This window comes from Mus caroli, chromosome 3 (assembly GCF_900094665.2).
Source record: "Mus caroli chromosome 3, CAROLI_EIJ_v1.1, whole genome shotgun sequence".
In the NCBI taxonomy this organism is placed as follows: domain Eukaryota; kingdom Metazoa; phylum Chordata; class Mammalia; order Rodentia; family Muridae; genus Mus; species Mus caroli.
The window spans coordinates 114646391-114704504 of record NC_034572.1 but is presented as its reverse complement, the minus strand read 5'-3'; the positions used below and the strand labels follow the sequence as shown (position 1 = coordinate 114704504).

The 58114-nt window shown below is 42.8% G+C and overlaps 1 protein-coding gene and 1 pseudogene across 3 annotated transcripts; both read left to right on the top strand.

Annotated features, from left to right (window-relative positions):
• Positions 1 to 15060: 15060 nt before the first annotated feature.
• LOC110291914 lies at positions 15061 to 17981 on the top strand (annotated as a pseudogene).
• Positions 17982 to 24427: 6446 nt separating this feature from the next.
• Rwdd3 (RWD domain containing 3) lies at positions 24428 to 41891 on the top strand. Of its 3 annotated transcripts, none has more exons than XM_029475600.1 (5): positions 24429 to 24592; positions 37736 to 38211; positions 40469 to 40584; positions 40683 to 40772; positions 40928 to 41891. In XM_029475600.1, the coding sequence occupies exons 1-5, from the start codon at positions 24508 to 24510 to the stop codon at positions 40959 to 40961; spliced, it is 801 nt and encodes a 266-aa protein (XP_029331460.1). In that variant the 5' UTR covers positions 24429 to 24507; the 3' UTR covers positions 40962 to 41891. The 3 variants fall into 3 exon arrangements, with proteins under 3 accessions (XP_021013936.1, XP_029331460.1, XP_021013934.1); XM_021158275.2 differs by having other exon boundaries at positions 24431 to 24592; positions 40683 to 40798; positions 40928 to 41887; XM_021158277.2 differs by lacking the exons at positions 40683 to 40772; positions 40928 to 41891 and having other exon boundaries at positions 24428 to 24592; positions 37736 to 38164; positions 40469 to 40545.
• The last annotated feature ends 16223 nt before the right edge of the window (positions 41892 to 58114 follow it).

Genomic DNA, 58114 nt, shown 5'->3' with positions numbered 1-58114 from the left:
CAAATACAGAAGTGGATGCTCACAGTCAGCTATTGGATGGAACACAGGGCCCCCAATGGAGGAGCTAGAGAAAGTACCCAAGGAGCTGAAGGGGTCTGTAACCCCATAGGAGGAACAGCAATGTGAACTAACCGGTACCCCCTGAGCTTGTGTCTCTAGCTGCATCTGTAGCAGAAGAGGGCCTAGTCGGCCATCATTGGGAGGAGAGGCCCTTGGTCTTGCAAAGATTTTATGTCCCAATACAGGGGTATGCCAGGGCCAGGAAGCAGGAGTGGATGGGTTGGGGAACAGGGTGGGGGGAGGGTATAAGGGATTTTCAGGAGAGCATTTGAATTGTAAATGAAGAAATATCTAATAAAAATTGTTTAAGGGCTGGTGAGATGGCTCAGCGGTTAAGAGCACCGACTGCTCTTCCAAAGGTCCTGAGTTCAAATCCCAGCAATCACATGGTGGCTTACAACCATCTGTAACGAAATCTGATGCTCTCTTCTGGAGTGTCTGAAGACAGCTACAGTGTACTTACATATAATAAATAAATAAATATTTAAAAAAAGAAAATAAATAAAATAAAAATTGTTTAAATAAAAAAAAGAAGAAGAAGAAGAAAAAAAAAAGAAAAAAAAGAAAAGGCTGGGAAGTCTGGTGATTCTCCCGAGTTTAAGCAGATGATCTTGTAGATGTGACAGCAGTGGCTCATGGAGACCCTAGCCTTGCTGTGATTAAGTAAGTCCCAAAGGTGTCCTGAGCAGACATTTGTGACCTTGGCAGATTGCCACTTTAGTTTGTGAGTTGATCAGAGGTGAGACAGGAGACATGTTTACCAAGTTTCCTTGTGGAACACCACCAGTCTCCCGAGTTCCCTAAATCCAACCGCTCAGTTTTATCATCTACCTGTAAATTCTACCGCTAGTCGGGGGTGGGGGTGGGGGTGGGGGTCCACTGCCTACCTGTTCCTGACTCTAGCCTGCAGCCCCTTCTTGCCTTACTGGTTTATGTCATTCTTCTTAACACCACCTATGAAGACGTTTGGTTCTCTCTCTCCTACTAAAAAATAAACCAGAAATATAAGTTTATGGGACTAGCAAGATGGTCCAGATTTTCCTACATGTATGTCCCCCACTGTGTGCTTGCCATGGTACACATGTCCTCTCCCAGTAAATAAATTGTGTGTATGTTCAAATAGAAATGTTAGGAATAGCTCATTTGTTTTATCATCCGTGTAGTACCTGCTAGCCATCAATTGAGTCACCACAGCAACCAGAGAAATCCATCACCCCTTGGACAGTTTCGGACAGCAGTGGGAGCACAGACTAAGATCTGAAAGAACAGATGAGCAGCCTCATCTGGGGATCTAGATACTGGCGCTCCTTTCTGCCTTCCCAGCACACAGGTGACCTTAGACAGCTGACCTGATGACCTTAGGCAGGTGTTTCAGCCTCTTCAGCACACAGTTGACCGGTGTCCTCAGACAGGTGACAGGTGACCTTAGACAGGTGACCTGATGACCTTAGACAGGTGTTTCTGCCTCTCTGGCACACAGGTGTGGGAGATGACCTTAGGTCACCTTGCTGGTTTTGCTTTTTCATCTGTAAACTGGGAGTCTGAGCTGCCCACTTTCTCTTCCAAAGTTCGTTATTCACACGAAGCAGTAATTAGAATTGAGGTGATGGCAAGCTATGAGTATGAATCAGATTTTACAATACTATTTTTGCTTTTCTAAGTTTTTAGAGTTAGCCTAAGTTCTATTTTTTTTAAGTTGTGTGTGTGTATGAATGAGAATGTGAATGTCTCTGTCATCGTCTTCAGCCTTGTTTGTGATGGAGTCTCTTGGTTACTGCTTCTGTGTGTGGAAGATTAGCCGGTCCTTTAGCTTTCAGGGATTCTCCTGTCTGTGCCTCTGATCTTACTGTAGTAACACTGGGATTATAGACATGTGCCACTATAGTTGCCTCCACAAGGGCTCTTGGGATTTGAATTTTGGTCCTCACGCTTGCTTGGCAAGCACTTTACTCACTGAGCCCTAGTCTCTCCAGCCCAGCGTTCTAATTGTGATTGTGACTCTATGTCCCTGAGTGAAGCTACTTGTTATGATTCTATGTCCACCCCTAGCAGGAAGGGATGATATGACTTGTAATTGATGAGCTCAGCCCAAAAGTCTAAATGCCTCAACGTTCTTAGGAGAAGCAGATAAAGTGGTGTGCTTTCTCCGTATGCTTGAAACCCAGTTGATTTTTAAAAAATAAAATTAATCTTAGCGTTAGCCTTTGGAAAATATAAACATCTTTTTCGTGTTATCCAAATACAGCACCCATTTTCTTTGCTTACAGTAGTAAAATGTCATCAAGATGAAAAACAGATGACTAAGAAGAATGTAAATACTAAGTTATTTATTCTTCTCTCATTAAAACAATCTGGAGCCTCTTTATTATGAAAGGCCAATCCATCACTGGTGGGTTAGTTACCTTGGCTGACCCACGTTTGGGTAATCAGGACTATTGATAAGACTTCCTTGCTCTTTTGGTGTGTGCCTGTGAGCGAGGTGGGAGGAGGGAGAGATCTCTGTTAGAGCAATCGGTGCTTTTAACCACTGAGCCATCTCTCCAGGTCCCTGCAGTACGCTTCTCATTCTAACCTTTTACAGTCAGTAGATAGACTGTCTACAGACATGCTTTAACAAGACAGAAAGGAACAGAGGGAAGACATTGGTATTGTTTTAGAAAAATAAGAATAAGTATTGATTATGAATAGGTCAGGCTGGATGACTGGCTGGCCCCAGAAATCCACCGATCTCTTTTTCCCTGGCACTGAAATTACAAGCATGTGCCACCAAGTCCAGTCTTTTACATTGGTGCTGGGGATCCAACTCAGGTCCTATTGCTTGTGCAGGAAGAACTCCAATTACTGAGTTATTTCTGCAGTCCTAGCATAGGATTTGCACTGAGTAAACCAGTAAATCAAAAATATTTATCCCCTATACATGTTATATCGTGTATTTATGTATTTTAGGTTCTGGCAACACATCAGCAAAGGAGACCGACAAGGCTCTGTTCTCTTGGGACTACTCCATTCTAGCAAACACAGATGTGGTAAACAAGTCTGAAAACAAGAAATAAATCAGGTAGTTTCAGAGAGGTGTATGTGCCATGGGAGAAAAAGAAGAAGGTAGAGATGAGGGGGACATTAGAAAGGGTTTGTAGAGGCGACATTTGCCTTAAGATCAGAAGGAAGCTGATAGAAGGGGAGGCAAGTACAGAGTCCCTGAGGTGGGGACACTTGGTGCCTGTTCTGTGGAAGGGAGGCTGGAGCATGGTCTGGACGAAGCATGAGGGATACAGATGTGATAGGACAGCTACCGGCTTATGCTGTGGCTGTAATGCCATTGAATGATGTTTAGCTTAACAACATGCTTAGGATCAGGCAGTTCAAGTGAGAACTATTTGACCTCAAATCTAGGCTCTCTAAATTACTACTACTACTACTACTACTACTACTACTACTACTATTATTTGCTGCAAGTGATATATTTCACAAGTGACCCAATACATAAATACATACATATAAAGAAGAATTCCATGGCATGGCATGGTAGCCCGACCATGAGGGATGCACCAAGGTTTTGCACTTCCTTTCACTGTAGAAGAAGAAATGCTGGCTGTCACCCACTAGACTGATCCCATAATTCACCACTGGGTTGCAGTTGCAACTCTGTAAAATGTTGGTTCAGACAAACGTGCTGGCAATAGAGAGGAAGAGAAATGGAGATGCCCAGAATGAGTTGTCCAGGGAGAGCTGGCAGGGGCTCTTGGCAGACTGCTTGTCAGGGTTGGGTGAGAGAAAAGCCAGATAAATGATGGTTTCTAAAATTCGGCTTGAACAAACAGGAAGAGGGTGCTCCTACCTCCTTAAAAGAGGAAGGCAGGAAGGGACGGTACAGAGCGAGTAGTGAAGATGAGACTTTATCTCTCTAAATGTTCAGAGGTTCTCATTAAAATATGTCAGTGTGTTTAGAACTGTGATGCTCCTTATTAAATTACAGACTAATTAGAAAATGTATTGGGGTATGGGGTGCTGGAGACCTGGCTCAATGATTAAGAATGTGTACAGCCCTAAGAGAGTTTGGTTTCAAGAATCCATGTCTAGTGCTTCACAGCAGGCTGTAACTCCAGATTCATGGAATCTAGCTCCCCCTTTTGGCTTCTGGGGGGACTGACCACACATATATACTCTCTCACCCACACACAATTAAGAGATTTACAAAACATTATGTGGACTCTAGAACTATTTTTGCGGGGTGGGGTGGGGGACAAACTATCAAAGGGCCTGGCATTTACTTGCTGCGGATGACCTGGAATGCCTGATTCTGAAGATGCTAGGATTATAGCTCTGCCCAGTTTATGCAGGCCTGGGGATCAAACACAGGCCTTCCTCATGCTAGGCAAGTACTTGCCCAACTGGGCTACATCCTTGGACCCAAAACTACTTTTTAAAAAAGTAACTCTTATTATGGGAAGGGGAGGGAGGGAGAGGGAGAGAAGGGGGAGGCAGGAAGAAGGGAATGGAGAGGGAGGGAAGGTAGGAGGGAAGAGGGAGGGAAGAAGGAAACAGGGAGAAGGGAGAGAGAGGAGGTTAGGGGAGGGGTAAGAGAGGAAGAGAAGGAAGGAGGGAGGAAGGGAGGAACAGAGACAAACACTGAGAACATGTGTTTGTGAGTGGCCTCTGGGCATCAAACTCAGGATATCAGACTTTCACACCAAGTGGCTTTACCCACTGAGCAATCTTGCTGTCCGTCCCATGAAACTACTTTTTAAAGGTTACTTTAATTTTAATCATAGAAATAAAATCTACTTGCCAAAATAAAACAAAGAAAATTAACCCATAATCCAGTTACATAGAAATGCTATTTAGTATTGGAATTATGTAGGCAGTGTCCCAGTCTGGTCAGAGTTCTTGAGATCAGACTGTTGATAAACATCACAAATTTCTCAAGAAATTTCTGGAGATTAGAAAGCCCAGGACAAAAGTACTGGCAGATTTGGTGTTTGGCGAAGGCTTCTGATTTCTGCTTTCTGGTTCATAAGCGTCTTATCCCTGTATCCTCACATGGAGGAAGGGACCAATGAGCTCTTTTGCACTTGTGTATCCTCTTTTTCAGGACTCCTCATCTCCCAAGGATCCTGTCTTCCAATACCATCACCCCAAGAGCTAGCAATTCTGTATGTAGAATTGCAGGCAACACAAACAGAACATTGCAAGCACTTTAGAGGTGACTACTGGATCTGCAGGTGGTGTGTGCTCATCATTGATCAATTCCATTCTCCTAAGGATAAAGTAGAAACCAAATAATTTAGCTCAATGGTTCTAGAACTTTAAAAATCTATGTATGTATCGCCCTATAATTTCCAGCCAGTTTGGCTATATCACTTATTTGGACATAAATATTAGCTAGTGCTCGCTTAAAACCTAGCCTTACCCCAATGGATATACAGATGCCTTTCTTCCATTTTTTTAAAAATATAAAATCATAAATGTGTTTTCTCAAGGGCTGGAGATGTAGCCTGAGGGAAAACACTTGCCCACCATATGCAAGATCCTGGGTTTGAGCCTCAGCATTGTGAAAACAAATATGCTTTTCCAAGCACACATCCTTCTTCTGGCACTCCAAATTCCCCTTCTGGTGCCTTTTAAAGGGCTGCACAACTGGCAGCCTACTCCACGGTCCCCTCCCTGGATATGCTCTTATTTCAAGCCCCTTGGTCTTTACATTCCCCAAAGCTTACTTCACAGTGATGATAGAACTGTTAGATGCTAAACTATCATGACATCTCTCAGCAGGCTGAAGCAGGATCAGGGCTTTGAGGCTGGCTTGGACTACACAGACTCCGTTTCAAACACATAAAAAGCAAAAGCAAATGAACAATAAAAATAGTAAACATGATACTAGAATTCAAAATTGTATCTGTTTAAAGAAAAACCTGTCTATAGCAATCTGAAAGCCACCAAAGTAGTCTTGTTCATCTTGTAGTTCAGCACTTATCACACACTCTGTGAGAGCTATTTTTTGAGGCTCTGTGTAAACAAATATGAGGAAGAAGATGTTATTTTCTTATAATCTGCTCTTGTCAAGCAACCCTCAGAAAGCAAGCTCTTCTATTAAATGTGCTTTCTCCTTTAAACTTTCAAGCAAACAACAGACACATGACGATTATGCATGATGCTGCACATGCCTGACTCAGTTTCCCCTTTAATTAGCATCTTCTACTGCCAGGGTATGTGGCTTCCTATTAGTTTAAATCATGCTATTTAAAGACCAGAGTCTTGGGAACTGTATTATTTCCACTTGAAATGGCATTGTTGCGAGTTGAGTCCAGCTCGCCTTTCTTGATGGTCAGCTTTTTAGACAAGGAAACAAATGCAGAAAGACCTTAAGCATTTTTGGCCAAGATTAGAATTTAGGACAAAACCATCCATGCCAGCCGTGACTGAGGGCACCAAGTGGCACTTGACAACTTTTCATCTCCCAGAATGTTTTGGGGTGCAGAAAATTATAATAGCTTCATTAAGCAATCATGAATGCCTATGGTGAGGGGAAGGAGCGATGAACCCTACCAGACTCTGCCCCGACCCTCGGGACAGTTGAGCATTGGTCTAGAGATCACCTGTGGAGAGAATGAGGGACAAGAAACACGAAGAATGGACAGCAAGTCAGGAGGTCTGATCAAGCTGACAATTTTTTATTGTTCTCATACAGGTTATATACTCATAGAAGCAGGATATGGGTTAAGGGAGGTAGAGGGGGGTCACTTTGTTTCTGGAGGAATGCATCTGTTCCCCAAAGCAGGATATTGGCTGGGTAAAAAGTTCAGCAGGAGGAACAGAATAGAATGGGTTGCTAGGTACCTGTCCATAAGATCTATAGCTATTTGTTCTTAACTGGGGGTAGTGCTTTCCCACAGAGCCAGGGCTTTGTGCCAGTAAGCACTTATGGCTGACAAGGTACTAAAGCAGTTAACATTCAAGCAAGGTCACTCCCACCAAGACTCCACCTCAAGTTTACTCTCTTGATACTGGCAAAAGCTGGGACCATAGGATAAAAAGACGCTGAACTTCTGCCTTATTCTACTGAGAGTAAAATGCAAAGTGTACTGGAAAACAGGAGACAAATCATTCCGGAGGATTGGTGTGCTAAATTTACTAATGCCCCTGCAAGAATGTCTATCTGCTAATCCCTAAAACCTCTAAGTCTGTTGCCCCACATGGTGAGGAGACTTTGCTCACATGGCTAAGCATCATGATCATCTTGGATTAGCTAGCAGCATGGAGTCATGAGAATCCATATATGGGCCAGAGATGGTGCTCGTGGCTCCCTGGAGTTTACTAGCCAGTCTTATCCTGCTTGGTAGGTTTCAGACCAACGAGAGACCCTCATCTCTAAAAGCAATGTGGTTGGAGACTGTGGAATGGCCCCTACATGCACATGAGCACACATGTGTGCATATACCACACACACACACACACACACACACACACACACACACGCACACTAAGGGAATAAAATCTGGAAGAGTTTATGCTGAAGCTCCCAGAAGCTCTGCTGACACTGAGTTTAGACCTTACAGACCTGTTTTGAGACTTTGATTTCTAGAACCCTCTGAGAACAAATTTGTCTTGTAGAAGTCACTAAATGTGTGGTGATTTGGTTCAGCAGTGATTGGACACAGGGGAGTTGTCTGTGAAGACTACTTTGTTTGTTTGAGACAGGATCTCTCTGTGTAACCCTGCCTTGCATGGAACTCACTAGGTAGACCAGGCTGGTCTCAAACTCACAGAGATCTGCCTGGCTCTCAAATGCAGGGATTAAAGATGTACTACATACCAGGTTCAGGCATAGGATTATAGAAGTCTCTGCAATAGCTTATGTTTTTAATAGGAAAAACATTTGCCAATCATTTTCTTGTTAACCATTTTTTCTCCCTTCAAGTCATGTGTATGTATGGATGTGATTCATTCTAGCTGCTGGGAACAGCTCAGGTGTTATCAGCAGTAGAACAGAAAAGCAAAGTGTTGAACGTTCCTACAAACAAACACATGTTGAAGTCATTCTGTTTTCTTTTTGTTATTGTGTTTTGAGATAAGGTTTCTCTGTGCAGCTCTGTCTGCCCTAGAACTTGTTCTATAAACCAGGCTGCCCTGGGAACCACAGATCTGAGTGCCTGATTCTCCTGAGTGCTGGGATTAGAGGCATGCACCACCACTGCCTGGCTAAACTCACCCTACTGTTGAAAAGCCAGATGCAGAAGCATTAATACTATGTGATCTATTTACATAAAGCTACAACCTGGACACAATTCATCTATGATGTTATAGATTGCCTAGGATGTATGGGAGGGCGCAGTGGGGTCCTTTCATTTCTCTGCTGGTTATATGGATGACGTCACTTTGTAAAAACCTATCTGGCTTGTATTAACGTTTACAAAAGAGTTTGCTTGCTACTATAGGAATGTGTGTGGTATAGTGGTTAGTCTCATAGCACTTCACCTGAAATGACATAAGCTTAAAATAGAATCAATCACACGAAGTTCTCTTGGGCTCTTCCCTGATCTATGACCCAAGAGGGATCAAACCTTCCCGACTTTTGGAACTAGGGAGACAATTTCGAAAGCCATTTGAACCGCTTACGTATCTTCTACTTGTATTCTCTTTTCTCTCAGGACAGGTACTTTTCGAGCAGGTGTTTTAAAAATAATATTTAATTGTGGGTAAGTAATCTTGACCAGAAAGAGGGTCTTATGTAAATTAAGGTAAATAACCATTACTTAATCACGGTTCTCAGAAGAGAAGCCAGGTATGTTTGCAATCTTGTCTGTCTGTTCCCTTCCCCTTGAGCAAGCCTCCGATTCAAATCCGACTAATGAAATCTTTCACACTAGATGTTGTGACCAGATAGTCTGCTGATGAATTTATTTAAAGAATGCTGAATGATTCCAGTGTTCAACAGCCTCTGGTTTAAATAAGCATTTAAACATCAAACATCTTTAATAAATGAGTATTTATTTGTGGATAGTAGTCAAATTTCCCGGCGGAACTTCTTGTGCTTCGGCAAATGTTAACTCTTCAATTAAAATTGGAATCCGCTCTTTCTCCACCCACAGAAGTGCAAGTTCTTTGTTTATTGTATTCTTGAGGTCACTGAAGTGTGCCCCCAGTATTTACTTATCTGCAGAAAGAGGGCTAAGAGCCAGTTCAGTACTTAGAATTCTCAAAGTACTTAGGGAAACAAGACTATTTCTGCACAAGGTTCTTGGCAAGTATCATTGTGACCTCTAGCTTTTCCTTTCTTTTTTATTTCCCAGTTTACCTGAAGGTGAAAACATTCAAAAGAGTGAATGGAAGTTTATTTCACAATTTTAAGGAGGCCCAAGTTACAAAGTTAATTATTGCCAGTACAGTTTGATTTTCTCCTTTTATTGAAGATAGTTTTTTTTTTCTCTCCCATAACATATACTGATTACAGTTTCCCCTACCTCTCCTCCCAGTTCCTCCCCACCTCCCCATCCAGATCCATTTCCTTTCTGTCTCTCATTAGAAAATAAGCAGTAAAGAATAATAATAACATAGTGTCTTAGTTAGGGTTTTACTGCTGTCAACAGACACCATGACCAAGGCAACTCTTATAAGGACAACATTTAATTAGGGTTGGCTCACAGATTCAGAGCTTCAGTCCAGTATCATCAAGGCAGGAATGTGGCAGCATCCATACAGGCACAGAGCCGAGAATTCTATATCTTCATCTGAAGGTCTGCAAAAAGAATACTGACTTTCAGGCAGCTAGGGTGAGGGTCTTAACGCCCACATCTGCAGTGACAAACCTACTCCAACAAGGCTACACCTACTCCTACAGGGCCACACCTTCTCATAGTGTGCCACTTCCTAGGCCCAGCATATACAAACCACCACAAATAGTATAAGATAAAACAAAAAACAGACACATCAGCATGGGACAAAACAATCAGAAGGAAAAGAACCCAAGAGAAGACACAAGAAACAGACATAGACACAGAAACTCACATGTTCACATACTTAGGAATCCCATAAAAACATTAAACTAGAAGCCACTATATATACAGACATATACACATGTACATATACACACACACAAATGAACTGTAGGATTAAAGGAGGAAAGGGACAAATATAAGTAAAATGAAAACAATAATAGAAATAAATTTAAAAAATTAAAAAGGTCTTGCCATACTATTACGAGCTAGGCAACACCAACAATGCACTGAGTTTGTTTTCTGTTGACTGTCTCCTGCTGGGTCGGTAGCCTCATTGTTTCCCCAGGGAGACTCCCTTGGAGAAAACCAAGTGTTCATTTGAAAGTGGTTATCAATTGGAGATAGCTTCTGGCTTAGGGGTCTCCATCCCACAAGTTTATCTCTCCTTTCAGCTCCAGGAACCCCTGTGCATGCTGCCTCAGTCTTTGTGAACTCGTCTGTGCACCAGTCCTGTGGATTTGGAAGACCTGTACAACTCTTTCCACCTCCTCTTTCAAAGATTCCCTGAGACCCTAGGGGAGGGATTTGATGGAGATTCAGGGATGGGTGTTCCAAGTTCTCTCATCCTCTGCATAATGTCTGGCTGTGGGTCTCTGTATTTGTTCCTATCTGCTTCAGGAGGAAGTTTCTCTTGATGATGACGGAGCAATAAGTATAGTAGAATGACTTTAGGACTCACTTTATTGCTTTCTCTTTTAGAACAGGAGTATTTGGTTTTATCTCAGGATCCCGGGCAATCTAGTCCCAGGTTCTTAGCCACTCAAGCAGTGTTGGTTATGGGTTCCATCTTCCAGAGTGGGCCTCAAGTCAAATCAGATACTGGTTGGTTACGCCCACAAACCTATGTCACCATTGTGCTAACATGTCTGGCAGGTCACCAAGTAAATCAAAGGGTTTTTGGCTGGCTCGGTGTTTGCATTTCTCCTTTGGTACCATCTCGAGTAGCTTCCTGTACCGCAGATGCCAGCATGCAGTGGTGAAGGCTCCAAGTAGGCACTGGCTGGACTTCCTCATGCTCAGTGGACATTTTCATTAGGTGCCAGTGTTATGGATGGTGATCTGTGAAGGAGACATGTTGTGCTGGATTTTCACATTGTTTCTGGTGTACCCTGGGAGGTGATATCAGAAGAAGTTTGTGTGTTAACTTTCTTTTTCTTCCTTCTTCTTTCTGTTCTCTCTCTCTCTCTCCACCCCCCCTCCCACACTGGACAAATATGCTCTATCACTATATTTTATCTCTAGCCAAAAGAGATTTTCATAAACATTTAATGTGCTCTGAGTATATGCCCTCTCTACTGTTTCCCTCCCCCTCCCTCCCCTAGATTATTTTACTTCTATATTCCTGTACCTACATGGTTATATATTTTTTTCCAGGAACCATAAACAAGAGAAAACATGGTATTTGCCTTTCTGAATTTAAGGTAGTGAATTTTTAATACTTAAAAAAAAAAAAAAGACTCGACTCTACAACTTCCTGCTTTGCTTACTCAGCCTAATCTCAGATAAATTTCATCCGGGAAGTCAGTGATTTGGTTCCTACTTTTCAGTTCATATTACTTGCTGACGGTTGCAGAAGCTGGGAGCAGCTGAGGAGAGGTTCTTAAAGATAATGTTGAAAGTGTGGAGTGCACATATTTCTCTCTAGTCGTTAACATTTCAATAGGCCAAGAAAGCCACTCCATGGGAAGGAACTGCTGCCAGCAGTGATTCTAATGGCACCAAGCTTAAGTCCTGCCTCAACATTTCCATTTGCTGCGTTTCCTATCCTGATGTCTGCTTAGATAGCACAGTGTCAAAGGTTAGACAGCTTCTTATCCTTATAATTAGTGTTGGGGACTGACTGAGAGAGAATAGGACAGGCTGGCCATGTGAGGCAGTCATATTCCTACGTTCCTATTATTTGAAGTGTGATCTAACGCTTTAACGTCGGTAAACCTCTGTTTTCTCGCCCACGAACAGAGAAATGTTAATGTGTAGATAACAAAATTTGAAGATTACATGAGACAACACTCTCTTAAATGCACTTGCAAACTCTGGGTGCACTAGTTGTGTGTAGCGACTGATTCTTAGGGTGCCCGACAGAGAGCATTGCTGAGACGAGAGGCTCAGGCAGGCAGGTGCATTTTAAGCTGGTCAGGGCTGCATCCGTCAGCAGGTAAATATTTTAATATCAGTACTAGCTACTGGCGAATCATAGAGTCAGGCTCCTCCTTGCTCCCCTAGACATTTAAGTACAGTTGGAAGGAGCAGGGAATCTGTCCCTCACTTCCGGAGAGTGGCTGAGATGCCCTGACGTCTGTGGTATGAGCTAGATCTCTCCTTTGACGGACTTGGAAAGACAAAATTTCCTTTTGTAAGAGATGTCCCGGCTATCCCTTGAGTCATTAAGAAGTTGTTGGATAGTCTTTCAGGGTGTACCCATAGACAAAGAGACAGACCCTCCTGGATTCACATCGGTTCTATGAATGCCCACCTGCCAATAAGAACATTTAAGGTAGGTGCAGTTAGCATGCAGATAACATCTCCCTCCCCTCCCCTTTTCTTGCTTTCCTTTCATTAAAGTGTTACCCAAAGTAATTAAGTCACAAGGAAAATAATGCCCTCTAAATAATTTCTTGAATCAGTAAGTTAGGCCATAGTACTAAAGCTATTGAAAATTCAGACTGGAGAGCTGACACCGTGGTAAGAGCTCTGTTGCTCTTGCAGAGGACCCAGGTTCAGTTCTCACAGTGACAGGGTGTCTCACAACTTTACTTCTAGGTGATCTGATGTCCCCTTCTGACTTCCATGGTCACTAGGCACACACATCAGAGGACATACATTCAGAGAAACTATTCATACACTTAAAAAGAGTAAATCCTTAAAAAAAAACTTTTTAAAAAGTTAACAAAAATTCTAAACCGGTCTGGAGATCTCTGGTTCAGCGGTTAAGAGCATTGGCTGCTCTTCCAGATGTCCTGAGTTCAATTCCCACCAACCACATGGTGGTTCATAACCATCTTTAATGGGATCTGATGCCCTCTTCTGGTGCGTCAGAAGACAGGTACACTGTACTCACATACATAAAATAAATAAACAAGTCTTTTAAAAAACAATTCAAAACCATATCTACTTCCAAATTTAGCACAGCAAATGCCTTACTAGAAAATTTCATATCATCATGTTTTTTAAAAAAATGAGTAGCAGTTCCTCAAATATAAGTATAAACCTAGGGTTTTGGTACCAGATGTGTAAACTAAGGACATGACAGTGCCAAGGTGTGGTTGAGGGGAAGGTTTTACTGTAAACATGAAGGAGAGAGTGTACAGCCAGAGGCATCTGGAAAGGATCAGAGCAGGAAAATAATGTAGTAGATAAAACACAGCCGGTAGACTGGACCAGGGCAGGAAGGAGGGAGGGAGAGAGAGACAGAGAGAGAGAGAGAGAGAGAGAGAGAGAGAGAGAGAGACAGAGAGACAGAGAGACAGAGAGAGACAGAGAGACAGAGATACAGAGACAGAGAAAGACATAGAGAAAGACACAGAGAGAGGACCAAGAGAAAGAAGAGAGAGAGAGAAGAGAGAAAGATAGACACATACACAGAGAGAAAGAGAGAGATAGAGAGAGAGAGAGAGAGAGAGAGAGAGAGAGAGAGAGGCAGGCTAGTGCAGGACCTACAGAGCAGGATTATGTGGGAATGAGAAGCTGGGGACGGGAAGCCTGTGAGCTGCAGAATTTTACGGCAGGAAGGAGGTAAAGAAGAGAGCCAGGGTACTGAGTGAGCCTGGAGGCTGTGCTTCGGTATACTAACCACAAACCACCATTTGTCCCTTCTGACGAATGGCTTCTTCCATAGAGGGGAATGGGCACCAGAATTTGGAGGAGTATTTGGACCTGTCAATACATTTTAACTTGAAGGCAGTTTATTGAATTAACATCACTTTGGGGAGCGAGGAGTGCTTGGTACTTTTTGAAAGGGGAAAAAAAGTTGTAATTTTTCAGTTACATTTCAAATTTGGTTTTTCCCAGACCCATGTTTTTGGATGAAAAAAATTTTGTTTGATTTGTAAAATTGTATTGATTGGCTGAGTTTAAGTACCATATTTATTTTGGTATTAAAAGTTGAAATCAAAGCTGGGCATGGTGACGCACTCCTTTGATCCCAGCACTTGGGAGGCAGAGGCAGGTAGATTTCTGAGTTCGAGGCCAGCCTGGTCTCCAGAGTGAGTTTCAGGATAGCTAGGGCTATACAGAGAAACCCTGTCTCGAAAAAACAAACAAACAAAAAAATTGAAATCAATAGTCCATAAGATACACAAAAACAAAACAAAACCCAGGAGCCTTGTAGCCTCTCTGCCCTCTGTGCTTTGCTTTAAAGGTCTGATTTCAACCACAAGGTCAAATACTCACATTTGAGAGCAAGGGTAGTGATTCACTGCACCATTCCAGAAATTCATTTTCTGTGTATGAGTGTGTGCACGTGTAAGTGCATGCATGTGCCTATGTGTGATGGACACATGTGTGCAGTGTACCAGCACTATCAGAGCTTTGTAGCAATTTTCTTTCCTCAGTTAAAACTCCTACACTATGGCCTTATTCTGGAAGTGAGTTGTAGCATCAACTTTTAAAAGCAATTCAACCCAGAGGCTATATCTCACTATATCTCATAGAGGCCATAGCTCACTATGTAGCTTTGACTGTCTGAGAGCTCACTATGTAGACCAGGCTGGCCTCAAACTCATAGAGATCTGCCTGCCTCTGCCTCCCAGATGCTGGGATCAAAGGCGTGCACCACTATGACTGGTGACTTAACTGTTTTAATAACAACTAACATTAACTAGTATAGTACTAAAACATGACACCCTAGCTACAGGAGGAAATATTTCATAATTCTAGCTTGGATCAAATACCATGCAGTTTCTTTTGTCAATATGGGACATAAGGATACATAGATTTGTCTCTCTGCTCCTCCCTGTTCCAGAGACAGCTGCATCTTCTTGTGCAGTGCCAGCCTCATCCTGTAGACATGACGGTGAAGGTTCGTGTGAATGGGTTTGGCCTTATTGGGAGCCTGGTTACAAGGGCTGCCGTCTGTTCTGTAACTGGCCAAGTGGAGATTGTTGCCACCAATGACCCCTTCATTAACCTCGACTACATGGTCTACATGGTCCAGTTTGACTCCATCCATGACAAGTTCAAGGGCGCAGTCAAGGCTGAGAATGGGAAGCTTGTCATCAGTGGGAAGCCCATCACCATCTTCCAGGAGCGAGACCCTGCTAACATCAAATAGGGTGATGCCGGTGCTGAGTATGTCGTGGAGTCTACTGGCGACTTCACAACCAGGAAGAAGGCTGGGGCCCACTTGAAGGGTGGAGCCAAAAGGGTCATCATCTCTGCCCCTTCTGCTGAAGCCTCCGTGTTTGTGATGGGTGTGAACCATGAGAAATACGACAACTCACTCAAGATTGTCAGCAATGCATCCTGCACCACCAACTGCTTAGCCCACTGGCCAAGGTCATCCATGACAACTTTGGCATTGTGGAAGAGCTCATGACCATGGTCCATGCCATCACTGCCACTCAGAAAAGTGTAGATGGTCCCTCTGGAAAGCTGTGGCTGTGGGCTGCCGAGAACATTATCCCTGCATCCACTGGTGCTGCCAAGGCTGTGGGCCAGGTCATCCCAGAGCTGAATGGGAAGATCACTGGCATGGCCTTCCATGTTCCTACCCCTAATGTATCCATTGTGGATCTGACATGCCGCCTGGAGAAACCTGCCAAGTATGATGACATCAAGAAGGTGGTGAAGCAGGCATCTGAGGGCCCACTAAAGGGCATCCTGGGCTACACTGAGGACCAGGTTGTCTCTTGCAACTTCAACAGCAACTCCCACTCTTCCACCTTTGATGCTGGGGCTGGCAATGCTCTCCATGACAACTTTGTCAAGCTCATTCCCTGGTATGACAAAGAATACAGCTACAGCAACAGGGTGGTGGACCTCATGGCCTCAATGGCCTCCAAGGAGTAAGAAACCCTGGACCACCCACCCCAGCAAGGACACTGAGAGCAAGAGAAAGGCCCTCGATTGCTGAGGGGTCCCTGTCCCAACTTTGTCCCCAACACTGAGCATCTTCTTCATATTTTCCATTCCAGACCCCCATAATAATAGGAGGGGTCTTTGGAGCCCTATTCTATTGAATGCCATAAATAAAGTTTGCTGCACTGCTCCCCTCCCCAATTACATAGATTAACCCAGCAAGTGACTTCTAGACTAGTTCCAAAGATGCCCTGTTGAGGTTTGTTTATTTATTTATTGATTGATTTATTTTGCTATGAATTGTAATGCTAAACCCTGACCTCCAAGGCCTGGTTGCCCCCAGATGAGAGAATCTCATGTACACCAAGTGGTTCTATGTGATCTTGATCCTTTATTTAAAACTATTGGTTGAATAAAGATGCATTCAGCCTATAGCTGGGCAGCAAGGAGATAGGAGAGGTTTTGGTTCCTGGGCTTGAGGTCTGTGGCAGGAGGTCAGGAAGAGAGAGAGAGAGAGAGAGGAGAAGGTGGAGAGAGGAGAAGACACTATGGGGTGATGAATCATGAAAACATGGCCATGAGGGCTGGCCAGTTGGAGTAAGAGTAGCCCAGGAGGAACAAGGCAAGTCATAAATTGGGGTTATTGGTAGGGAAGTACACATAATAATATAGAGGGTATATATCTGCCCAGCTCTAGTGCATAAGGCTTACTGTAAATAAAAAAGTTGTATGTCTTTTATCTGGGAACTGAATGATCAAGGTGGGGTGGAAACCACTGGCTGAGATTAAATAATTACTATAACAATGTCTGTCTTAGTTAGGGTTTTATTGCTGTGAACAGACACCATGATGAATGCAAGTCTTGTAAAGGACAGCATTTAATTGGGGCTGGCTTACAGGTTCAGAGGTTCAGTCCATTATCATCAAGGTAGGAACATGGCAGCCTCCAAGCAGGTATGGTGCAGGTAGAGCTGAGAGTTTAATATCTTCATCTGAAGGCTGTTTGATAGCAGAATACTGACTTTCAGGCAGCTAGGATGAGGGTCCTAAAGCCCACACCCACAGTGACACACCCACTCAAACAAGGCCACACTTCTAATAGTGCCACTCCCCGAGCCAAGCATATACAAACCATCACCATGCCCAAATTCCATACGATGTATAAGTTCTAATAACCACGTTAAGGTCATTTATATACATATGGAAATGACACAGTGACTGGGAACAACGATTCACATGTGAAATGTGAGAAGTTTGCCTTTTCTTACCAGTCCTGTACATTGCTGCAAGGCTTTGTGTGGAGAAAAGCCACTGAATCCTTTGCTCATTGCACATTGTTCTGAATGTGAATCAAGTCAAGACTTGGATAGCGATCTGCTTGTTTAACATTGCTGTGTGTCAGTATGTTGATATGTTCAAGCGATAAGGAAATGGACTGAAGAAAATCACGGTGGAGGTGGTGAGAAGCATGCACCCTAACCTGCTTGGTTATATGCTCTATGAAAGCACTCAATCAGTTGTCTGCGTGTGCACGAGTGTGTGGTGTGTGGTGTGTGTGTACGTGCGCGCGCTCGTGCGTGCAGAAGCCAGAGGTTGATACCAGGTGTCTTCTTTAATCTCTTCCCATCTTAATTTTTAACATAAAGTCTCTCATTGAGTGACTCTACTTGCTGCTTGAGTTAGACTGACTTGTGCAATACACTCCAGGAACTCTCTTGTTTCTGCCAGCACAGAGCAGGGGTCATAGGTGGGTGCTGCCATCCTGCTCATCCTGTCCAGGTCTTTAGATGAGCGACATAAGCACTGTGTTGATTGACTCGGCTCCCCAGTTCCCATCATTCATTCATTCATTCATCCATCCCTGGTTTAGCTTACATTTGTAATCTTTTTGTATTCCAGGCACTGTTCTGAGAGTTGGACATACAGCTAAAGATGCCATAGAAATAACTCCTGCAACTCTCAAAATCTCCCTGTTGTGATTGTAGACACACATGGTCTGGCAAGTGACAAGGGTCCTAAACTCAGATTCAGAGGGAGTATGGGATTCACGCCTTAAGAATGAAGGGGATGCTGGGGGGTACGGGTTGGCTCAGTGGTTAAGAACACTTGCTGCTCTTGCAGAGAACCAAGGTTCTATTCTTACCACCCACATGAAAGCTCACAACCATCTGTAACTCCAATTCCAGGAAACCTAACACTGTCTCCTGGGAGATCTGACATCGTTTTCTGGCCTCGTCAGATACCAGGCATGGCAGTGGTACACGTACACACCTGTAAGCAAAATCATCATATACATAAAATGAACACACATATATATGTGTGTGTGTGTATATATATATATATATATATATATATATATACACATGTGTGTGTGTATAATGTGTTATTATTATGTATGAACAAATGGAGATTAGAGCACAACCTTTGGACTACACCCAGGTCACTAGGACTGTGCAGAAAATTTGTTCAACAGCTGAGCCATCTTTGTTCAGAATTAAGAAAAATCTGTCTCATCAAGGCAGAAGCAGAGGGAGAGGGAGCAGACACAATGTAAGATGTTAGTAGGCGATAAGAAAGAATGTATGAAGGGAGTTTTTCTTTCTTTTCTTTTTTATTCTTGACTTCTTCCCACTAAAAGGAGAACAACATAAGCAAGTGAAAACCAACAGCAAAAGACAGAGACATTCCCACTAAAGAACTATTATTTTGATTCAGATTGTGATTTAAGAACAAAACAAAACAACAAAGCAATTACATCTTTGTTCCACTGCTGGGAAACACATGGTCCCTGGGAGACATGGTCCCTCGGAAACACAAGGTCCTTCGGAGACACGGTCCCTGGGAAATACATGGCTCCTGAGAAACTCTTGAGAAGCAGGCAGGGAGGCTCCTCTAGTCCTGTGGTTTCCTGCTGCTGATCAAATGTGTTGGCTTTCAAGTCCTTGCTCTCATGCTACACTGCAATCACCAATCACCAAGGAGCTTGTGTCACAGACTATAGCTTCCTAAGAACCTGGTGGCGCCATATTTGGTGAATCAGAAGCCTCTCCACACAAGCTTGTTGAGGAATGCTGGCAGAGGGCTAACACCCAGATCCCAACATCGTGGAATTGGTATTATGAATATTGGCAGACACAAAACTTCACATTTAGTCTCTCTTCCCTTCCTTTCCTCTGTCATGGAAAAGCCTGTACCATAATGTTGAAAACAGGTTTTTCTAGGTCCTCTCCAGTGTACCTCCACACGCCTAGCAGGATTTTCTTTTGTTGCTCCATTACAGGAGGGCTCATGGCCCAGATAGATTAGAAGCCCAACTCCTAGAGGGCAGGGAAGACCATATTTTATTTACTCATTGTGGTGAATTGAATATAAATGGCATCCAAAGGCCCATTGGGAGTGGCACAGTTAGGAAGTGTGGCCTTGTGGGAGGAAGTGTGTCACTGGAGGCGGGCTTTGTGATTTCTGATCCTCAAGCCAAGCCCTGTGTCACTTTCTCTTACTGCTTCCTGCCAATCCAGATGTAGAACTCTCAGCTATGTCTCTATCATCATGTCTGCATGCATGCCACCTTGCTTCCTACCGTGACAATAGTGGATTAAACCTCTTAAACTGTAAGCCAGCCCCAATGAAATGTTTTTCTTTATAAGACTTGCCTTGGTCTTGGTGTCCCTTCACAGCAATAGAAACCCCAACTGAGACAGATTGTTCACGGGTTGGCTTTTTTTCTTTGTCCTTATTTGGTTGAAAGGGCAAGACGCTCCCTCAATCTCTCTGGTAAGGACATAAATGTCATTTGTGAGGGCTCTACGCTGATGACATGGTCACCTCCCAAATACCACCACATTCAGGTCATGGACCCAGAGAGGACACAGACCTTGAGACTAGAGCATGGGAAGCCACAAGATGCAAATAAACAGAGTGATTTCAGATAGTGGTGTATGCTGTGAGAAAATGAAGGCAGACCAGTAAGCTAGGGATCTGGGTGGTGGGGGACATGGGAAAGAAAAGTGCTGGGTCCAGAAAATTATGTGACAACTTAATCTCATGACCAGCATTGAACTTGATGTGACAAGTACAGCCATTTGCTTCCTCGTGGCATTGCCCTTTCTCTATAATAAAGAAATGATAAGAGTAGATGATACTTAATTTATTCTTCAATATCTAGGTGAATCCATGGTCTCTCTGATTAAACATGGTATTGTTCATATTTCCTTTAACTGTGACATTCATGGACTGAGATCCAGCCAACAGCATCGGACTGGATGTATGAGGACATGGCGGTTGGAACATCTCAGGTCACCAAGAACTGCACAAAACTGAGGATCAAGCTAGAACAGGGCCATCTCCTGAACATAGACACCATCTCCAGACCAGAACATGTGAGACAGGAGCACATGTGTGCTGTGAAGGCCATGGAAGTTTTAGGATCTGTGCATTTCCCATCAGAGCTATTCCTAAGCCATAAATCCAATAAGCACCTCAGGTTAGAATCTCTTAACCTCAGAGTTAGCATCCTTCCCCACCTCTTCCTGAGCTTGCTGTGCTGTGCTTTCTTCTTTTCCCCTCTGCTTTTCTTACCGCTTGTCCTCTTAAATCAGTCATCTTTCAAAACTAATATGCTCAGAAGAAATGATCTATTGAGCACATTTAGAAATCAACTTTGAATACAGAAAACATAAACCTCACAGAAGAGAGAATTAGCTATGGCCTCTTGTTCATTACACAGCCACCTCTCCTGGCTCCCAAACTACTGAGTACTGACTGAGTACAATTTCAGACTGTCACTGCTTATGCCATTGATATGTCACTGTTTATGTCATTTTTAAAATTTCTTCTCTACCTTGTGGGTTTTGTCCTCACCACTTCCCCTTCTCTACTCTTTCCCTTTTCCTTTGTAATGTCTTTCACCCTTCTACAGTGTTTCTGCTTGTTTGCCTTTAAGAACCCCAGGCTCCACTTTTGCTACCCTGCTCTGGGGCCTTCCTTTATCTCCCTCCATTTCAATCACTGTCTTTCCAAAACAGTCATATTTGCACATTTATAGCTCCTTCAGATAATAAAAACTGGCACTCCTAGTCATAGACTGTGAGAAAAATATAAGGAATAAAAGGAATATATTTGCTGCAGCAACCAGAATTAAGGATTGGGTATTATTTTAATTAGACAGACCTTAAAACTCTAACGATAACGATGAGTTGTTTGGATAACATTGATAAGCATTGAACTGTCAGTGGACATTGCCCTGGGGACAGCTTCCCACAAAGCAAGCTAGAATTGTTTTGATAGCATTTGTATTTAGGAGCCAAGCACAGGCAGATTGCAACGGATGTGCTAGAGCAAAGACAGATAGATTATCTGGACGAGGTGCTGGCATATCTTGACCCAAAACAGAAATCCGGGCCAAATTCTCATGCAATTGAGTTGTTTCTATTTTGACATCACGGTGAAAGATAATTTTGCAACTTTGACTCTGTAACAGAACAGAAAGATTTATGGTCAATTAATAGCACCTGTTTGTACCCTTTTGGAAGCCTGTGACATTCCTGAACCTTACAAAATTATTTTTCCTCCGGGCAAGTTTTGGGCAATAGCATGGCACCATCCCCACTGCCCAACCGTGTCAGGACCTTGAACTTCACCTTGGTTAACCACATGTGGCATTTCTTGTGCCTACAACAAGGCGAGGCAGTTTGTGACTACAGTAGACTGTTTTTCCTTATCTAGATCGAAGGTCGGAGTGTGTTCTTGCTTCATCTCTGTCTCAAGAACTGTCACAGAGTCTGAGAACATGTAGAGACCCGAGCAAGCACAGGAACGCTTTAGACACACACGGCATGGCTTTTCCCAGTTAGCTCTGTGTAGGAAGCTGGCTTTTAGTGTCTTCTTCATTATTTTAAGGGCTGGAGCTCAACCTTGAGCAGCTCAGGCAGGTCCTCCACCACTGAGACATTTGTGGAAGTCATTTTTAATGTTCTCAGCTCATAATTTTTCTTATTAAGCCCACTCAGCTTTTTCTGAGGATAAGTAAAGTCTCACCTTTCCCGATTGGCTTCAAGTTGGGTCCTGTTTGCTCGTGCAAGTGGGGTTTGACTTACGATTTTAGACTCAAGTACTTAAGTTTACATATTACTCTCGAGATAGTCAGTAGAGCTGTTCTGGGAAAATTAAAAGAACTACCCGTCCACACTGACTTCCTGGATTATGGTTTTAACTGGGGGTGAGAGGGTACGAGACCCTTCCTAGTCCAGTCTTGGGGACACTGCGCTTTAGGAGAAATGTGTGGAGAGGTAGTATTGTTTTAGCAAATCACACACTGGTGTGCGTATTTGTGGGAGGTGGGGATAGAGGTGGATAATATACTCTCACTGTTCACATCCACTTCACATTTAAATATCGAGAATTTCAGTAGCCGCTGACTAGAAGAAATCTTATTACAAGAAAAATGATTATGGTGCCGTAGCTTCAGAGATCTGCCAGGTACCTGCTATTTCCGTTGTGTGAGAAATGCCAAGCAGACATCACGCTGCCTCTGTGATGATTACTTCTAAATGTCAGAGTGCAAGAAATGTATTCGAGGGATTTCAGTGTCTCCGGGTAGTGTCAATTTAGAAGACAATTCACATGGACTTTTTATTTAAACATGCTAAATGAAGTATGAAAAGCAGGTTAAGGAATCAACGGAGAAAGGAAAGCAAAGAAGAAACCCACTGACCAGAAAATTTTAAGTATGATAATAGATGGCTATACTTTTACATCAATTCCCATGGACCCCTTGCTGACAGCAGGCTCCGGTGATCGCCCCCCTAATCCTGCTGACAACTGGAATCATGCTGTTCGTGTTATTTTGTTCATATCACACTTTGAATTTGAAAAATTAAAACAGGATGAGGGCTATTCAATTATTTTGTGGACCATTTAACAAATATGACAAATAATCAAATTAATATTTTCCCATTACTTTTAGCAGTAACATTGGACTTTAAACTGAAAATTGAATAACAGAGTGGTGCTGTAAATCAAAAAGTGTAATCTTTTCCCCAAATCTCTCTACCAGTTAATTATGAACCCACTGAACTTGCTTGAACTGCTATTTTGGAAATAACTCAAAGGAACTATTTTTTTTCTTTCTTCTAATACAAATTGGTCACATTATAGATAATCATGTGTTTAAATAAACCTTTATCTTTCTAATTATGTGCACAGCACGGTTCCTAATTGCCTGGGGTCACTGAAATCTCAGGGCATCCCTGGAAAAACTTTTCTTGTCTATCTCATCAGATTTCCTTTCTCTTCTTGGAAGCCAATTTCTCTTCCTTTTTGCAAATTGCCCTTTTAGCAATAGAAATGATGGGATAGTAATGTGGGCCCAGTTAAAATTATTCTGACTTGTAGAAGTCAGTGAAAGGAGTCAACTGAAGACCTACTTAAATTCTTTGATGTACTCACAGAATGTTATTTCTGATACAAACCAGTGGCATGAGACCTCCCCGAGTGAGCCAAAGGGCTCCTGGGAGCTGCAGAATTTAAAATTTTTATTTGGGGGGGGGGAGGTCAAATGCACCTAGACAAAACTACTTACTACAAATTAATTTTGCTTACTAAAGTCGAGGTTGAAACAGACGCATCACTTATTCTGTTATCCTATTGTTACTGCGAGTGTTTTGAAATTTAGGTCAAGATTCAAAGATGGTGATTTCACCATTAAGCTTCAGGGATCAGAGAGGTAATAGACACATTATGTTATATGCATCGAATATCACCTGAACCAAACCGAACCAAACTGAACCGAACCAAATCAAATCAAATCACTGTAAAGCTAGTTTTTGACTTTGGACCCCATCTCTAAGGAGTCTCATCTCAGTCTTTCCTCTTCTGCATCTTGGACTGGAAAGAGGCCCTGGAATCTAGACCTTGTGTGTAACCCCGAGGCTAGTGACCAACCAGGCCAGTATACTGGAGGTCATTAACGCTCTCTTTTCTGAAATATCCTGACCACGAGGGTCACTGACAGCAACACGAGGACGTGGAATTTGTGTTTTGCTCACTCATTGTGGGATCTCAGGACACAAAGTTCAAAAGCCTGACAAGGGCTCGTTCGCCTTGTTTGGCTTTTCTTGTTTGTTTAGGTTTCTTTTACTCTCTCCATCTCCTCCCAGCCTAATATAGGTGAAGCACGGTGGGTTCACAGCCTGGTTGTTCTTGTAGGAGACTTTGGGGCTTTACAGGTCTCTCTCTGCTCCAGAAAACTACAGAGGCCAAAACTCAGAAGGTTCTAGGCTGACACATGCCACGCCCATAAACACGCCCATCTCCCCGCCCCCCGCCCGGCGCCATCCGCAGCCGACCTGGCTGTGAGGCCCGGGCGCCCCCCAGTGACCGTAGGGGAGCTTTGCTCCGGGAGGCGGCGGAAGTGGCTTCGGGTTCTGGTCGCACGGATATGGCGGAGGAGGTGCGGCAGGAGCTCTCGGCGCTGGCCGCGATCTTCTGCGGGCCCAACGAGTGGGAGATGTTGAGCTGTTCAGGTGAATACCCTGCCTCTCACCGTGCGTCCATTGCGGGGAGCCGGGGACCCTGTGTCTTGTGGCCTTGGACAGGAGTAGGAGGGGACTGGGGGGTGGGGTTGGCCTGCGCTCGCAGTGCCCTACCCTGAGCTCGCCCTCTCCGCCCCTCTACCCCGTGCTCTCCCGCAACTAAACGGTGCGCACTGCCCTCCTCGTGAAACCCAGCTCCCACAAATAGTCAGCACCACCCATAAACATTTGTGCATCACGTCCTTGACAACAGGACGCTGTAGTTGGTTGTCAGCCACGTGGAAGGCAGTCAGGAAATGCTTGTTAAGGTTTGAACTCTCCAGAGTTGATTGTCTTTGACTTTATTATTAATATATATATATATATATATATACACACACACACATCTCTCTCTATATATATTTGCTTTACTTAAAAATATTTTTAGTTTTACGTTTTCCAGGCTGCTGGAAAATGGCAGCCGATTCCAGACTTCTGCTGAACTTGCAACCTCGCAGCATGGAGACCTTCTCTTCTAACACAGGCAGGGCACCGAACCTCTGAGAGTTTATAGTCTGTAAAGCTATTACTATTGTTGTTATTATTAATTATTTTAAAAAGCTAAAATTTCATTCTTGTCTTGGCTTCCTTTAAGGAACCCAGCCACTCTATTCACACACTTAAATTTTAAAGGTTTTTTTTTTTTTTTTTTTTTTTTTTTTTTTTTGCGTATGTATGCCTGCCTGTATAGACCTGTATGCTAAGTGTGCCTGGGAGGCCTGAAGAGGGCATTCAGGGGCTAGGAGTTACCGAGGGTTTGAGAGCCTTGCCTTAAAGGTGCTGAGAACTGAACCCAGGGCCTCCAGAAGAATAGTCAGTGCTCTTTAACCACTGAGTGCCCCCAATTTCCCCCTTTTGGGAAAGTGTGCTGATGCAAATTATTCTCACCCTCCCTGAGCTGTCAAATATGTCCTGTACATTTTGAGGTCACTGAGAGCCATCCTTCTACTGTTACAATGTAACTACGGTTGTAATGGCTTTTCTGCCCATAAATTGGCTTAGCTCTAGGAAGACAGTGTGAGATATGCTAGACCTAAGGAAGCGACATCTATGATTAGGAGGGCTTTGGGTTTCCATAAGGTAAGTCAGGGACCCCTTTCTTTTATGCCTTCTTGCATGCACACATCTACAGATCTTCGTGGTGATCTGGTGTTTCAGGCCATGTGAACTTTCTAGAAAAATGGAGCTGCTCTCTTCTTAAGTGCCTAGACCTGTCTTGTATATTTTTGAAACTCCCTTAAGACCCCTATGAAAGGATTTATTGTAGGGATTTGCCACCCTCTTGTGATTGGGTAGCATCCTGATCCGTTAGCATCTCCTGTCTCCACAATTCTCTCTATTGGTAATTGCTTCTGCCGGAGGCGGCTATTTAAAGGGATCACTTGTGTCTCCGAGTTCTTGTATCATGACTTACTTGCTAATATCTGGGAGAAACAAACCTGTGATGTCCCATGACATTAAAAAAATATGGTGGTGGTTTGCATTATGACCATCAGATACTGTTGATAGGTCCGAGAAAACTCTCAAAAAGAAGTGCTGAGAGAGAGGGGGAGGGGGTTGTCTTAATCCTCCGAACACTGCTGCTCTTTATCTGCTCTTAAATTGAGCATGACTTCAAGTCATGCCTCTTAATTAATTTAATTCAGTGTTCTGGCATCAATAAGTAATTGAATTATAAAGGAATTCAGTGTAACAGCTTCGGACATTTTGTTTTCTAGAAGGTTCACTGAAGAGTAGAACAGTTCAGCGATTGAAGCAGGAATGATTGACACACTTGGGAGCTGTGAATGAGGCAAAGACCAAGTGTAGCAGGCTTCATGGCTTCTACCCTTGCTGCCAGCGGCAGTTCGAGTTTCAGGGTATCACTCTGTACCCCATCATTCTTCCCATAATAGAAGAATATTGCATATTGCAGAGGGCCTACATTTCTCTGTAAGACAGGAAGGCCTGGGTTGACCCCAATGGCCAGCTCTTAAGGCCCTGAGCTGAAAAGTCATGAATAGATGGGTTCAGTTTAGTGGGGAGTAATTTCTGTTAAGAGTTTTGAGGGAGTTTGCATCCTGGCCACTCAGATGTTAGAGTAAGTTCAAAGGAAGAGGCTCTGTATATAACAGTCTCTTAGGGCTGGAAATAATGTAAACACCATATTCCCAGCTTGGGAAAGCAGTGGGGATAGCCAAATCAGGGATATTCTGTTCTTCTCCATCCCACGAGTCAGTCCAGGTACCAGGATTGGTGTGGTCACCTTCCTGATCTTCACGTGGGTCTTAAGGAGAGGCTTTCTTAGCTTAGTTTGCATTGAGGATCACTGATGGTCACATAGATTACATCACCACCTTAGCCCAGAAACTTAGAATACCCAAGATATAAGTAAGTTACAATTTGCAAAACACATGAAACTCAAGAAGAACGAAGACCAAAGTGTGGACACTTTGCCCCCTCTTAGAATTGGGAACAAAACATCCATGGAAGGAGTTACAGAGACAAAGTTTGGAGCTGAAACAAAAGGATGGACCATCTAGAGACTGCCATATCCAGGGATCCATCCCATAATCAGCCTCCAAACACTGACACCATTGTATACACTAGCAAGATTTTGCTGAAAGGACCCTGATATAGCTGTCTCTTGTGAGACTACGCCGGGGCCTAGCAAACACAGAAGTGGATGCTCACAGTCAGCTATTGGATGGATCACAGGGCCCCCAATGGAGGAGCTAGAGAAAGTACCCAAGGAGCTAAAGGGAACTGCAACCCTATAGGTGGAACAACATTATGAACTAACCAGTACCCCGGAGCTCTTGACTCTAGCTGCATATGTATCAAAAGATGGCCTAGTTGGCCACCACTGGAAAGAGAGGCCCACTGGACTTGCAAACTTTATATGCCCCAGTACGGGGGAACGCCAGGGCCAAAAAATGGGAGTGGGTGGGTAAGGAAGTGGGGGGGAGGGTATGGGGGACTTTTGGGATAGCATTGGAAATGTAAATGAGGGAAATACCTAATTAAAAAAAATACACACACACTCAAAAAGATTACATCACCACCAAGCTCCACAGGGTTGGGTTTGGCATTGTGTCCCACTCCTCTGTAGCAAAGGGGCTGGTGCAGGAAATGTTCTTACAGTAAGACAATCCATGAGCTGAGAAAAAAACAGTTTGAACGTCCAGGACAATAGTGTGGGTGGGATCCGGCTTATATTCAGAACAATGGAGTTGGTGGTGGGAGGTCCGCAATCCCCTTCAAGTATACAAGTGTGTGGTCCCTTCTGAAGGTGTTATCCATTTTTCTGGTAGAGACACGGAGAGTATATTGCTGTGCCTAGTGCCTGTTACTAATGGAGTCACAGTTTAGAAACTATCTCACAGGATTAAAAGTTGAAAAAGAGGGGACTCGCATAACAGCTTAACTGCATCACACAATAGGCTGGCGAAAGCTTCCCAGTGGGTTTTGTGTTTTATTAACACTGTTGTTCAGATTGGACTCTGTCCCCTTGCAAAACCATTACAGTGACATATTGACGTTGTTTGCCAACGGTCCTGGCTGAACTCACCTCTCTAAAATCCACATAGTCTTAGACTTTATTTTGAAAGAGTGCCACCTTTACCTTCCAGTCTTTTTAGTTGTTTTGTTTCCTTCTCTAAGAACAATTAAAGCATGTGAAAATCCAGAGACGCTGTGTGTAACAATTTCTTAGGGTTACAGACAATGTAAATACCGTATTTCTTGCATAAAGCAAGCATGTGTGAGAGGAGAGTGGGGGGGGGGCTTCTGAGTGCTTTTCTGTGCAAAGGTTTTGAGGATATGTGAAAACTGGGCAAAATAAAGCAAGTAGAGAGGCTGTGAGTTAGGTATGTTCTACAAATGGTTTCTTGGTGCACACTAACCTAACGACCTCTTTCTCATAGATTTTGTTCACTTAACCACCATCTTTGTGATGGCAGTGTGTATCTACCGTGTGCTGTAGGGATGAGATAGGGAGAAAACTTTAAAACAGATCAGAGTGGACTCCGGGGCCTAATTCAGTTTCTTTGTTTGAACTTCTGTCGCCTGCCGTGTTGGAATATGGTTTCTTTCAGGAAAGGTTAAGGTTTGATTGTTTTAATACAGAACCTACCCATGTAGCCCACTCTAGCCAGGAACTCTAGATCCTCCTGCCTCAGCTTCCTAAGCTCTGTGCCCAGGCTAGAAAGAGTAAGGTTTGAGTCTCCCTCAGTTTGAGTTGTAGCTGTAACGTCAATATTGTTCCAAGGCAGTGACTCGTGCAAATGGTGAATGTGGGTCTGAGGTTGAGCTAGAAGACAAACCCTGCATCTCTGGGAGAGGTAAGAGCGCCTAGTCTTGGAGCCTAATAAGACGTGGGTCTTTTGGGAGTTTTGCTTTGGTAGGGCAGGCATGAGCTCTTTAGGATGGAGGTGGATCAGGAATGGAGCTTATGAGTTAATAGTTGTCCTGCCGTGGGGGATGGGGCAAAAAGTAACATCATAGGTACATTTAACAAGGATTTCTGGTAACCATTCTCCTGCTAAGCTGTTCATAACTTTAAATAAGCTCAAAGCAGCTAATAACTTTCGAGCAGAACGATTTTCTTTTTTTCTTTTTTTTTCTCTGTTTTTCTTTTTCTTTTGTTAGAAAAAAATAAAAGAAAACAGAAACAGACTTTGAGTGGTCGAGGCCCACAAGGATTGGGGATCTGGAGCAAAGGGAGCCAGTTATTGCTATAGACACAAGGGAGATCAAATATGAAAGGGTGAGATAGATGCGTCTGAAGGGTTCTTGGGAAGAAAAGGAGTTCTTAAAGAGACTCTCTGATTTTATTCTTTTTTTCTTTTTGGTCTCTCACCACGTTTGACATCAGAAAAGGGTCTGTTCAGGTCTTCTTGTTTTCTTATGCAGATAGCACCATTTTGTGCAGCCTTAGTTTGCAGCTCTGGTGTGCGGTTTGGAACATACTGGCCAGGGAGATCAACTAGGAAGGCTGTGACTCTCCAGTGTTAGGAATCAAAGCAGGTTTTCTCCTGGATATGTAAGTAGCTGTCCTTCCCTAGTTTTCTGTTTACTAGGTACTAACTGGGACCAGAAGTAACAGAAAGACAATGGAGATGGGTATGGTGGCATACACCTTTAATTCCAGCATTTGGGACTCAGAGGCAGGTAGATCTATGAGTTCGAGGCTAGCCTGATCTATAGAGTGAGTTTCAGGACAGCCAGAGCTACATAGAGAAACCATGTCTTGGGAAACTAGAAAGAAGAAGAAGAGGAGGAGGAGGAAGAAGAGGAAGAAGAAGGGGAGGAGAAGAAAAGGAAAAAGAGGAGGAAGAGGAGGAGGGGGAAGAAGAAGACAAGAAGAAAGAAAAAGGAAACGAAGTGAAGATTTGCCTGGCTTCCTATAGCTTTCCCTGGAGTATTCTCCGGCTCATGCATTGCCCTGGGCTGGACCATGCTGGCTTTTTATGTAGCAGAGTCCTGGGTTACCACAGTAGCTACCTGTGGCTACTGCATCCGGTCCTCACATGTGGGTGGCTTAAAACAGCACATCTCCAATGTACTGCAGTCATGAAGGTCAGAAGTCCAAAGTCAGTTTTCACCCAGATGAAATCAGATTATTGGGGGCTGGAGAGATGGCTCAGTGGTTAAGATCACTGACTGCTCTTCTGAAGGTCCTGAGTTCAGTTCCCAGCAACCACATGGTGGCTCACAACCATCCGTAACGAGATCTGCTGCCCTCTTCTGGTGTGTCTGAAGACAGCTACAGTCTGCTTACATAGACATTAGCTTGATGGAATTGATACTTTTGCTCCCTCCAAGCCCTGGGCAGTCCGTTTGCCTGCCTTTCTTGCTGTGCACCTGTGCCCCATCACTAAGGCTCCTCTTCCTCCATCATCAGATTGTGAAGCAGAAAGCTTCACCAGTCAGTGGATGTTCTCTTCTTCTCTGATAAAGTCCACATCTCCACCTGTTCCCCGTCCACCTCATTGGAACACTGAGGATGGTGTTGTTAGTAATTCAGGGCACTCTCCCCATGTCAGCATCCTTATTCAGGTCTGCAAAGAACCTCCAACATGCAGGCAAGTAACTCAGGCTCAGAGAAACAGGGTGCATACATTCATAGGTCTGTTACTTAGTTAGCATAGCACAGGTCTCAAGGACTGCTATAGTTATGTCATTCATGGTTATAAGCTAATAGCATAAACTCAAGGCCTGTATTGCTATAAACCATATTTCTTTCTACACCCTTCTCCATTTGGAGAGGGCAATATTACTCTTTAAAAACAAAATTGAGATGCTTCAGAGGTAGAGAAAAAGTTAGTTTGGGTTAAATATTATTGCGGGGAGCCTGGGTCCTCTCTGGAAGATTGAGCAGGTCATCGCAGAGGTGGGAGGTGAGGGTATGGGTGAGGGTGTGGGGGTGGGGGTTATGGAGGTTGGGGGTGGGGCTTGGTTTTGCAAGTGTAAAGGTTGCTTAATATTAATAATATTTACTCTCTTTTATTCTTAGTTGTACTGGGGCCAGAAGCCCCAGAGGAATTGTCACCTTTTGCCTAACAGTGGGGAATTAGGTAAAGGATTTATTGCTGGCACTATGGCCAAGCAGCCAGAAGCCCTTCACTTGCCTTGCTGGTTAACTCTTGGTAAACCAGAGAGGAAGGAAAGGAAAAGAATTGAGACCCTTTACACAGGCAAGTTTGCACTGACACATATATGTTCATGCATCCACATTTGGGCTAGGCCGAGTCTGTCTCCATTAACTCCACAAGTATTCATGCATGCTTGCATACATACACATGTACCTATATAAACAAACGGACATATAAATTTGGATGGGTGGATGGATAGGGCAGAGCTCTCCAAGCCACCACACCACATCACATTACACCACACCACACCACACCATGCTGTCTTTATTTCTTTTCTCTGGCCTTTTTGTAGACAAAAGTTCTTAGAAAATTACCTTATAAAATGGTACACAAAATGGGAGTTACAAAAGGCTGTCGATATTAAGTCCAAAGCTCATTATAAGTTCAAAGCAGCAGTTTCCCATGGCCTTGTCCTATCGTACTGCACACCCGTGGCTTCATCCTTGGCCCTGAATGCTTTTTCTTGGACACAAATTTTTCCCTGCCTAGTTCTCATTTTAGTGTTAATTATGAAAGTTCATTGTGTTTCTGATTATTCAGACTTTACTTACTAGTATGAGGAGTGGGCATATTCTATTCTTGATTTTACTTTATTACATCTCTCTAGCAAAACCACTAAAACCATCTCTTAAAACTTTTCTTCTGGGCTGGGGAAATGGCTCAGAGGTTAAGAACACTGACTCCTCTTCCAGAGGAACTGAGTTCATTTCCCAGCAATCACCTGGTGGTTCACAACCATCTGTAATGGAATCTGATTCCCTCTTCTGGTGTGTCTTAAGACAGCAATAATGTATTCACGTACATAAAATAAATAAATCTGAAACAAAACAAAACAAAAATCCCTTTTCTTATTAAGATTATTTGAATCAAATCAGGAATTCCATGAAATCATTAATTCATCTAAACAGCATTAATTTATGAAAGTTCATCTTTATGTTGATCTGCAGGAAATCTGCTCAGTACACTAATGCCCAGGGTTTATTATGTTAATTTAAAATGACAGGAGCTGCAAGACTGAGATGGAGTTTTAGGAAAAAGTCAGTGATTTGCTACAAGGATTTATAAGACTCAGAGAATCTGTTAAACTCATAATTGCATTTCATTACATATTAGCAGGGGAGAGCAAGTCAGTCGAGAGGAAGGTACAGGGGAATCCATGCGCAAGCTACCGGCCATGGGCCTCTGGTGGACTTGGACAAGCATGGCAGATCATCACAGCAGCAGTGTGTGACTGTGAGAAGTGTTGCCAGCCAGGAAAGTGCACATTTTCATACACTGTAACAGTTAGGAGGGAATTAGCTTCATTAGAGACTGAAGCTTTGCAGAGCAGTGATATTAGGTGTTTTAGGACAATTTGAAATGTTTGCTTTTATCAGGCTTCACCTAGGAATATGCCCCTGCATGGCTGACGTCAACCTCAGAGCAAGAAGATTCACTGCAGTACCATGGTGAAGTGTAAATCATTTGGTTTGTCTGGGACCATGGGTTCCAAACCCTCACACATACAAAACACACTTCTTCTTATCAGGACTCAGGTTCATCTACGCAACCCAGGCCTGTTAAGTTCTCCCCATTCTTCATAGCAGCATTGTCGAGGTCGTGGGTCATGTTTGAGAATGGTGCTTCAGCGAGAAATGGCATTAGAAGTTACAGTTTAAGCAGTTATGAGGAGAAGTTACAGTTTAAGCAGTTATGAGGAGAAGTTACAGTTTAAGCAGTTATGAGGAGAAGTTACAGTTTAAGCAGTTATGGGGAGAAGTTACAGTTTAAGCAGTTATGGGGAGGCCGGTTAATGGGAAAATGGGAATAGGTGACTAGAGTTATATTTTGTGGAGGTTGACAAGCAATAGAGAGAGATAGGTCTGAAGCTTGTTGAGGAATTAGCAATGGGTTCTTGTGGTGGTTTATAAACAAACATTTTCTAAATAAGAGAAGGCAGGGAGGGTGGGAGAATGCACGGGAAGTTATAATGGTGAGAAGAACCACCTAGGGGTGGTAGGGTTTGCTGTAGGAGGAAGATACTTTCTTTCTCAGTGAGAAGAATGAGAAGGAGAGGGCAAAAAGGAAATGTGATCCAGCAATTGCAACTTCCAGGCCAAGGGCAGCTTCTCTGGCTTCAGCAAGAAGGTGGCAGCACCCCCAAGTGGTGATGGGCAGTACTGCTCCCCGCACACCCAGCGTGGTGCGTGTGTTGCATATATTAAGAGTTTCACATCTCAGGGTGCACTGTGAGCAAAGACCGCATAAGAAAACGGGAGGGAACAAGGGTTGATTCTGTCTCATAGTAAGAATAGAGTTGATCATGGTGGGGCAGAGTGGCCTCTGAGAGCGGCTCTCAGCTGTGGCAGCAGGAGAATGAGGCTGCTTTTTCTCATATCTGAGTGGATTAGTGCTGGTGGCCAGCTCAGGCATCCAGGTAGACTGAGGCAGGCAGTGTGGGTGGCATCAGCTCTTATAGGGGGCAAAAGTTGCTTACTATGTGTAAAGTTTCTCTTCCTTTAACTCTTTGCTGTTCTAAGGCCAACAGCCCCTGGCTTCTGGTGATTAACTTCTGCTGTAAGCAGGAAGGGATTAAGGAAAAAAAAAACAACAACTTAGTTTCTCTTTGGCCCCTTGCTGGCCTGGAGAGAGGCTTGGCATTTATTAACTCTTTGTGAGCCAGAGAGAAAAGAAGAGGACTAAAGAGAGAATTCAAGCATACACATAGACACACACAGACACACACAGACACACACACTTTGGTCAGGCCTGACCACCTGCTTCAACAATTCCACAAGTGTTCATGTATACTTGCATACATACACGTATACCTACACATGTATGTATGTATGTACCTATAGACAGTCACACATATACATTTGGTGGATGGAGCAGAGCTCAAAATGCCAAATTTTATTTCTTCTCTCTGGCAATTTATACCTTCTTAGACAAAAGTTCTTTATAAAATTACCTCTCCAGGTGTGGTGGTGCATGCCTTTAGTCCCAGCACTTGGGAGGCAGATGCAGGCAGATTTCTGAGTTTAAGGCCAGCCTGGTCTACAGAGTGAGTTCCAGAACAGCCAGGGCCACACAGAGGAACCCTGTCTCGAAAAACAAAAAAAACAAAACAAAACAAAAAAAAAAACAAACAACAACAAAAAAACCAACCAACCAACCCCCCCCCAAACCAAAACAACAAACAAAAAACAAATAAAATTACCTCATAGATAAAAGGTTGCACAAAGGGGAGTTACAGAAGGACGCTGATGGTATATTCAAAGCAGTGCTTCCTTCGATAAGCTCATTATAAGCTCAAAGCAACAGTTTCACATGGGCACGTTTTTATCATATGTCCACCTGTGCTTTATCCTTGGACCTGAACTAGAATGAATGTTTTTCCTTGATCACAAATTTGTTCCAAGCCTGTTATCTTATCCTAGACCTTGACATGTGAAGTTTACAGAGCTCTATTTACAGCTTTGTTCTAAGGAGGCTTGAGATTACTTGTGTCAATTTAAGAGTTCTATAGAATCATTATCAGAAATTGTGAAATAATCAATTTGTCTATATAGCATTTACTATATGAGAGTACATCTTCATGTTGATCTGCAGGAAGTTTGCGAGATAGGGTGGACTGATGCCCAGGAAACATTAGACTATGTAATAGTGACAGGAAAAGCATAACAGCAAGAAGCAATCCTGGGATGACGTCTCTAAGGACCCTGCATCTCAGAGCTCACCCATCTCCAGAAATCTCATTTGCATGCTTTAGCCTTTCTAGGTGGCTTCTGACAGATTAAGGCAGAAATTACACAGGAAGTATGGCCAGACAATAAACTTGAAGGTCCACTCCACTCCCACTTCTTCAGACAGGGCCCCATATTTCTAAAGTCCCACAACCTTCCAAACAGCACCACCCACTGGAGACCAAGTGTGCAAACAGATGAGCTTGTGGTATGCTAGTTACCTCCAAACTGCAATGCATGAGGTAGTGTGCAGGTGTGTGTACACACACTGTCACTCTATACCAAGGGTGTTCATCCACATGAAGGACCCTAGGCTTAAGAACGAGATCAGTTTACCTTGATTTAAACTTTACAGGGATCAAAATATCATGATAAACACTACATAAATGTGTTTAAATGTAATGTTTCTGTGTATGTCGTAAATATATTTAATAAAAAGATAGACCTTTCAGTCTTATGAAAGTTGCTGAAAATTTTCTCAGCTTTTGATCTTGAAAGAATATGTTATGTGTATTGTGCTGGTCAGGAAACATCTGCTTTCTGACCCAGAGAAAAGCTCCATAGACTCTGAGGAACTCAGAGGCCATGGGGGACTCCTTCCACCCTCTACCCCCTGCCATACACACACACACACACACACACACACACACACACACACACACACACACGCACGCACGCACGCACACACANACACACACACACGCACGCACGCACGCACACACAGACACACATACACACACACACACACACACACACTTAAAACTGGATGTAGTAGGTGCATGCCATTAATTTCAGCATTTGGGAAGCAGCTTGGTCTATATAGTAAGCCCCAGGCCAGCCAGGACTATGTAGAGTCTCTCTCTCTTTCTTTCTTTCTCTCTCTCTCTCTCTCTCTCTCTCACACACACACACACACACACACACACACACACACAAAACCCCTAAAAAAACCCCTTTATGTTCACACATCTCTAATAGAAGGCTTTGCAGGTGTAGACTAGAAATTCAGGAAGATCTGTGTCCACCCTGGACTGAACCATGGTGGCAGATCCGTGTCTTACTCATTTTTTTTTCCTGAACAGCACAGTGCACAGGGTTGGCATGTACCCAGTGTATGCTTGTGGAATGATGAATGATTGAAGATTAAAGATTCTACCCCCTCAGTGAGAGAGAATGCAGGCTCACTGCATGACTGCCGACAAGTTTAATCTGCCTGGTGGTCCTGTGTTGTTTACAGGTCCATAAAAGTCCTACATAGCAAATATATATTAATCGAACTGATATGACAGGAGCTTACTCTGACAGTAAAATATACCATTGAAAAGAGGAACTCAGTGAAAGAAAGGAGAGACTTGCAGCCAGTGAGATGTTTCCGTGGGTGGAGGTGCTTGCATATGGGTCTGACAGTTCCATAATCCTCCAAGGTAATGAAGCAGAATTGTTTTGTTAAGTTGGTCTCTGAGCCTCCCCATGGCCACACACACCAATAATAATGACAGTATGTTAGTAGAAGAAGGAAGGAGGAACAAAGACACTTGAAGCATGTCATAACTTTTAGAAGCATATTTGCTGTAATATTTAGAGAAGTTTTTTTTTAAAAATACTATATACATTACATATGTAAAAGAAAATATTATATGGACTTTGCAATAGCTACTGCCTCTGATTCCGGATGGGGTCTGAAAATAGTAGTTCCTGGCAGCTGGTATTGACATCCATTGAAGAAAAACTCTGTAACAGATGTGCTAGGTCCTGTATGAATCTGTGTAACAACAGCTTTAGATACCATTGGGATCAGATGGTTAAGAAGTGATTTCAGTGTTCTGTTAGGCTCTTTAAAATGGAGGATGTGTTTGGGTGTCCATTGTTGAGGCAGCCATCCAGGTGTAGGATCTGGCTGCTTCTGTGAAATAGAACAGGGGCAGAGAAAGAAGGTAGAGGTAGACTGGCCACATAGCCCTGTGTCTGGACCTGGTTCCCGTCTCCTTTCTCTGATCAGGGTGCTTCTGCTCCCTGCAGAATGAATTAGCCTGACATTTTATCAACTTTTTGGAAAGTGGGGTGAAGTGATGTGGAACACATCAGAGTGGGGAAGCCAAGCACATCTGAAAGAGAGCAGAATATTTCCTCTCGTCTCCTAGGCGTGCTCTGCCCCTTGCGGAGTCAGTGGAGGCTGAACGGATGTCTGCTCAGTTTCAGCTCATCCTGCTGCCTTCATGTTACACTGATGTGAGTGGATCTGAATCAGAAGAGTGGGTCCCCCCCCCATCACGTTCAGTGTCAAAGATGGTCATCGGTGTCACATGGCCCTGCCACCAGGTTCCGTGTGACTCACCACAAGTAACTTGGAGTGGAGTCCTTACACCTTTCCTATACATGCTGCTGCTCCATTGAACACCTATAAGGGCTGATTTGTGATTTTCGTAATTACCAGTAAAATATGGACAGAAATTGTATGAATCAAAGCTGTCTTTTTTGATAATTTCATAAAAATGGGTGATAAAGAGAGTGAATTGCAAGTACGTTTGCGTGGCACTGTTCATGTGTATTTATGGCAGGGGGGAAATGACCTGTAAATCATGGCTTTTTTGCCTTGTGTGTCTCTTCATAAAATACATTCAGCGTTTTCCTATGAGCAATAAACTGAGGTTTGAAAGGGAAATTTTTTTAACTGATTAGTATTCCATTGAGATTGAATTATGTGGACCTAATGATTATTTTTGGATGTCTTCCAGAGACAGATGGGGCTGTATTTAGAATTCGCACAACAGCTGAAGGACTTGTGGGTGAGGATGTGCCCTTAGAGTTGGCGTTCCATTTACCAGTTGGTTACCCTTTGTGTCTACCCGGCATCTCGGTTAACTCGGAACATCTGACCAGGGCCCAGTGTGAGAACTTACTTGGAGAAGCCAGGAAGCTCGTGTCAGAACCGATGGTTCACGAGCTGGTTCTCTGGATCCAGCAGAATCTCAGATTCGTCCTCAGCCAGCCAGAGACCGCCAGCAGCCATGAGAAGTGCACTTTGCCAGAAAGCGCGATGGTGGACGACGGACCGTGGATGACTCTTTTGCGTTTAGATCACATGAGAGCGAGGACTAAATATGTCAAAGCCGTGGAGAGGTGGGCATCAGAGTTAAGGCTGACAGGAAGACTGATGTTCATGGGTAAATTAATACTGATTTTACTACAAGGAGACAGAAGCAACATCAAGGTGCCGGAAAACTTCATTTTGAATATGATTCTACTTGCTTTCTGTTAAATATGGTGTATTTTTAAGTGTGTTTTATAACAGTGGGCTAGTCAAAGCATGGTGTTTCTGATTTACCTATCGTCGTGTTAAATGGTACTTTGTTTTTTTTTTTTCTCTGTTCTCTAATATTTGTTTATCTTTTGTTTGTGTCTGGGTGTTTTGTCGGGATGTGTCTGTGCACCTCATGTAAACGTTTAGAAAAGCCTCTGATGCTCACAGAGGCTGGGGGAGGGGGTTGGATCTCCTGGGAGCTGCGAGGTATGAGCTGGGTATCAAACATAGCCTCCGGAAGAGCAACCAAGTTCTTAACCACTGAGCCATCTCTCTAGGCATCCAGCCCCATCTTACCCCAGTTCTTTTGTTTTCTATCTATCTATCTATCTATCTATCTATCTATCTATCTATCTATCTATCTATCTATCTATCTATCTTGTCCCTAACAACAGCTATAAACTTGCAAGGTTCAGGGTTAGCATAAGATTATAATGTAAAAATTATGCCACTTAATGAAATGACAGTTTTGTTTTTATTTCTTATTTTTTTAAAAAACGTGTATGGGTGTTTTGCTTGCATGTATGTCTGTGCACCATGTATGTACAGTGCCCAAGGAAGCCAGAAGAGGGTGTTGGCTCCCTAGGAACTGGATAGCTGCCATTTGGGTATTGGGAACCAAGCCAATAAGAAGTGCTCTTAACTGCCGAGTTCTCTCTCCAGCACCAGCCCCAGTTTTGAAAAAATCCAAGGACATGTATTTGTTTCATATTAATGATAAACTGCATCTGTATAAACAAGAACAAAAAGCTTGTCCATATTAATTTTTTCCATAGCTCAGCACAGCAAGGAGTATGTTTGTAAGTAGTCTGCAAAATTCCTAACATGCAGGCACTTAAAAGTGCATCCTGACACTTCAGTGTTGTACCTGTAGTGCCTGAGAGGGAGGCTTGTCCTTTACAGCCTGGAGCCAGCCTCAGAGGAAGCAGGGTCAGCAGGACTGTCAGCTTGTCACCTCCTCCAGACTTCTTTCCACCTGACTTGTCCCAGCAGCTGCCTTCAAAGCCCTCATCTTCAGGTTCCCGAGCTCTCATCCTGAAGCCCCCTTGCCTGTTTTATGAGGAGCCAGACAAGGAAACCAGCTTATTATGCCTTACATTTTAACAGAGCTACAGATCACTTAATACGTTTTGCAATGTCAGAGTGAGTCATGCACCGTTCAGAGGATTTTACTTAAAACAGACTTATCGTGAACAACCTGTAATCTTAAAGTGTCGAAGGACAGCAGCCTAGAGTTTCCCCAAGGTGGCTTCTTCCCCAGCCCTCATTGGCATTTGCTTAACAAGGTCCATGCTGGGTTCTGGTATGGATAAAGTAAGAAACCAGATTTAATCTATAGCCTGCAGTGGGGCCTAACTAAGGGACCGCAGATTTTGAGGCAATCTAGCCGACAAAAGTGGCGGAACAGTTCCTTGTTCACATTTACCTAAGGCTCTGATTGTCTAATCAGCTCAGGCACATTAGAATAAATGCAGCAATTGCCAACAGACTCATGAGTTATTAACATGTATATGTTTTTATGATTATAGTTCCACTAGTTCAGAGAAGTGCATTTTTTAATAACATTCCCTACAATGTCATTTACATATATTTGCCTGTTATTTTATCTTATTTTTTTTATAAGATTGTATACTAGGATCAGGACCGTGCAGGTACATTTACAGGTGGGCAGTAGGTGGTGTGCCGGATGGCCCCTTTTGCAGGCGGCTTGGTGATAGCAGCGGTTGCTACTATTGAGCGGTGTGCTGTCCTCTGGAAGGCAGTCACTCTAGAGGTGCTTTGTGTGTCTGACTTCCCTCAGTTGTCCCAGATTCACCAGGGGGTGGATCCTGTTAGCAGTCTAGTTGTGCGGAGTCGGCTAACTAAGGTACAGAGAGTTTGAGGAGCCAACTTAAATAACTAGTTTAAATAACTGGTCTAAACAACAGAGGGTTTAATAACTCACTCTAGCAGTGGTCCAGTCCAGACTTAAAGGTGAACGATTTGTTTTTGTTGCTCTGTACACCTGTGTTCACCAGAGCAGGGTTCTGCCACCTATGTAAAGGCATTGTGTAACTCTCCCTGCAACATTCTGAGGATGCTCTTGAAACCGCTGGTTGGGTCACTTTAGAATAGGACTGTGCCTTTTAGAATACGCTCTGCCCTAAACATACCGATTATCGTTTAGGAGTACCTGACTCTTCAGAAAACCTCCAAAGTAGATGTGGACTCAAGTGGAAAGAAATGCAAAGAGAAAATGATTAGTGTACTGTCTGAAACAAAAGTACAAACGGAACACAAAAGGTATAATTTAGTACTATTGCAGATGCAAAAGCAACTGAATGGGTAATTATCCACTGACAAATCTCCGCATATTCATGAGCTTCTCTCACATAATACAGGTTTCTGGCGTTTGAAGTCAAAGAGTATTCAACACTGGAGGAGTTACAAAAGGAATTCGGAGCTGCAGGACTTGGGGAGCTCTTCTCAGAGTGTGTACTGGGGCTGGTGAAATGAGGTGAATGACAGGATCCGTTGGTAAAACAGCCTGGTTTTGATTTCCTGCTGCCTTGGGGGATGGGCTCATTGAAGTAGTCATAAGAGAGCAATCTGAAATTTCTCTGAAGCAAAATCATTCTCATTTCAGGAAGAAAAGCGAGTCCTGTTTTATGGAATATTAAACATGAAAAGATCCCATATATTCTAACGTTTGCCAGAAAAGACTAGGTTCAATAGACGGATTGTCTGGAGGAGAGAGAAACCCACCACAGTAAAGGAGCTGTTGTTTTTATAGAGACAATTTGTTTAGAAGTCTGCAATTTTCAGGCTAATTTTCTTGTAATTAAATGATTTCTTAAAGTGATTTGTTTTCATGTTTACTTTCTCATGTTTATGTTTTTTGCCTTTTAATTGTCCCTTCCTCCCCATTCTGCTTATTATGTTTTAAGTTGGATGTTGAGAAAAATCTAACACTTATTTCTTGGTGCGGTTGCATAAATTGTTGGATTAAATACAAAACCAAGAAGTTTTACAGAACACAGTTGCTTTCTGGAGAGCTGGAAGAATATACAGTGAGTTCAAATCGAAATTCATATGTAAAAGAATAATTTCTGGTTTTACAAGGGAAATGTGTGCATCAAAGTGAACCCCTTTTTTTTTTCTGGATGGAAAAACAAACCAAACTGTAGCTCTACAATTTTCATTGTGAAATCTCTCAAATAATGGTAAAATGTACTATGTCCAAGGGGAGATAAACTCGCAGCATAATTATTTGTCTTAAAATTTATGATGAAAAGTAAAAGGACTCTTGTGTCTGAGAAGGATATTTAGGTCCATAAAGCTCCCTGGGCATCTAAAATAGGAGGCTGGGATGTGAAAGAAAGGCCAGGAGAGTTCTATCCCTGCACCTTTTGAAGACAGGCGCACCCTAACAGTGTAGGTGTTGGGGTGATCTGAGCATGACAAGCCCATGCATGCCTGAGTGTGCGTGCGTGTGTGCACAGTTGCCCCTGTATGTAGAGGGCAAAAATCAATGTTGGATGTCTTCATCAGTTGCTCTATATTTTACTCTTTTTTTTTTTTTTGAGACAGGGTTTCTCTGTGTAGCTCTGGCTGTCCTGGAACTCACTCTGTAGACCAGCCTGGCCTCGAACTCATAGATCCACCTGCTTGTGCCTCCCAAGTGCTGGGATTAAATGTGTGCGTCACCACCCCCACCTGGCTGCTATTTTATTCTTTTTATTTTTTAAAAGGTTTATTTATTTACTATATGTATGTGAGTACACTGTCACTGTCTTTAGACATACCAGAAGAGGGCATCAGATCCCATTACAGATGGTTGTAAGCTACCATGTGGTTGCTGGGAATTGAGCTCAGGACCTCTGGAAGAGCAGACGGTGCCCTTAACCGCCGAGCCATCTCTCTAGCCCAATATTTTATTCTTTTTAATTAAGAAAATTATATAATTTTTCTTTTTGTGTATGGATTGGATCCCCCATGTGATGACGACCGTGGACTGAGGAAGCGGAAGCTGTTTATGAGGAGCCACTAAAGATGAAAGAGCCACACTTGCTCTTGTGGTTTCCATGCTTGTAACACCTGCTGTGACTGACCCTGTACATGCCATTTCTTCTATGCATACCCAGCTTTAGGATGAAGTAATATTCAGTTCTTGATGTACTTTAGATTTCATGGGCTCAATCCCAAAATTATTTATTAATACCACGTGGCTCCCAGTAGCACATTCATATTTCTCTTTAAAATTTAATAATTATTTTATAAAAATTAACGTTTATTTGTTTACCTTTTATTTATTTTGTATGTGTGGGTTCCAGGTCACAAGGCAGCACGCACTGCAGTCTGGATCTGTGGTCCTTTCTCACTCTGGGCACTACTCAATACACAACTTCATGGGCTAGCCAGGAATTGAGTCAAAGATGGGGTCTATTGCTTCCAAACTCCAGGGGTGAGAATACTGTGTGAAACAACTTACCCATTACACAGACACATCCTGAAATACACCTCTAAACTCTGGGCCCCTAAACAGTTACCAAATGGCTGGCTTCTGAATATTGATTTTAGCTCCATCACTCCTATAAATATGAGGTCTCTACCATTTACAAAATGCTCACTACTTCCTGTTCACCCGGTTCTCTAGGATCCCTAGTGGGATGCTAAAATGAGTGATGCAGCCAGAACACTGATAAAAGTTTAAAGTTAGAGTCCTGGAAAGAGAGTGTAGCTATGTTTACTTCTGGTGCTCTTTGCAAATTGATATAAAGAAAAACCTACCATCTTTCCCTTGGAGAGCTAGACATCAAGTATTCAGAGGTATGCCGACGTGCTGCAATATAAGGCTGCATTGGAGGCTTCATGGTACGATGCTGTCCCTAAAACGGAACCAAACCAAACTAACCAATCAACCAAAAACTCCACCTTTTGAGTCCTGGAGATTGAACTCAGATCATCAGGCTTGGCAAACAAGCATCTTTCTCCTCTGAGCTATCTTGTCACTTCCCCCACCCCACCAATTAGGTTTTGACTACATTGCTTTTTCTACAAATAACCTGGATTATAAGTATTAATTTTATACACTATATTACTTCATCCTAAAGCTGGGTGTGCATAGAAGAAATGGCATGTACAGGGTCAGAAAAGGCTAATGCTTGAAAAATGCTAGTGCTCCACAAAATTTGCCAAAAAGTAAAGAAGTCTTCCTTTTAAGTAATGCTGTTTACATAGCACATTGCTGGAGATTGACCCCAGGGCATCATGCATGCTAGGCAAGACAAGTAAGTGCTTTACCACTGAGCTGTACCCTAGACATCACTTCAAGTAGTTTGATGCCTCGGTCTGCTTTCTACCATTAAACTTTTTAAAATACCTACTTCTGTCTTATTTATTTATTTATCTGTCTCTGTCTCTGCCTCTCTCTCTCTCTCTCTCTCTCTCTCTCTCTCTCTCTCTCTCTCTCTGTGTGTGTGTGTGTGTGTGTGTGTGTCTGCACGCGCATTCGCATTCGTGCTCACGAGAGCATGTGTACACATACCATAGCACATATAGAGAGGTCAGAGGACAACTTCCAGGAGTCAGTTCCACCTTGTGAGTCCTGGAGATTGAACTCCGATCATCAGGCTTGGCAAACAAGCATCTTTCTCCTCTGAGCTACCTTGTCACTTCCCCCACCCCACCAATTAGGTTTTGACTACATTGCTTTTTCTACAAATAACCTGGATTATAAGTATTAATTTTGTACACTATGTGAAGTTATTCTGCCGTATTTCTTCTATTTTTTTTTTATTTAGAATTCTCAGAAGAGATGGAACCAATAGGGTTTAAACATAAATACGTTAATCATTTCTGTATGTACATATATGTCTATCACTGGGGAGAAATCTTTGTGAAGATTTTAAGAAATTTGCTAAGTAATCCTAGAACCTGACACATCTGAAATGTAGAATGGCTTTGCGGGCTGGAGGCTTGAAAGAGCCAGTGTTGGAGTTGGAAGTCCCAAGTCTGTCATCTTGGAGATGTGGGGATGACCTGCTGTTGCCACTGAAGTCTGAGGGTGCTCTGCTGTTGGTATTCACCCTCTTTTAGGAGAAGATCAATTTTGAGTTTTATGTGGGCCTTCCACTGATTGGATGAGATCCAGTCTTAATATGGAGAACAATCTGATTTGCTCACAGCCTGCTGGTCTTCACAGAAGCATCCGGAAAAAGGTGTGGCCAAATACCTGGCCTAGTCAAGTTAAAACCTGAAATGAGCTCTAACACTTCCTAAAGAATAACCCAGAAATGGTCCTGCTTTTAGAGAGACAAATGTGGCTTTAGCCTCATGCTCACCAAACACATTGTACCCTCTTCCTCACTGTGTTCTCACCACAATAAAACGCCAAATACCTGTGAGGAACTTACAGAAATAGCCAAGGACTGCCTGGTCTGGCCTCAGCAAGAGAAGATGCTCCTAACCCTTAAGAGACTTGAGACTCCAGGGAGTGGAGAGGCCGGGTTGGGTGGGGTGTGAAGGTATGGGGGTGTGGGGACATCCTCTTAGAGATGGGGAGGAAGAATGGAATGAAGAACTGTCAGAGGGGATAGGACTGGACTATAAAAATGATTAAAGATAATAATAATAATAATAATAATAATAATAATAATAATAAAAGAAGGAAGCTGTTATGGGTAAGTTAACACCTTGACACTCTTTGGCCAGAATGGCTTCTCTTGATCAGAGCTGAATATAAGAATGGATTCCACAAAACTACATTTCTGGTAGCATGAGAGAATAAAACAATATGGACATTCATGATGCTGTCTATGAAGTTCCATCTCAGATTTACCTTTCAGGTCCTGGTGTCTCCCGAATGCTGATCAACTGTGCTTTCCCTCTGCCTACACAAGTCTGTTGGTCTCCTCCACTCCAAATCATTAAAACCAACTTATTAGTGGGATATTTCTGTTGCTGCTGTTGTGGAAAACACTGCCATTAGGTCCCAAGAATTAACCTTGATTTCCTTTGCTCTTTTCTTCATCCCATTGGATCTGATGAGCTGCCATATCTGACTCACATTCAGCCATCTCTTCCATTCTCATGGCTTTGTTTTGTCTCACATTCTTATTTTTTTCTGGCCTGAACTTTGAGAATCTCCGAAGTAGTCACCTACCATCATTCTGTCCCTTCCATGACATCTGGGGTCACTGGAGAGGCCCCTCACTGAAAATGTCTTATGAAGCTGATTCTGACTTTCACTTTTTTGGATTTTTTTTTTACAAACAGAATATGGTGAATATATAATGTATTTTATAAAAATCTCTCCTAATTAGAACTTGTCCAGTACCCCATGAACAAATCCAGTTGTCTATTCCATGAAACTCGACTGTCATACTAAGTAGGATGAAGAATATAGTGAACTCATATTGGTTCAGGTTAAACCTGATGCCAAAAGAATTCAGAGTAGATTGGCTTTTCTACACAAATAAATGATCTCTAAAACAAATATAGGCTGGAGGAGCTGAGCATAATGACACTCTTGTTTCTCCCACCAGCCTGGAAGCAGAGGCAGGGGGACCCCTGTGAGTTACAGGCCAGACAGTGCTACATAGGGACACCCTGCCTCAAAAGCAGCAAAATAAAAGAAAAGGTTGGGAAAAACAAAGCTCATAGTTTAATTTTTGGAGCTTTTTGTGTTTTAGAATTTTTGACCTGTTATGGCGGCCCTACCCAGACTCCTCAAATAAATCTTTCTCAAGTAATCACAACTCCCCCCTTCATTCTCATAATATTATAAACACCTTTATTTTGCTACTTCAAATGTCTTCTCAGTTTGGTCCCAAACATTATTTTACTTCTGCTACATATATATTTTTTCCCTCAAGTAAACTGGGCAACTATTGCTTTTTTTTTTTGTTTTTTTTTTTCTTTCTTCTTCTTCTGCATATGCTCAGGTCTGTGCTTTGTCTTAAAACATTCTTGTCTTGCCCGGTCTTTTCCCACTGGTCTTTTGACACATGTCCTATGTTTCCATGTAAACTGCGAGGTCCTTTTCTGGAATCTATAATTGTCCTCTTGTCTGGAGTTTTGTAGCAAGCTTGAGTCTTTCCATATGGACAACCAGAATAACAACACTTCTCTTAGCCTTGTTTTAGGCTAAACAATTGTTAACAGTCACAGTTAACAAGGGTTTCCTCTCCTCTTCCCTCCTTCTCCTCCTTAGTATACACTGTAGCTGTGTCTCCTCTTTACTCTTTCGTCACTCCTTACTCTTCTAGTTTGTGATGCTGGGGTTGGAAATCAAAGCCAAGTGTGCAGTCCATCACTGAGATCCACCTCCAGACCTGGGCTGTATGCTGTAGTTTTCTTTACTCTTTTTTTTTTTTAAATGGATTTATTTATTTAATGTATATGAGTACACTGTAGCTGTACTGATGGTTGTGAGCCATCGTGTGGTCAGCCCCACTTGCTCCTGCCGACTTGCTCCGGCCCAAAGATTTATTTATGGTTATATGTAAGTACATTGTAGCTGTCTTCAGACACACCAGAAGCGGGCGTCAGATCCCATTACGGATGGTGGTGAGCCACCATGTGGTTGCTGAGATTTGAACTCAGGATCTTCGGAAGAGCAGTCAGTGCTCTTAACCACTGAGCCATCTCTTCAGCCGGTTGTAGTTTTCCTTACAGTCTTTTGTGTTTGTGTTTTGGCTGCATGTATGTAAGTACACTTGAAGGGCACTGAAGCTGTTGGAGTTGCAAATGGTTGTGAGGTGCTCAGTGGGTGCTGAGAATCAAACCCAGGTCCTTTGCAAGAATAGCAAGTGCTTGTAACTGCTGAGCCATCTCCCTAGCCCCTGCTGGGGTTTTAAAGGTATTTCTTCCCATTACAAATGCAAGGGTAGAGTATGGCTTATTCGAAGCTTAGAATAAACTGAGTTACAAGCAGTGACTGTAGATGGTGCTATTACAGAAAGTGCAACTGGCCCTCTCCTCCCCTAGATTCAGGCTTGTGGAAGTTTGTAGAAACCCAGTAGAAAGAAGATCTATGATCACATTCCAAGTTCCACTGACAGCATCCTAGCTGCCTGTCATCTGGTCTGACTCCTGTAGTCATTCTGGTGAGGTGTTCTCTGTGCTGATGTTCCCTTTTCTCATCTGGAGAGAGAATGGTTAATTTTCCCAGGTAAGATCTCTTGCATTACGCTTGATTCTGCCCTCTTTTATGTGTGTGTTTGTTGGGGGTGGGGTGGGGTTATAACATTAACTCTCTTCTGTTGTCAGTGCAAGGGTTCTCTAGAACTACACAGATAGAAGAACGTACACATACTGTAAAAGAGGAGTTACTCTATCGGTTTACATTGTTAGTCCTGGGTCATCCAATAATGACTGGGTGCCTGCTGGTGAGACCAAGCAGATGATGGTTGCTCAGTGTCCAAAGATGGATGCCTCGGTAGCCCCAGTATGGCACCGGAGGCCTGAAGATTCCTAGAGCATTGATGCGCAGTCTGTGTTGGAAGAAGCTGGGGTCTGATCTTAGTGAAGGATGGCAGTCATAGCAACAGCGAGCAGCTTCAGAGATGAACACCAGTAAGAATGGAATGCAGGCAGACAAGACTGCTTTCCCCCACCCGACCTCTTTGTACCTGGACCCCCCCATAAGATGCTGCCCAATCTGGGGGTGCCTTCTTCCCTCAGGTAATCCCTTCAGGAAATGCTCTCACGGGCCCCGTCTAGAGTCTTTTAGTCGATTCCAGATCCAATTCAGTTGACAATCAAAATTACCCATCACCTGTGAAGCAGATGCTTCAATCTTCCTTTATAAAGAGCATTGCCTCTTAGCTTTAAGTTCCACTTTGCTTTGTTCACTGAAACAGAATCTGTGATGTGGTAGGATCATCCTCTGTCTTTGAAAGAGTGTGCTGTGAAATGCAGTACCTGCATGAAATGAACAGAGTGTAACTGCAGAGATACACGACACTCCTTCATACTCATGCACAAGAACACGTGCAAACAGTGGTCGCACAAGATGCTGCTTGTGGCATCATGGCCATCTTGGTTTGTGTAAGTACACTTTGTACAGCAATGACATTGCCTGTTGGTGCCCTCTCAGAATGTGTCCCCCTAGTTAAATCACACACCAACATTTATTTGATATTTGGATGGAAGTATTTTTCACACTTAAACTGATGCTACAAGAAATATTATTGTGCATGTTTCCTGAATGCAGGTCCAAATACATATACACATATAAATTTAAAACTATGTGTATGGGTGTTTTGTCTATATGTATGTCTTTCGTTCATGTGCATGCCTGGTGTTTGCAGAACCTAAAAGACAGTGTCAGGTCCCCTAGAACTGGAGTTAGGGTGGTTATGAGTCACCATTTGGGTGCTGGGAACTTGGGTCTTCTGGAAGAGCAGCCAGTGCTTTTAACTGCTGAGCCATCTCTCCAGGCCCCATATTTGTTCTTACGGACTGCCTGACTAGCAGTTGTTTGTGTGTTTTCAGCTGTACTGCACAGTGCTACACTGCTTTCCCAAGGAGATGGCTAGATGGTACAATGTACACTTTAGCCAGCATCACACAGAACCTTCATCAGATTAATGTCTGAACTTGGAACTGCCTGGCTCTAGTTATTCTGGGGTATGTCCAGTAGTGTTGAGTGTTAATAAGGTTGGACATTTTCTAATCTGCTTTAGACCCTTTGGATATTCTCTTTTGTGAATTGCATCTTGAAATTGCTTGTTTTTTTTTTTTCTTCAATGCAACTGGGTGGTTTACAATTTTCTTACCAGCTGTAGAATTCATCATATATTCTGAATGTGAATCCTCCATTGAAAACATGTCTCAGGCAGTTTCTCTCATTCTGAGGTTTGCCTTTCCATTGTCTTTTGGTGAGCAAAAGCTTTAAAGTTTATTTTAATACAACTATATAAATGAAGCCACCAAATTTAAGGCCGTGCATTGTTGACTTTTGAGTCATGCAGACATCTGCAGCCACCACCCAGTTGTAAGAGCTTACTACTATACTCTGAGCTCTGTTACTGTTTTCCCATGTCCTAAGTGGGAAATATAGGGTGCTCTGCCCTCTCCGTGTCTTAACCAACTGCTGTCTTCCTCAGTAGGCTTGAAGCCAAGTCAGGATCACAAACATTCCAGGTTCTGGCAACGTTTTTAGGTCACGAATGGCAACGTACACTTCTTTAAGCCCTCATATAAACATCATAATCTGACCTCCTAGGTCACCATTGGCTACCTACTACCTACACTTCTTAAGCCCCCAAACAAACCTCATAATATGACCCCTTTTGTTAGGACACTACTAAATAGTCCTCCTCCTCTCAGTACTGTTCCCAAAGGATACCTGCTGCAGCCTTCCTCCACATGTCTATCTCTGCTCATGCTTTGCACCACTGCCTCGGCACTCAGTGCTTCTGTCTTTGGAATTTCTATAAGTCTATACTTAAGAAACAAACAGACGACATACTTGCAGAAGGGTGGGGCCATTTTTATAGTCATTCCACACGTGCTTTGGTTTTCCATCCTTCAGTAACAACTGGGATTGCCCTCTTTTACTTTAATCACTCTAGTGGATGGGATAGCGCAACAAGAGTTATTTTCAGTACCTGTAGGTTTTCTTAAGTAGCCTAAGACAAGCAACCATGAAGGAATAAAAGATTTGAGATGCCAATAGGTTATGAGGTTGTTTGCCTTAGTTCATACCAAAAGCCGGGTAATTCACAGAGCTCTGTTTGGCTTATGGTTCTGGCTGCTGGAAGATCTAAGGGATCTAAGGGTATGGGCCAGTATCTGATGGATTAACCTATTCATGAAGACAGAGCTTTTATACCTAGTCACCTCCCCAAAGTCTTACCTCTTAGAACTGCTTCTCTACTCAAACCATAGTAGGATTGCTCACTATTATTCTGGTTTCATGAGAATCCTTGATCTAGCTTTGTGCTGATGTAAAGTGTACCCATGACTTAAGACCCATTTGATGGTTAGTGTTACAACTCTTGATTCAGTGGCTTTCTGAAGATCCAGAGCCTTTGTAAGACAGATTGCTTTCATGGCCATGCCTCAGCACCCATGAGACCCTATGCACAGAGGAATATAGTGATTGGCCAGTGAGCTACTGGAAGTCCTTGCTAACAGACTGGTGTACAGGATGGCCAGCAGAACTGGAAGTGGGGCTATGTGATGCTAACTTGTATGGAACCTGCATGGTGGCTGTCATTGACCTTGCTCCCAAGTGTCCTGGGACCTAATCTATCAGTTAAAGATGCCTCTGTTTTTGTCAACTGGATCCTTTTGGGTTGGCCTTTATGTCCAGGCTCTCCTATTTGTTCCTTCAAAGCCCCTTGAATTACAACCCAGAGAAAAGGATGTTCTCTGGAAAGACAAAAGCTACTCATGGTAGATACCTCCACACTTCCTCCAACAAGGCCTCACCCACACCAACATGACCACACCTCCTGATTGTGCCACTTCCTGGGCCAAACATATTCAAACCACCATAGTAATAATAATAAGGGCAGAAGGGGGCCCCAGCTGTGATTGTAGCTGGCAGAAACCACTGAAAATGACCAGGTATAAATGGTTCTACTCCACTCAAGAATAATATCAAGTGAGTAGGAGAGGACACAACTACAGGCGTGAATTATAAGCCTTCTCAAGTTTTCTGGGCTCTTCTCTGACTGGGGCTCAGCTTTCACCTGTTTTCCATACACAAACCAACCAAACAGAACCGGCCTAACCCAAATTAAACCCCTTAGACTCAGTTTCTTGGTCATCATCCAATTTTGAGTCTCCTCTCTGCCACAGCCTTTTGCTTAAAAAGGAAGTATTCTGTATATCATAGAATCTTATGTTTACTTTAAAATAACAAAAAGTTACATGTATCAAAAATCTTCTTCGAGCAATGTTTATGTGTTTTATCCACAAAACTTCCATCGGGGACTTAGAAAGAGACTCCAGATTTTCTAGTCCAATTTTCCATCTAGTGTAGTAATTTTTCAACATTAGGACTGTGACAGACTTTAATTGCTGCTTAAGAATCTCCAGAGCTTAGTGAACCTCTCCTGGGACAGTTGCTGCTCACGCTGGACAGAACTGGCACTAGCAAGTTCCTTTCAGCTTCAAATCAAAACCTGCTTTCTTTGACTTGCAGTCTTTTAGCATCTTCTGTCCCAGGCAGCAACTTAGAATTAGTGCACACTTCTCTCCATGACAGCGCTTCAAATATTTGAAAGTAGGTATTATGACTGTCTTTATTCTTCACCTCCCAAGTTGCTTGAATAATTTATCAAAAATTATAGCTTCTCCCATCCACCTGGACGGTTGCCTTTCATTACACTCTAATTGGTCAACGTCCTTCTTAAAATGTGGCATCTAGAATTGAATTTTATGTTATAGACACAGTTTAACCAGCCAGAAACACAATAGAATTGTCAGGTAGTGATCTGTGGGTAGTAATTTCTCAGAGAAGATTCACCCTCCAGTCAAAACCCTTAAAGTGTGTGTGCAGTGGGGCAGGGTCTGAGGATGTAGGTCAGTGAGAAGGCACTTGTCTAGGATGCATGATGTCCTGGGTACAATACCACCTCCACCACCACCCAAAGAGAAGCTCCTTAAACGAAGTTGATTTGTATGAACACATTAGGGAAATCATCAGCTGTCGTACGGACAAAGTATCTTCTTATTTTAAGACTTTAAAAACAAGTGAAAAAATACCTCACACGTGTCCTTTACAGCATTCTACAAAATGCTGATTTCAATCTTTATTGTCTACAGAGTTAGCAAAAGGCTGCTGCTGTTCGCCTTGACAAGAGTCTAGGAGCATTTTAAATTTTTGACATTCTTCTAGGGTCCAGAGGCTTTTCAGAGTTGAGTAAACAATGCAGTGATTCTTGGAACATGTCTTTTGATGCAAAAAGTCATAAAAATCTATGTTCATGTGTATGAGTGTTTTGCCTGTATATATGTATATCATACATGTGCATAGTGCTTACAGAAAACAGAACAGGGCAGAGTCATTGTACCAATTTCCAAATATCATTAAAAAAAACTTCTCTGTACTCACATGACAGTACCATTTTCTTAGAGTTTTATTGCTGAGAAGAGACACCATGACCATAGCAATTCTTATAAAGGAAAACATTTAATGGGGGCTGGATTGCAGTTTTTAATCCATTATCGTCATGGTGGGAAGCACGGTAGTATCCAAGTAGACATGATGCTGGAGAAGGAGCTGAGAGGCCTACATGCTGATCCATAGGCAGCAGAAGGGGACTGCCGTGCTGGGTGTTCCTTGAGCACACTGCTTCCCAAAGCTTGCCTCCACAGTGACACACTTTCTCCAACAAAGCCACACCTCCTAATAGTGCCACTCCTTATGGGCTAAGTATTCAAACACTTGAGTCTATAGGGGCCATACCTATTCAAACCACAGCATGGCATATTCTCCATTTTATTTTGTAGTTAAACAAACAAACAAACCACCTTTGAGTAGTTTGGGGACAGTAATTTTAGTAGGGTTTAATATTGTTAATTAACTATTCATCCTCAATTGCTTATTGAATATTAGTTACATGTTAAGGACCTGGAGATGTTAATTAATTAATTAATTATTCTCTCTTCTTTAGCTCTAGAAGAGTTTTTGAAAAAAAATAGCTTTTTTTCTAATGTTTTTAGCATATATATTTTTTTAACCTGGATATTGTGATTAGGGAGTCCAACATTCTAATTATAGGTTATTGGCTGGTGAATACAAATATATATCAATGCAATTGTGAAATAAATAGACTCAAAGGAAATCATGGTGATGATGAGATTCCAGCACACTCCTTGGCATGTAATATATTGTTAACTTGTCTTTTGGGTCTATAACAAATAACCAGAGGTCTGGTACTTTATGAAGAAAAGCAGTTAAGCTCACAGTTTTGGAGGCTAGAAATCCAAGATGGCATGGTTCTATTTGCTCCGTCTGAAGACTTTATGATGACTTTATGATGACTGGTGTCATGGCAGGAGCACATAGGAGAAGGAGGGAGCACAATGTGGTCCAGGAAGAGAGGAAGGGTGAGAGTTGCTTTGTGTGTGTGCTCACATGTGTTAAGGAATGGGTATGAATTTGGTAGCCTGTGTGCTTCTATGTAAATGGCCTTGAACCCATGGTCTTTTTGTCTCAGTTTCTCAAGATGGCTCTAGGCTGGCTCAAGTTAAAGCCATCTGAGACCTCAGCCCTTTCCACTCGGCCACGTCCCAGTTCCTCAGCCATGGGGACCAAGTTCCCAACATGAATCTTTGGGGGAAAGGCTCAACTGATATCCAAACTTTAGCATGATGGATTCCTGATATTTTCCACAGGAACACTGCATACTGGAGAGTACTTTTCTTGGCCTTGGCTGGGACTCTGGTGTTACAGCTGAGGTAAATCCTGCAGCTCTGTGCAGTGCTGCTTCAGTGGCTGGGGGACTGTGGTAGGTTCAGAATTGATTTCTCTTTTGGTCAAACATTATTTCTTGGTCAAAAGAAATTATCATATTTTCTAAAACATGATCATGTTATAATAGGGATGGTTTGATTTGGAACATGTGTCAAATACTTCAAAGAATATAAATCACTTAGAAATGTGTATACATTTAGAGTTAGTTGTCTACTCTTCTGTGCAATGGGAAAATTCCTAAAGAAAGCCAAGTAAATTATTTCCAATAAAGATACAATCCTGGCATATATTTAGAGAAAAAAAATAGAACCAGCTATTTGCTGGCAAACTTTTAAAATATTTGTTCAGTTTAAATTTTTTTTTTCTAATTTTGAGTCTTAACACTGGGGCAGTATAAACTGGAGGGTGCCTGGTTTTCCAAGTTAGATTTGGAGTTACATAATTCATATGAATACGTTTAGGTCCTGAGTGTCATATTCGGCTGGATTGGCCTTCTTAATATTTTTTTTTTTAAATACTAAACAAATGGGTAAACATTTGTGGAGAACAGTGTATCTTCTTTTTGTATTTTATACAGTTAATCATCCTAAGCTAGGTGTTATTTGGTTAGCTGTAGAATATATAGACATGCGCAGACTCAAGAACTGGAGATGCTGTGATAGCATTGAGTGGTTATTAGGCCGTATGAAGGTGTAGGCTTTTATATCAGTATCTGTTAGCATTGTTTTCTTCATGGTATTTCCTGCTAGCAAAGAACTCTCTTTTTTTTCTGAGAAGAAAAAAAAAGGTTGCTTATAAAATGAGGCCATTTTGCATATTAATTAGGAGGTCTTTGAACTCTAAGAATAAAATCCGTTAATGCTTTGGATACGGAACAAGTGTGCATTCAAAGGCATTAATTTTATGCTAATAACGAGGCAAGCTTTACATTTTCCTTTGTTTTGTTTGCGTTTCCTAAAGATAATTTAATGCAAATAATCCATCCATGTGCTGCACAGAGCGTGGAGGATGGCGTTCCTATAGGTAAGATTTTATCAGCGCTTCCATTATAAATCTCTATTACCCATGCTTTATAATTTAATTGAAAAAACTCACTGCAGGCAGAAATTCAACACTTAGAGTTTCAGGCCGAACGCAATATTTCTCTTTTAAAAATTGCCTCCTCTATTTAATTTCATAGTTAATGGAAATGTAAGAAGTGTCCTCCTGGAGCTGATTCCGAACAAAGCCAAACAGATCATTGTCTCCAACTGAAATCATTTCTAAGTGAAAGTACCCGGTGTCTTACTATTGGCTTAGTACTACGGCGTTTAGCCAAATTAAAACAAACAGAACAACAGCAACAACTGAATCTGTTTATCCTCTGTCTTTCCCCCTGATGCCCACATGCAAGGAGAACTAGAAAATTCCGTGAAGAGGAGACACCTAAGAATGCAGGTTAAATCTCATGGGCGGCACGCCCCCTTTCTGCTTGGCTTCGGTGTGCACACTTGACTCTGTTACAGTGGATCTGAGCTCCAGCTGGGGGATCTGCTCTTGTCAAACTGAGATAGGAAGGGGGCAATAGGGTAAGGGGGTGCGTGCTCCAGACTTCTTTATCTGCCATTTAAGTGTTCTTCCTAACCTTCTGCTTCAATTACCTTGACGGGAGCCCAGGGTTAATTAACCCGCATACTGTTTCAGATGGCTTACGCAGTAGAACTGAGAGGCTCAGGGTTTTGAAACATGGTGGTTTTGCCATCAGCTTTCGAACCCAAATCCTATAGTGTAGAAAGGTTAACCTGCCAGCTAATATACACTCCCCAATCAAGCCTTCACTGTAGCTTTAGCAAACCTGAGGAGAAAAGAGATCGTGAGTTAGAATGAGCTGCACCGCTCCCTCCAACCCACCAGCCTTTCTGTTTAATTTTTGCTTGTAATGCTGCATTTGAAATGTACGCTGTTGAGTCCTTAACCTTAAGTAGTCATGGGAACTTGCCTAAATACCATCTGTCTCTCTCTATGGATGGTATTGTTTCTAAATCAGATGTCTTGACACCCTAAGAAAAAATATTGAGGGAAAAAAATAATACAAACACCTCTCATGACATTTTGCCATTTAAAAAAATGCATTAATATACATATTTTATTTTTGAAAGAACTTGTCAATGTCATAATAATGATGTTTCTATTTTGAGAGAAGAGAAGCCAACAGGATGAACTGAGGAAGAACTATCAGATATATTCCTTATTAATGATTTATTTGACTTGCCTTTAGAGTTGCCATTTACAGAGCACCTACCACTAACAGTTACTGCATTGTGGGTTTTACCTTTGCCACCGCACTGACTCCTCACAGCTGACGTGCAGGCAGCTCCCACCACATGGACAAACCCTGGCAGCTGCTTGGACGGCACAGGAAGCTGAAGCTAAGAGAGGCAGCAACTTGCTAAGGATTCTGGGTAAACATGTGGCCATCAGCATTCACATCCTCCCTTCAGTCTTGTAGCCTTTGTCCAGGAGCCAAGTGGCTTCTTATTGCTTTTGGGATAATTTGTATTTTAAAGTTAGAGCACTAGAGTATAAATGTATAGTGAGATACTGGGAATCCGTTCTTCTTATACCTAGTCTGAAGGGTTTACAAGTGATACAGTTTTACTTCCTTATTCCTTACAGTTTTGGATGCTGGGTATCCTGAGTTCGAGGGACCAATTGATTGGGTTTCCAGTGAGGAGTCACCTCCACTTCTAAGATAGCCACTCACTGTTGCATCCTTCTGTGACTGCACATACTGTGGCCGCACAAGCCGTGGCCTTACACGGCAGAAGGTTTGAAAGGTCAGATAACTGGGAAGCCTCTTTTCTAAGGGCTTTAATTCTCTTCATGAGGGTAGTGACCTTATGACTTAAAGTCGTTCCCAAAGACCACACTTCTTAATAATATCACAGTGGGGATTGAGTTGACATGAATTTTTGAGACACAGTCAAACCATAGCAGGTACCATAACCAGAATGGCTTCTATTTAGTGATATCTGTTGTTAACAACCATCTATGAATTTATAAAATGTCTACGTCTAATTCTGTAAGTAGTCTGCGTAGCTTAGATTCTCTTTTTCTTTCATTATTTGGGAACCTCACATCATGTACCATCTGCATCACTATCATCTTCGTCCTTCTATGTCTGCTCCCCTCCTCTGTGATGCTCCCCCCAAAATCTCCAACCAAAACCCCAAGTCCATTGTGTGTGGCCCATATACTCATTGGAGCATGACCAAACTCCTAGTGTCCAGTCCGCCAAGTGAAGGTGAGTCTTTTTCCACCTCTACCCACCACCAGAAGTCGTAAAATGTGGAGAGCTGGGAGGCTGGCGAGGGGTGGGGCCAGCTCAGCACCTTCTACAGACATCAACTTGGCTTCACTTGGCAGCTGAGATCGCCGACTTCTATTCTACATGGCCTCAGACATCACCACGGTCCCTGGCCATATCAGGACTACCAATCAATCCACTTATGGTCATCAAGGACTATATGGAACACAGGTCTCAATATGGTGGCCTCAAGTGGCTACACATGGCGCTTAACCAGATGCACCCCTCTCCGGGGCAGCGAAGCTCAATAACATCACCAAGTCGTCAGTCTGTATACGTTCACATGGATCTCGGTTTTTATAGAGGGTCTGGGGCAGCAGCATGGACTACAGACACCAATGTGGCAACCGGCAGTTCTTCGAGGAGGTCCAATCCGGAAAGTGAACCTTTTCTCATCTTGAGCCTCTGTAGTCAGAGCCAGGGGGATCCCATGGCTGGGTGGCACGTTGGTGCGGTTGGTGGGCAGAGGCGCTGAGTTTGTGTCTGTGTAAGCTCCATGCTGCTGTAAACCAGCCTGTGGACCCTCCAGTCTGTTTTCCCACTTTTCCCATCGTTCCACTATAGATTTGTCATCGTAGTGGAACCCGACGCCTGTGTAGCGAAGGTGGGACAGCCTGGTTGACTTCCACCCCCTCAAATCCCGCCCCCTGCCAGCTTAAAACCTTAAATAACAGATGCAGAAGCCTAGAAAAGATTCATATGCATTTGAGCTACACAATAAATCAGTGATAAAAAGAAGACACGGGTTAAATATTCCATGGGTTAATTATTCCATCCCTTTACATAAAGCTTGTTCAGCAGACCAGAGTTTTATTTGTAACAGAAACACTACTTGAATAAAAGGGAGGAAGAAAAGATTGTGTGAACCCAGGTGAGGACTTCATCTTTAGAGATTTTTTTGAGAAACAATAAGTGATTATTTTCAAGGGTGCTTTAACAGTAATATTGGTATAATGAAACAAGGAAGACACTGGAAATAAATATCCCCAGGGTTGCTTTGAATCTGGAAGGTTTTTTGTTTTTTGTTTTTGTGTGTGTGTGTGTGTGTG

Bases quoted from the DNA above. Each gene is read 5' to 3' on its own strand.
- Rwdd3 (XM_029475600.1), top strand. From the start codon at position 24,508: ATGGCGGAGGAGGTGCGGCAGGAGCTCTCGGCGCTGGCCGCGATCTTC. The intron at 38,212-40,468 runs GTGCCGGAAAAC...ATTATCGTTTAG, and splicing joins GAGACAGAAGCAACATCAAG to GAGTACCTGACTCTTCAGAA. The intron at 40,773-40,927 runs GTGTGTACTGGG...TTCTCATTTCAG, and splicing joins CTTGGGGAGCTCTTCTCAGA to GAAGAAAAGCGAGTCCTGTT.